This window comes from Hibiscus syriacus, unplaced genomic scaffold, assembly GCF_006381635.1.
Source record: "Hibiscus syriacus cultivar Baekdansim isolate YM2019G1 unplaced genomic scaffold, ASM638163v2 tig00110151_pilon, whole genome shotgun sequence".
In the NCBI taxonomy this organism is placed as follows: Eukaryota; Viridiplantae; Streptophyta; class Magnoliopsida; order Malvales; family Malvaceae; genus Hibiscus; species Hibiscus syriacus.
Genome location: NW_024062603.1, coordinates 3480502 through 3552590, shown reverse-complemented (window position 1 = coordinate 3552590; position 72089 = coordinate 3480502). Strand labels below are relative to the sequence as shown.

At 33.7% G+C, this 72089-nt stretch overlaps 2 protein-coding genes across 3 annotated transcripts; one reads left to right on the top strand and one right to left on the bottom strand.

Annotated features, from left to right (window-relative positions):
* The first annotated feature begins 21521 nt into the window (after nucleotides 1-21521).
* On the top strand, nucleotides 21522-35342 carry LOC120215670 (pentatricopeptide repeat-containing protein At5g28460-like). The gene is made up of 3 exons (XM_039213281.1): nucleotides 21522-21736; nucleotides 34533-34677; nucleotides 34791-35342. Exons 1-3 carry the CDS (start codon nucleotides 21522-21524, stop codon nucleotides 35340-35342), a joined length of 912 nt encoding a protein of 303 aa, XP_039069212.1.
* Nucleotides 35343-35629: 287 nt separating this feature from the next.
* On the bottom strand, nucleotides 35630-36922 carry LOC120215642 (WRKY transcription factor 22-like). Of its 2 annotated transcripts, none has more exons than XM_039213269.1 (3): nucleotides 36540-36922; nucleotides 36333-36446; nucleotides 35630-36237 (listed from the first exon to the last, which is right to left on the bottom strand). In XM_039213269.1, exons 1-3 carry the CDS (start codon nucleotides 36905-36907, stop codon nucleotides 35751-35753), a joined length of 969 nt encoding a protein of 322 aa, XP_039069200.1. In that variant the 5' UTR covers nucleotides 36908-36922; the 3' UTR covers nucleotides 35630-35750. The 2 variants fall into 2 exon arrangements, with proteins under 2 accessions (XP_039069200.1, XP_039069201.1); XM_039213270.1 differs by having other exon boundaries at nucleotides 35636-36237; nucleotides 36333-36443.
* Between the last annotated feature and the right edge of the window lie 35167 nt (nucleotides 36923-72089).

The following is a 72089-nucleotide window of genomic DNA, read 5'->3' as shown; positions in this document are numbered from 1 at the left end:
AGTTCACCACTTTGAAGTCAAATGAAGATTGCATCAACATTCATGCATTCATAAGAACATCATTTGTATAATAAACAATGCATTACATTGATACATTTGATTGCATTCAAACATAAAGTTTTATAGATCTTCTTATGAAAAAGAAGATTCATGATGAAAAATACCTTACAAGAAGAAGGTAGAATTCAAAATCTCAAATGCATGAATCACACAAACATATAAAGAATAGATGGACGCAATCCATAAGAATGAGCATTATCTTGAGATTGGGGCATGTTACCCAATCAACATGTTATTTTGAAAAATAATGAGAAAACGATTTTCAAAGTTTCTCATTTAATCTTTTCTAAAAATTAAATTGTTGAATAGTAAGAAAACGATTTCCAAAGTTTCTTAGGTAGAATTCAAAATCTCAAATGCAGGAATCACACAAATATAAAGAATAGATGGACACAATCCATAAGAATGAGCATTATCTTGAGATTGGGGCATGTTACCCATCAACATGTTATTTTGAAAAATAATGAGAAAACGATTTTCAAAGTTTCTCATTTAATCTTTTCTAAAAATTAAATTGTTGAATAGTAAGAAACGATTTCCAAAGTTTCTTACATAGTAAACTATTTCCCATCGTAAGTCCTACAGTGCAGGATGTTTTCAAAAAGCCTTTGGGATCTTTTGATGTTTTCAAAACCTTCGGGTCATCTGTAAGCCCTTCAGTGCATGATGTTTTCAAAACCTTCGGGTCATCTGTAAGCCCTTCAGTGCATGATGTTTTCAAAGCCTTCGGGTCATCTGTAAGCCCTTCAGTGCATGATGTTTCAAAGCCTTTCGGGTCATCGGTAAGCCCTTCAGTGTATGATTTTTTCAAAGCCTTCGGGTCATCTTTAAGCCCTTCAGTGCATGATGTTTTCAAAGCCTTCAGGTCATCTGTAAGCCCTTCAGTGCATGATGTTTTCAAAGCCTTCGGGTATCTGTAAGCCCTTAGTGCATGATGTTTTCAAAACCTTCGGGTCATCTGTAAGCCCTCAGTGCATGATGTTTTCAAAGCCTTCGGGTCATCTGTAAGCCCTTCAGTGCATGATGTTTTCATAAACCTTTGGTCATCTGTAAGCCCTTCAGTGCATGTTTTCAAAGCCTTCGGGTAATCTGTAAGCCCTTCAATGCATGATGTTTCAAAACCTTCGGCTCATCTATAAGACCTTCAGTGCATGATGTTTTCAAAACCTTCGGGTCATTCATAAGACCTTCAGTGCATGATGTTTTCAAAACCTTAGGGTCATTTGTAAGACCTTCAGTGCATGATGTTTTCAAAGCCTCCGGGTCATCTGTAAACCTTCTGAGAAAGATGATAAGACCTCAGGGCCATTCATAAGACCTCTGGACAGAATGTTTTCAACATTTCCATCCAAATCAATAAAATCAAATGAAAAAATTATTGTTTTTCGTCTTTGCTCTATTCTTGTTAACACAAAGAATGAGCAAAAAGGGGTATTTGTAGATAGTAATTTTCTATTTTAAAATTATTATTATTATTATTTATTATTATTATGAAAAAAAAAATATTATAGATCCAATTACAATCTGAGGCCTAGACCAAATCCAGGCCCAACCAAAACGGCCCAAGCCTAACCTAATACATCTAGGGTTTGATCATTTCCAGCTCCAGCCGTCTCAGCTCACAGCCTTTGGATCTGGCCTTGATCCAACGGCAACAGATGTGCCAGAAAAAACCCTAGGGTTATGATACCCTAGGGACCACGCGACCGTCGTCTCTGCTGCCACCAACGTTACCGACGCTCCACTGCCACGACGCATCGCCGAAGACTCCAGTAGTTGCCACGACTCCTCGCCCACGTTGAAGCTCTATGGTGAGTCACCACCATAGATATGGTGACTCACCGAAATGTTACCTTTGTGACCGGTCCGAAGTTAGTACTGGGGTGGCTATAAAGCCTCATCGCACCTGCAAAGAAAGAGGGACGGAGTAAGAACCACGAAAACAACGAGGGAATACCAAAAAGAAAACAAGGAAAAAAGAGAGATACGAACAGCAACGACGAACACAACAACAAGCAACAAAACCAAAGGAAAGAAAAGGAGAGAAGAAGAAGAATAACTTACCTTACCGAAGAACCCAAACATCGGGATTTTTAGGGGATGGAGCCATATTCGGCCTTAGGTTAAAAGAGGGAAATTCAGAGCTATTTTCCCGAGTTTCGGCCACCGTGGGTTAAGAGAAATGGCGGCCGACTTGTTTCTGATATTCCTCCGGATGGAGGGTTTTAAGAGAGAGTTGAGAGAAAAAAAAATTCTTTCTCTGTTAGAGAAAGAAAGAAATGGAGAAATGAGAAATTAAGCCTTTTAGGCTTAATAATGGGTATTTATACCCTCACCAAAACGACGTAGTTTTGGTGAGGGACCTCCATGTAATTCCTCCTTGGGTAAACCACACGCGTAAACCCTCAGATCTTATAATATTATTTTGGTCACTCGAATTAGATTTTGCGTATTTAATTTTATCTTCTAATTTTACTTATTTATATTTAGTCACCGAAACTAACTTCTGAACCTTTAAGTTGGTCTCTGAATTTTATTTTATTTTAATCCTTACCAGTATATGTTTATATTTAGGGTAATATTATGATTAGTCCCTTATAATTTTATTAAATTTATTTTAACCTGAATTAATTAATATGGGTTAAATCAAGCTTTCATAGCTATATTACATGATATTACTAATTATGTCTATTAATTTTTATATTTTATAATTTAGTCACTGATTTTTATATAGTTTTTTATTTTGACCATAGTTTTATTACTTTATATTTATCTTATAGCTTTTAATATTTTATTTTGGTCATTTTATTGTGATTTTATTATTTTTCTTTATTTTTTCAATATCTTTAATTTATACTTAATTATTATTTTATTTTAATCATATAAATATATATATGAAATAATAATTTTATTTATTTAATATCAAGAAAGGGCAGTCTTAATATAACTAGATGTCCTATTCTGGTATTTAATAAATAAATATTTTTATTATAAAAATTATATATTAATTTAGTTTTATTTTTTAGGAAAATTATTATATTCTTATTAATATTTTTATTTATTAATATTAAAGAAAATGCAGTCTTAAAGCAACTAGATGTCCTTTTATGATATTTTTCTTCCTTAGAATTATCCGATTAAAATACGAAAATAATAGGGTCATAAATTAAATTATATTCGATTAGAGACAATTTATAATCGACAATGACCAATTTTGGGCGTTGTGGGGGTTAATCATTCCCCAAACGTAATCGACCACGAATTCCTTTTTATTATTAAAAATAACGAATTTTTGGTTAAACGCAGACTAGCTTATCTTTTAACTAATGTTTTCTTAAAAACTTTTTAAAATATGATTTTTAGGTATTCGACCTACCTGACCCAAAAGGCCGATGGCGACTCCAAAACATCTCAATAAAAACCATTTATCCACATTATTTTTCCCGCCAAGTAAAATTTGTGCCCAGGTAAAAACCGGTTACGACACTCGCCATGTAAAAAGTATTATTGACATCAACTTACCTTAAACCCCAACCTTGATTTACAGCTAACAAAAAATAGTTTTGACTGTAGCCGACTTGACGACGAGGCTAAAAACTTTATTAAATCAACGCCAAGTTCTTGTAAATACCCTTTCGCAACCAATCGAGCCTTATACCGTTCCACATTGCCATCAAGATTTCTTACTTGAAAATCCATTACAACTCACAGCTCGCCTATCATTAGGCAGAGGAACTAAATCCCACGTTTTATTCTTCAAAAAGTGCATCAAACTCAGCGTCCGCAACAGCTTTCCAGCGAGAATGCTTTAAGGCTTCACATGTTCTCTGGTTCCTCACTGGACTGAACAAGAAATGCTTTTGGTTTTCTTATATCGTTTTACTCCGAGTCACCATAGGATGCATGTTTCTAGTACCTAAATCACTATGGGACAAATGCTCAGCATCATTGGCACCCAACACATCCTGACGCAAGCCGTCGTCAACGATAACATGACCTTAGGGCAAATCAGTACAAACCTACTGATATGTAAACGGCAAACGTGTGGGACTCAACACAGGAGACTCAAAAGCCACACTACCCTGAGAAGCACCACTCACAGGATTTGCACACTAACGGTCCACAAGTAAGAGCATCCTCACACGGCAAACTCGAACCTAGTAGTGCCACGACACTAGTAGGTTCAAAACATGTTGATGGTGCATCCTCACACGACAATGTTGGAACACTCACAACTCACAAGTGCAACGCAAGCCGGAGACTCAGCGAAAACACATGGAATAATGTGCCCACAACGCTGTTGTCTTGAACTCATTTGTGACACAGGATCAATAAGTAATGACAAATTAATATCCGATAAAAACACCTTAGATAGAACCGATCAGCACTTTTTTCAGCAAACAGAAAAGAAAACTCATCAAACAGGACATGCCTTGAAGTAAAAATTTTCCCATACTCATCCATACACCGATAGCCCCTATAAAGTACTATACCCTAAGAAAAAACATTTTACTGACCTAAAATCCAATTTATGCCTGTTAAACGGCCGCAAGAGTGGATAACAAGCACAACCAAAACAAGCATAAAAGAATACATCGAACTTGTTTAAACAACAACTCATAGGGAGACTTACTTTTCAGAACAACTGTAGGTAGCCTATTTATAAGAAACACTGCAGTTGTGAAAGCATAACTCCAAAATTTCAAAGGTAACCATGCTAGAGCGAGGAGAGACAAACCCATTTCAACTATATAACGATGCTTCCTTTCTGCTTTCCCATTCTGTTCCGAAGTATGCAGACATGTGACACGATGTTGCACACCATGAGTTACTAACCAATTAACTAACGACCAATACTTAGTACTCCATCGATTTGCAACGCCTTGACCTTGCAACCAAACTGAACTTTAACAATATTGTAAAAATTGAAAAAACACTGCAACTTCAGACTTTAGCTTTATGAGATAAAACCACATATATCGACTACAAAATCAACAAACGAGACATATTACAAATAACCATTAGAATTTACTGGCACTGGTGCCCAAAGATCTGAAATAATAAGATCAAAAGTTTTTCATATTCATTAACAATCTTTGGAAAAAAAGCTTATGAGCTTTCCCTTGCAAACATACTGAACATACATTGTCCATTTTATTAATACTAGGACCTATATTGCATATTTTAAGCACATTTTTAACAATAGCACGAGACAGATGTCCAAGACGATTATCCCACAACTCAAAAATGCTTGAGGACTGAGATGTTTTAAGCACCGCAGAAAACAATTCAGGAGAAGACGAATGAACATCAGCATCCAGAGGTAGCAATCGATACAGTCCTTCATGAGAGCTTCCCTTTGAGCACACATTATGAGTCTGATAGTCCTTTATATAACAACCAACAGTATGAAACTCAACAACAACATTATTATCCCTAGCTAGTTGAGAAACAGACAACAAATTCTTCCTTATCACTGGAACATGTAAAAGGTTACGAAGAACCAAAGGTCTACCACGAGTAACCAAAGAACCTTGACCGATACTAGAAATATTAACATCATCACCATTTCCCATAATTAACTTAGATTTACCTGTATAGGATGAACTCGCTTGAACATGTGAGGAATCATATGTGACATGATGAGTAGCCCCAGTATCCGGATACCACGAAACATCACTAGTATTCGACCAAGAAGAACCAGAGGAGGCAAAGGAAGCACCTGTAGCAGGTGAAGCAGCAGAACCTATAGGAAAAATACCTCTCCCAAGACCATTATGACCAGAAAGGACCTATATACCCCAAACAAAACCCATGTGAAGCAGCAGGTATGTAACCCTACTGATGGGAAGATACTACAGTAGAGTACACCGGATTAAACACTTGATGATGTGCTGGCACGACATTATAATAAACCCCATGCGGAGAAACTCCAACCCCATTGAGATGTGGAGTTGCACAAAAAAGCACAGGCGAAACACTATACTATGAAGGTACATGACTTAACGTATGAGAGTATACTTGAACAGGACTTTCAACATTCTGTATATACCCGCTCCACTCACATTGGTGTTGTAATTACGAGTATGTGCAACATTGTCATGACCTTGAGTTTGAATAAGTCGAACCATAATAGGTTTGATCAAACCTATGGTAACACTTTTGAACCGTGTGTCCAAAACGCCCACACAATTGACACTGTTGAACATGATTCTGATTGTACCTACCACCACGACCTCTTCCACGAGAGCTACCACCACAACGACCACCACTAGCTCCTTGATGATGCCATGACACTTCAGATTGCAACTCCTTAGTAGTGTCATTTGAGGCTGTAGACACTCATTTTCGTCCGGAGTTGTTCTAAGGGGGCTTTTTATATACTATATAGTATTATAGTATGTAATGTGTATATATATAATATTGTTGTGAAAACAAATATATATAATTTAAATAGTCTTTGAAAATATAGTTTTTGAAAACGTGCATAATATATAATTTTTTAAAACAACTCAAAAATCCTTGAACATTTATATAGTATATTATAAAATAAATGTTTAGTATTATATTATTACATATTATTATATAATATTTATTATTATTATTATTGTTGTTGTTGTTACTATCATATTATTATTAATTTATTTTGTTTTTTTTAGGTCTAAAAGAGTCCAATAAGTCTTAGTTCAGCCAAGCCAAGGTCCAAATCCAGCAGAGGCCCAAGAAAGCAAGCTGCTTGACCCAGTAGCCCGTTCAACCAATCCCAATAGAAGGTTCAAGGCTCGCTAGAGTTTCATTTTTAGCCCTCAACGCCGCTCAATATAACCGTTGTATTAAGAGGTTAATCAACGGCTCGGATAGGGTAAAGCTAGGGTTTTAAAACCCTAAAACTTATCAACCAGCATCACAACCACATAGTTGTTAGATCTGCAACTAATCCAATTGCCAGGAAGGTCCCAGAAACATCAAGGTCACCGATCGATTAGGAACGACGTGTGAAGACTACACGTCGATAAAGAACATCATATGAGTTGAATCAGAGAACAATCCCAGAATATTTGAGCCATTTTTGGCAAGAAATCAACACTAAACCAATCTCAAATCTCTAAAACATGAAATGGCAACATATCAAACCAAGATCAAACCAAACCCAAAAAAGGTAAGGATCGACAAAACAGAAACATTCAAAGTCAAAACGGGCAATGAAAGGCAAGCATAATCAAATCCCTTTATCCTGACGATTGCGGGGTGAAGAATCACTAGACTAAAGGGAATTTGTCTCCCAAATACACCTATAAAAAGCCCCTACAAAATGAAAGAAGGCAGTAGATCACAAAAGAAAATCAAAAGCATTTGAGCATTAAAAAAAAAGATGAGAAGAAAAACTTAGCTTCGGGTAGGAGGGAGACCGTCTGAAAGCTGAGTCATCATCATTGGAGAAGGTAAAAACTAAGCCATGCATACGTAGATCTATGACGACGGGGGCTTTATTTCATTATTTGGTGGACGAGCTTGAGTTCGTGGGGCCGAAGGGGCTCTTTCGAGGGTAGTTTTTTTTTTCGACCTGACAGAGCAATGGTGCTCGGTGATTAGCGTAGTTTTCTGGCCCAGGAGGGTGTGAGAGTTGAGAGGTTTTTTTGTAGAGTGTTTTTGAGAAAATGATGAAACGGTCTCAAAAGTGGGGTTGGAACATTTATAAATGGGGACCAAACTACAAATACAAGAATTTTAAATTCTCTCTGCAGTCCCTACAAGTTTGTTATGTAATCCATTTTGATCCCCTACTTTGATTGCACCTCCTATTTTCAATTTAATTCAATTTAATACCCTTATTTTTTTGTTTTCTATTTTAAATTGGTGCCTTGATGTTTTTGTTTTGTTTTTCAGTATTATAATTTTCTTTTGTTTTCTTTTGTGTTTATTTTATTTTTATCCTAACATGAATTTTATTTTTTAAGATGAATCTAGGTAAAATTCTAAATTTATCAAAGGTAAATCAAATTGGATCGAATTTAAATTATTAATTTTTGCAATTAAGATAATACGGTATTATGTGGTATCGAAAGGGTAATTTAGGGGTGTTCATTCCTCTATTGTAATCGAATCCCAAATCAAACGATTCTATGGTAAGATGCATATTCATTAAATGGTAAGAAGGTGTCTGATCTACCTAATTCGAAAATGATCAGTGGCAACTCTATCATCAATTTCAATTCGAAGCGCGAACCTGGGACCACTCGAGGGGTCGTTACGATAGCTTGGCAACTCCACTGGGGACTTTGAGAGTCATACCAAAATCGATTACTCGTTTTTCTTTTAAGCGAGAATTGTAAGCTTAAATTTCAATTTATTTTCGATCCGCTTTATTTACCTTAGATTTTTTCTTTTTTTCAAATAAATAGTTGTACTGATGTTTTCTTTTAGTGTTTTTAGATTTTTTTAACTTTTTCATTCCAATCTCTAAAATCGAGCTCCTAACCCATTTAACTGGGTGAAAGCGAAGCCATTGTGAGTTTCTCCATGTCAGGCCTAGCAATTAGCCTCTAGGATTCATATGCCTTATGTCTTCGTAGGAATTATTCCTCGTGTCAGACATAAGGGAATATGTCCCCTTGAGTTTAACTCGATTCATATAAGCCTGTGATGGGTTTAGGATCGAGGGTCTGGCAAGTCTAAGGGGCACTAGCAAGGAGAACTCAGTTCCCTTTTATATAACCAAAACATGTTGCTGGAAGAATTAGAGCTACCCCTAAACCTCATACAAACCATATGATGATGTTGCTTTATTTATTTCCTTTATTTTACCATTCAAAGCATGTGAACTAGAAATATATGGAAAAGCATACGGGATCATAAATAATGATTGGGTAGAAATGAAAATATGTGGGTTAGATATCATGCGGGATAATAACCGATATGATTTTTTTGCTATAATTATTAATTCATCGTACTAACTTATTTTCTTTTTTTCCATTTCCCTTTTTATTTACTTGTCTACATCATCTTACAAGAGGTGTTGATATTCTAAGTGTTCGTCAAATTACGAATGGTCTTCATTAATGGACAAAAGGTTTGTAATGCAAGAGGCTAAAAACACAAGGGCACGATTGTGATCTAATAAGACTCGAAAAAGAGATGGACTGCAAGGAAGCTACGTAGGATGATCACGCTTCGATCTAGTAGAACAACGAGGTGTGAAGCATGTGGAGCAAACGATAGCATGAGAGAAAATGTTGATACATTCCTATAGCTCTGAAACCATTTAGAAACTCGTGGATAAAAACTAAAGACATGATGTACAACTTTATGATAGAGTTTAAACAGGTCAAGTTTATTTCAAACTAAACAAAGATTAAGGGAGTAGATCGAATCAGAAGATAGCGAGATTAAAGAAAGCATTAAACATGGAGTTCCGAAGAAGCACAAATCATCATGTGAAGAGATGAAAAACAAGTAAGTACCATATGGAGGATTTCAGTAGGGAACAGACCCAAAGAAAGCAATAAGTCATCACGGAGTTTCTGGGGCAAGTCCAAGATACTCATTATCTGTAGGGTTTAATGAGAGAAGTTGGGGCAATGAAAAAAAGCATTCAACCCATGACCAGGGAGTATGAAGACTTATCGACTTACTAGAAGCTGTCTAGAGTTCGAAGAATTTAGCAAGTGCCTTAAAATGTTTTTGGTCTCATTGTAATAACACTTTTGTCTCAATAAAGGCCATTTTATCATGACAGACACTTTTTAGATCAATGCCTTGAGTTCATCATGCATTCATCACGAATTATGCATTTTAATTCAACTAGTTTTACACCATGCATTTATGACGACTAACAAGTACCATTCATCCGTGAAGAGAAAAGCATTGAACCTACCTCATCCGCATAACACCCGATTCAAGGCACGAAGAATGGAAGCCATAATGAGAGAGCTTGAGGAGAACTTTACCAGGATACAACAAAAGTTAGAGAACAAATTGAGTCAGAATCTCTAGACCATGTTGGACTCGATCGCATATAATCAGAATACTCTAATTGATCAACTAATAGCGAAACAAGCCAAAGTAAATAGTGCAAATATCTCGGGAACTATAATCGTTGAAGAAATAAGTGCCCTGTTACCAAAATTAATAATTACGCTTGGGGGTTAGGTAGATTCTTCTGCCACTAGGGGCAAGTCGTAATGACCAATCCCAATAGTAATCCTGAAAACTACGTCCCAGACTTTGATAAAGGGATAAATAGGGAAAAAATAAGACAATTAGAAGACCAGATGAAGACTGTTAGAGGAGATGAAGGCTCTTATGGGATTGATGCCTTGGAATTAAGCTTGGTCTGAATCTCATATTATCTCCCAAATTCAAGGTTCCAAACTTTGAAAAGTTTGATGGGAATAGTTGGCCTTCAGCACACTTGACCATGTTTTATTAGAAGATGACTAGACATGTCAGAAATTACCAATTTCTGATTCATTATTTCCAGGAGAGCTTGTCAGGGTCGACCATCCGATGGTATAATCAGTTAAACATGTCTCACATCAGAACCATGCTAAGTCCTTCCTAGAGCAGTACAAACATGTAAACGAGATTAGCCCAGACTGTGTTATTGCAAGGGATGGAGAAATGAGAAAATGAAAGCTTATGACAATACACCAATGATGGAAGGATATAGTTGTGCAAGTTCTCACTTTGATGAAAAAATGAGAATACTTTTTGTGCACACTCTTAAGACTCCCTTCTTGGGACACTTGGTGGCAATCACTTCTGGGAGTTTCACTGACATCGTGATGGCCAGTGAAATGGTAGAAATGGACATAATAAGGGAAAATAGAGGGGAATAAGTCCCGTATGAGGCCATCCTCAAAGAATAAGGAAGAATAGGTTAACAATGTGAGTGCCATTAATTCTGGAAATGGTGTTACTCATTCACAACCAAATGCAGTTATGGTTGTAGCATCAAATCCTCCAAGGGAATTTAACTATATTCCCATGTCGTACGGGGAGTTATTTTATCAACTCTATGATAAACACATGGTATCACCCTATCCAGTGGATCTCTTAAAACCACCGTATCCTAGGTGGTATGATGAGAGCGCACATTACAAATACCATGGTGGCATCTCGAGGTATTCCATTAAAAACTGTCCTACATTCAAGAGGCTCATCCAAAGGTTACGAGATAGAAATCTCATTCATTTCAATGATCCGAAAGACTTCAATGTAGCACATAGTTCTAATCATGGTGAAATAAGAGTTAACGCCATGATAGAAGAGTAATATATCTAAATTTGTCTTTGATGTTGTGCTTCCTAAAAAAATATGACTTGTTTGAATTTATCCTAATTTTATGTCCGAGCTCTTTCCATCGAATAAATATAATTTTTTTTCATAATATAAGCAATTGAGCATTTTTTAAAATTCAGTGAATATCAAATATACAGAAATGCATATTTTAATCGAGGTTATAACCCTTTGACATATGACAAGATAAACCCTCCAAAAAATAATATTCAATTACCATTGACCCAAAGAAACATTCCCCCACACAATGAAGCCATCAGATACTCAGGTAAGTGTAGAAGTGAACAAAATGGGGCAACTTTGATATATGACAATGCAAGACTGATTAGCTTGCATAGCTGTTAAGGAAATTATGTGACAATATAAAGTCTTCACAAATGAAATGGTGGAATAGATGAACTCGGCTTAGATTAGTTGATTAGAAATTGATCTCTAAGGATGAAGTTTCTTGATTTTCACTAACAGACATACTATAACATTTTCTTCTTGACAAGCTTATAAAATATTGAAATCAAAGACTCGAAGAATAATATGGTGCTAATGAAAGTTAATGTTAACATTGCCAGGTACACTCCGCTATAAGTAGTAAGTTGTTAATCTTTGGAGGTAATGTTTGAAGTAGCTACAGAGGTAATGTTCGAGCTTTATGAAGTGAGTTTTGTTTGAATATGTCAAGTTAAAGACTTTATGACACTTGAATCCTTTAATTAAGGGTATTTCGCTAAAGTAATAGGCCATGTCAATTGCCCTAACTTATGAATACGATTACATTCAGATCATGACACTAGTCTTTATGTGTCAAGATGAATCTCCTAGAAAAATCTAAAGTGAGGACATCAAAGTTGACAAATTATAATTTAAAGAAAGGTGGTAAGGCCTTGTAACATCACAATCATCGGGTTATTGATCAAAATGTAAGAACTAAAAATTTAGTGGTTTAATTAGAATAATTTGAGAATTCAAGGATTTATTGTGGAAATTTCTAGTCAGGACTTGATATTAAATTTGGATTAGTGGAAGAGCAATATGGTTTTTCACTTGAAAATTTTTTTATCTCTCTTTTAAGGGATAACACGTAGAATAGAATGGGAAAAGTTTGGAAACTTTTCTATCTTCTTTCTTCTTACTCGTGGAAGCTATTGCAAATGTAAGTTTTATGATTTTTGTTGTGGTTCCTTCAATTTTTGATTTGGTATTGAAAACTTGGGTGTTATATAAGCTTAAGTAAAGCTTGGATAGGATTAAAACAACAAGAGGAGTGAATTATAAATGGATTTGTAAAATGGGTTTTGAAATAAATTGTTGATATAGTAGTTTATGGAGTTTTAGTGATGAATTTGACTTGTCAAAAGCAAACTAAAGAGTTAAGATTAGAAGATCAATAACATGTTTGAAATCTTGGTATGATTTTGATATTCAAGTGTTTAGACATGATTGGATAATTAAGAGTAGTAATTGAGGACAAGTTGGTTTGGATAAGGGTGAGGTTAAAGGTTTAATATGTGATAAATATAAGATATTTTGGTTTATTTTCAGATTGAAAATAGCTATCCTGGGCATGGAGTATCGGTACCGTTAGAATAGTACCGACTTCAAGGGTTAAAGTTGTGGATATCTTAGGATGGTATCGATACCAGTTGAAGGGGTATCAATATGAGTTGGTAGTATTGATGCCTTTTCAAAATACAATTCCAGAACGTAGTAATGGTATCGATACCATAAGGAGGTATCGATACCCCTGAAGGGAAGTATCGGTATTGTAGTGGTAGTACCGATACTTCTAAGAATGAAAAAAATTAAGTTTTTTCATCATAGTTATTATGATTGGATATTAGTGATTCGAAGTACGATATTGATTTTTTGATTATTTTGTGTAGTTGTTGATCACAATCAACTTCCGGTCAGCTTGATATTATAAGTACCGATCTAAAAGTGTTAAGGAATTCGCTTAGGACTTCAGTGAGGCAAAGGTGAGTGTTATTTACATAATTTATTGATGTTTGAAGGAAGGCTTGTGATGAGCCAACCTAAAAATTTTGAATAAAATGAAATGATATAATATGTGAAGATTTTCTATATGATATGTTTTATACATGTAAAATGAATACGTTGAATAATGATAGATAATATGAATAATTATGTAAACACTATGAATATGATATATGATTAAATGAAAATAATGCTTAATGTTTTGTGAAACAATATGCCATAAATAAATTTGAATGTGAATAAATAATAACATTTGATAACACTATGTGATAAATATTTATGTGAAAGATTATGAATATGTGTTAAGTGGATGTGTTCTAAGGAACATAACTGATAAGTGAAATGTGATCTACTTGAATTGCTCTATGTTCAAATGTGTTAAGTGAGAATGCCTTACATGGAATTAGACTAAGAGAATGTACTCCATGGAAATAAAACATACTTTAAATAGTGAAATGTAAAATAATTCCAAAGTTAAAGCCCAAGGTATATGTATGAGAATTAGATGTATAGTTGGCATGCCAAGAATCGAGGGTTTTATGTGGTTTTTCAGGACAATTATGTGGCACTTCGGTGCAAATTACAAGTTGTGGCGACAGCATTAGTGCACAACCTCAATGTACTCAAATACCTAGAGTTCTCAGTATTATACGTTGGACCAATTAAAAAAATGGTTATGAAATGAAAAATGTATCACGCATATGTTGTTTATATGAAATTAAAAGTCTATATGAGTAATGACTTAGCGTGTGAGTGTTTCACATGTAGGTTCAAAGATATGCTAGGAGTAATACATGTAAGCAAGGGACAGGACATACCTTTGAAGTTATCAGATTAGAGATATTTAAATTTTATGTGATTGGGTATGGAAATGTTGTTGTCATGTACTATAAATATAAAGTTTAGATATCTGATATGTATTTTAACTATGATTTATTAAGTTTTGTTTCATTATCAAATTTAAATCGGATTTTTAAAGAGTCAAAGTGTTTTAAAAGTCAATGTGACACCTCATATTCGGGTCGGATATGGGTTAGGGGTGTTACAGGCCTAAAGTAAATGTGGATTTATAATGAGTTCGATGAAAGATGGACTAAGGGAGTCAAGAAACATCTGTTATAGTTGACTACACAAAAGCACTCAAGAATTTTTCTTTTAAATTGATATTTTTGCACTATCTCTACTGAAGGAGTCTATGAAACTTGAACAAATGGAAGATTCTTAAGACTGAAGCAACATATGCTCTCTAAGAAGTTTAACATTGAAATGTATCGGTTGTGTTATTTTTTCGCATCTTATTTGAAGGTCGTGCCAAAATCGTGAGGGCATCCCAAAAACCATGAAGTCCTGATGATGAAAATTAAAGAATAAGACAAAACTGAACTAAATTACATTGTCTTCCCAAAAAACCCATCGATCTTCATACTTGTCAAAGGGATATAATTTTGAAAATCAGCATGTATCATTTATTATTTGATATTCAATGAACTAATATTTTGCTTTAATTGCTCTGATATCTTTTTGCAAAAGGCATATCTCAAACAAGACATATTTCTCGAAGATTCAGTGGGACATCCCAATTTATTTCCCTTCCACCATATGTGCCTCCTGATGTGGTTCCTATCAAAGCAGAGGTTGATGCTGCAAAGAACAAGGTATCATTATGACCTATGGCCAGGTGTGGTATTGGATCAAAAGGGCAAAATATTAATGTTCTAACTAATCATTTTAAAGTGAAAGTGGGCAGTACAAATGGTTACTTTTCTAGCACAATGTTCTTTACTATGAAAATGGTCGTCCGGTGGATGGTAAAGGTTTGGAAGGAAAGTAATTAAAAAGTGTAGGAGACCTACAATAATGATTTGGCTGGAAAGAATTCTGCCTATGATGGTGAGGAAAGTTTGTTCACTATTGAATCCCTTTTAAATAACAAACATGATTTTACTGTTGTACTTGAGGATGCCATATCGAAGAAAAGTGATGGGAATGCAAGCCGTGGTAGTAATGGCGACCCAAATGAGTGCGAAAGGAAGAGAGACACATTAGAGGAGGTTTGCATTCGATCTTTCAAGTCATGAAAGGAAACCTTTCACTGAATACTAATTTGTTAACCACGATGATGATATAACTGGTTCTAGTAGTTGATCATCAATCATAAGTACAAGATCACTAGATTGAGAAACAAATGTGCAAAGATAAGATATTTCTCATGAAGCCGTTAGTGCCGAGTTAAGATAAGCTCCAAAAAATAGAGAAGATCAAGATTGATAAAAGAAGATCAAGAAGTTTTCCAAAATAAGAATTCCAAAAAATGATCCATTTGCATTTTAGGCATTTTAAGACATTACATTCATGTACACATATACACACAATTTTACAGATTGTTCGAGTCTTTCAACTCCATGATGAAGGACATTGCATTCGAATCATCTAAATAGCATCTCATCTGGTTAAACCCGTGAAAAAGAACCACTTGAAGAATATCTTATTTGGCTTTCTCATTAAGGGGAATCATCTAAAGAATCAAGACTAGCTTAAACTATGAAGAGAATCATCTTCTTCAGCTTAGACTCGTAAAGAGGAGCCATCCTTAACTTGAAGGAATCATCTACAACATAGATTAAATTGAGAAAAGTTAGATGTCAACCAAAGATTTCAATTTTGTTACACTAAGCTCCAGAACACATCGATCGCAAGGTAGCAACAAGGAACTACTTTCCGGTCAACTTACTTAGTTTTCCTGTCAAAGGGAGTCAACTAAAGAACCAAGAGTGGCTTAAACCACGAAGGGAAGTCATCTTGTTCGACTTAGACTTGCAAAGGGGAGTCATCTTCACTTGGAGGAACCTTTTATAACATAGCTCAAGGCAAGAAGGGTTATCTATTAACGAAAGCTTTCGAGTTCGATTCCATTTAGAACAAGGGTGTATCAACCGCATGGTAGCCGTAAGGAACTACCTTCCAGTAAAATTTTAAACGAAAATATTTAAGCCAAGAAGAAGATGAAGGTTGACTATGATTTGGCAACAAGGAACCACTTCCAATCAAAATTCTATATAGCTTAAGGATAGAAGAGCTATTTGTCGAGCAAAGCTTCCGAGTTTGATTTCACTCAATTCGAGGGCATAATGATTGTACGATAGAAACAAGGAACTACTTCCCGGTCAAAACCCAAAAGAAGGTCTTAAAGTCTAGAAAATGGCCCTAACCATTTTCGATAGCTCAACACGAGGAGAGCTATCTGTCAAACAATAGCTCTCAAGTTCAATTCCACTCAAGTTGAAGAGTACATTGGCCACATGGTAAAGAAAGGAATCACCCTTCGGTCAAATATCAAGCCAAGGTCTTTAAGTCGAGAAGAAGGCCAACGTTTCGAGTTTGATTCCATTCAGCTTGAGAGTTCACCGACCACGTGGTCACGACAATAAACTACTTTTCGATCAAGCATCAAACCAAGATCATTAGGTAGAGAAGAGGACCAAGGATTAGAGCTTTCAATTTTGACTTCATTCAGCTTGAAAGCACATTGATCGCGCGATAGCAATGAGGAACTACATCCCAGCCCAGATTTCGACAGAGTTAAAGTCAACCAAAACCTTTGAGTTTGATTCCATTCAACTCAACGTACATTGGTCGTCGTGTTAATGACAAAGAATTGTCTTTCTATTGAGATTTTAAGTTCAATTGCAGTCTAGCAATGAGGAACTAGTCTCTAGTTAAAACCATCGCACTTTAATCAACCCCACAATTCAAAAAATGATCATTTGCAGAAATTCAACCCAATCCCTGAAGAAAGGTTGAATGACTCAACATTAGAGGTGTTACCTTGCATACGAGATCCGTTTATCATGAAAACTGGATGAAAACTCGTGTCCTTTTATCTTTGTCCTATTATTGTTACATGACATTGGACAAAGATGGGTACCTGTAGACCCATTTTCGTCCGAAGTTGTTCCATAGCTTTTATATTTATATATAATATTTATAATATGTAATGTGTCTATATATATAATATAGTTGTTGAAAATAAATAAATATAATATAAATAGTTTTTGAAAATATAGATTTTGAAAACGTGTATAATATATATAATTTTTGAAAACATATTGTTTTTGAAAAATATAATATATTACATTATTTTATCAAAATACATATATTTATGAAAACATTTATATATAGTATATTATAAAATAAATGTTTAGTATATATTATTATTACTTATTATTATATAATATTTATTGTTGTTGTTGTTGTTATTATTATATTATTATTTTATTATTAATTTAGTTTGTTTTATTAGGTCCAATTAAGGCCGAATCCCACAAAGGCCCAAGGAAGCAAGCATGCCTGACCCAGTAGACTGCTTCACCAAGCCCAACAGAAGGTTCAAGGCACTCTAGGGTTTCATTTTTAACCCTCAGTGCCACTCAATAATGACCGTTAGATCAGGAGGTTAATCAACAACTTGGATGGGGCAAAGGCTAGTATCATCTACTGTTAGAACTACCATAGCCGTTGGATCTACAACCAATCCAATGGCCAGGAAGGCCCCAGAAGCATCAAAGGTCACCAGTCGATCAAGAAATGATGCGTGAAGACCACGCGCTGACAAAGAACATCATACACGCCAAAACAGAAAATAATTCCAGAATATTTGAGCCAGTTTTAGCAAGAAATCAACACCAAATCAAACTTAATTCATGCCAAAACAATGAAATGAAAACATATCAAATGAAGATCAAATCGAATCCAAAAGAGGTAACAAGGATTGATAAAACAAACACATACAAAGTCAAAATGGGGGATGAAAAGGAAACCATAATCAAATCCCTCATCCCGATGATTGCGGGGTGAAAAAATACCAGACTAAAGGGAATTTGTCTCCCCAACACCTATAAAAAGCCCCTGCAAAACGAAAGAAGGCATAAAAGGGAGAAAAGAAAAACTTAGCTTCGGGTATGAGGGAGACCGTCTAAAAGTCGAGTCGTCATTGTCGGAGAGGGTAAAAAGTGAGCCATGCATAATTAGATCTACGAAGAAGGGGGCTTTGTTTCGTTATTTTGTGGATATATTTGAGTTCGTGGGGTCAAAGGATTCTTTTGAGGGTAATTTTGGGTTTTCGACCACCGACGGAGCGGTGGTGCTCGATGACCGGCGTAGTTTTCTGGTCGAGGAGGGAGAGAGAGTTGAGAGGTTTTTTTTTTAGAAAATAAGTGAAATGAGCTCAAAAGTGGGATTGGAGCATTTATAAATGGGGGACGAGAGTGCAAATACGAGAATTTTAAATTCTCTTTGCAATCCCTACAAGTTTGTTATGTAATCCATTTTGGTCCCTTACTTTGATTGGACCACTTATTTTCAATTTAACTTAATTTAATCCCATCATTTTTTTTTGTTTTCTATTTTAAATTCGTGCCCTCATATTTTTTTGTTTTGCAGCGTTCTAATTTCATTTATTTTTTCGTGTTTATTTTCTTTTTATCCTAACATGAATTTTTTTTTTAAGATGAATCTAGGTAAATTCAAAATTTATCAAAGGTAAATCAATTTGGCTCGAATTTAAATTTTTATTTAAATTATTAATTTTCATAATTAAGACAATCTGGTAATTGTATGATAACAAAAGGACAATTCAGGGGTGTTCAACCTTCCTCGATTATAATCGACTCTCTGGTAAGACGCATACTCGATAAATGGTAAGTAGGTGTCTGGTCTACCTAATTGAAAATGATCAGTGGGACTCCATCAATTCTATGTCGAAGCACGAACCCGGGACTGCCCGAGGGACCGTTGCGACAGATTCATTTTCACTATGGTGTGTAGCCAAATTGGCATGAGAGGGAAGACTCTCTTGAAAAAATACCTTTTGCCTAGCCTCGCACTCTAACAACATATCAATTAGAGCCTCATGTGACACCAATTCCCTGCAAGCAATGGCAATCACAGACTCAAACTCCATCGGCAAACCAGCTATAACTACACCTGTTCTTGTTCGGTAATAGAGCTTCCCAAAGAAGTAAGCATATCACAAATTACTTTAATCTTGGCTAAATACTCATTTACAGTCAAACCACATATCTTTTGGGATGTAAACTATGCCAAAGTGTAGAAATCTTGGCATTTGTAGATGCCGCAAACATCTTATTAACAGTAGTCCAAATGGCCCCGTAGACAACCCGTGAGATGTACAAGTACCTCAGCACACTGTAGACAATAACCAAGAAGCAAGTAGTTTGTCCTATTTGTGATACATAAGAAAACTAAGGATTCTAAATTATCGTTCCTAAATCAGTTGATAATTTGAGCAGGGGTTTTTCATCCTTAGAGATAAAATTCAAAAGCATAACCTCAATGATCATCATGATTTGATGATTCCAGAGAAAAACTTGGAACCGGTCAGCTTCACAACATACAACTTAGGAATCTGTTGAGCTGTCATAACGTGCTTGTGGAGACAGTATGAACTGAACTAGTCTGAGTGTCGAGAGTCATTTTATGGACAACACTAGTGAGGAAAAACACCAAACAGATTGCGTTCAACAATTGAAGAATAATCAAACCACACAAACAAAGAGCCTTGCACAAACTATAACCAATCATTGCAAACGCCTCAACAAAATGATGAAAACAACTTGACTGAATCAAACAATATCTCAAAGATTATCCAACATAGATCACTAGTTTACCCTTCTATCAATGAATCATCACGATCAAACATCCAAATGATCAAAAAAGGATAAATCTTATGAATATCAGATATTGAGATTAAAGCAACAATCAGATTTAACAAGAACATACAAAAACAATTCATAAAACAATACCAGTAACTAACGAGCAAAGGAAACCGGATAATCTACACCACACGAAGATCATCACACATATACAGTGGAGAGGGTACGGTCGGATCTTCAGCTAAAGATACCATGTCAAAAAACTAAAGAACAAACTGTGATGAAGAGAGAATAGAGAACGAGAAACAATACTCTCTTCATATTTTCATTCATAGGATCGTAATATCTCCAAGTTATACATGACCAATAGCTAATACTAGTTATGAAACGATCTAGCAACCTAACCGTCCAAGACTATCACCAGCTCATATCCTTTGTGGTGCAGCACAAACAACCTATTCTGCACTCACTCTATATCATACAAGATTAATAAAAAAAAATACAAACCTAAAATAAATTGATCAAAAGATTTTAAAATTCAGATTCATCCTAATCAAATTATGGTGAAAAAGTCACCTTGTGAAAGGTTTTCGTAAACCTTAAAGCCATCCCAATGCAAAACGTTACCCTACTGGCGGATCCACCCCTTTCGCCACTGGATATCCCCAATATTGACTCTGGTAAGGATACAGCGAGTGTGATCACTATGAAACTGCCCAAAATTTTGGAGAGACCTGGGTCCCCGCTTGATGACTTGTTTTGAAGAAAGACAAAAACGAGGGAGAACAGTTCAGGAAGGTTCAAACGCCGATGGATTGGATGTTATAATGACCGTAGATAGCATTCCTGGTATGGAGAAAAAGAAGGGTACAGAGTCGGGCACTATGTCTTATGCTGGAGTGGTTATTGGTCTGTCTTCACAAACGACGATTGTGGAATCAGTCCCCTGCCTAGACGATGTTATTGTAGAAGAAGGGGATGTGGTCATTGATACCAGTGGATAGATTCCCCCAGTTGATTTCTATGAAATGGCGCATGAGAGAATTGATCACAGTATGCATCGATCAATCATTGTTGGACTAGTTGGGCGTAAAATTTATACAAAACCCTTATGGACAGGATTTATTTGTGTGAAAGCCTAAAGTAAATCCCATGTAGTTGATTTAGACATTGATTATTACATAAATAATGTTCGAAAAAGAAGAGGATTATATCTATGTCCTTACTAATGGACCTTAGACGGTTTATGGGAGTCACCCGACAATCTAGCCGTGGAGTATAACCTTTTCAACTTCGGAAAAATTTCCTTCCCAAGTGATCGTTTGGGTGAGTTCCTAAATTACCTTACCGTTATTACTCGAAAGCTTTGTCAAGTGTATTATTGACGTTATTGGGAAGATGGTTAAGATAGATTATAAGACTTCATCAGGTGATCGAGGGATGTTGCGAGACTGACAGTTATGGTTAATCTGAATAAGCCACTTGTTCTGAGTATATAAATAGATGGTGTGGTTCAACAGCTTGAAAATGAGGGTTTACAACAAATTTGATGTACTTGTGGAACGTATGGATATTCGTCGGAGATATGTGGTTCTTCACCAGCTGCCAATACTCATTAAGATACTAATGCTAAGCAGTCTCAAGATATTCGTGTTGGGGATACTGATACGGGATCAATTTATGGGCCATGGATGGTTGCTGCTAGTCGGAAGAGACAGGTGCGTCGTATGCCCAATAATATTCGCAAGGGTAAACAAGTTGACAACAATACTCTGGGTTCTCGGTTATAAACATTTGAGTGTTTTTAAGAGGAAGGAAATGATGGAAATGATAGGCCTAACAGTGTGTAGACACTAAGTTTTTGTCCCATGTTTATTTTTATTTTTATTTTTATTTATTTATTTATTATATTATTATTATTATTAATACTTCCGGGTCCAGACAACTCGGTGCAGACCCGGCCCAACAGGCCCTAATGCATCTAGGGTCTCTGTTGAAGCTTCCAGCCTCCACTGCCAGGAGCCTCAGCCAGTTGCTGACACGCCTCAGTCGAAGCCTCCAAAAACACCACGCCGGCCGCACACGTTAATGCTCTAGGGTGAGTCACTACCATAGTTCGGTGACTCACCGAAAGCCACCCTTAGAACCGGTCCGAAGGGCATACCTCCATAGCCTATAAAAACCATCACCTGGGAAAGACATAAAGGAACGAAGACAGAGAAGAGAGCAAAACCCACACAAAGAGCACGCAACAGCAACAGAAACACAGAGCAAAATACGAACAGAAAAAAACGAGGAAAAACTTACCTGCTGTCACCGTGGAAGCGAACGTCGGAACGTCGTTTAATCGAAGGTAAAAACCTTCGGGTGTTTTTAGATCTAAGATGATCTAGAGGTTTTTAGGTAAAAGGGAGGCCAGATTTGAGAAAAGATGAGGCCAAGGGTCTATTAGGGACCAATTTTGGGTCTCCGACCGCCGTGGACGGCAGTGGACAGCGTCGACGAACAGTGGCCAGATCATCGGCTTTCCTCCGTTGAGGGATTTAAGAGAAAATCGAGAGCTTCTTCTTTAGAAAGAGAAGCAAAATAGAAAAATGAAAGGCTTAAAGCCTTTTCGGTTGGATTAAGGGTATTTATATTCCTCCCCAAAACCAGTATTTATATCCCTCCCCAAACGATGTCGTTTTGGGGAAAGACCTCTATGTAATTCAGGAATGGGCAAACCACACGCGCAGTCCCTCTGATTTTATAAACTTCTATTTTGGTCACTCGAATCAGATTTTTGCATATTTTAATTTGTTTTCGTATTTATTTTATTATAATTTAGTCACTGCCTATATATGTTTAAATATTTAGGGTAAATATCATATTTAGTCCTTTTAATTTTAATAATTTATATTTTAACCCCGAATAATTAATTATTGTTAAATTACACTGTTAATCCTTATAACTCATAATATTTGAATTAGGATCTTAACTTAACTTCGATATTTTACGTTTAATCCCTGATGTTTTAAATAATTTTATTTTTTGACTATAAATTTATTACTTTTTAATTAATTTAATTTATATTTTAGATATAAATTGACCTATTTCATAATTTGAGTTAAAGGATAATATTTATTTATTTTTCTATTACGAAAGAGACTGTCTTAAAGTAACTAGATGTCCTTTTCTGATATTTTTAAATAAATAAATACCTTAATTATAAAAAAAATAATATATATTTACTTTAGTTTTATTTAAATTATTTTAATATGATTTTCTTATCATATTCTTATTAATATTTATTTTTTTAATATTAAGAAAGGGGTTGTCTTAAAGTAAATAGATGTCATTTTCTGATTTTTTTAAATAAATAAATACCCTATTTTAAAAATCCCTAAATATATATATATTACTTTAGTTTTATAAAAAATTATTTTCATATATTTTTCTTTATAATTATGCTATTGAATATGAAATATAGGATCGTAAATTAAATATATATTCGAATTCTTATATTTCCACTAACAGAGACAATTTATAATCAACGGGTATCAATTTTGGGCGTTGTGGAGGTGCTAATCCTTCCCCAAACGTAACCGACCACGAATCCCTTTTTATTACTAAAAAGAATGAATTCCTAGTTATACGCATACTGATTTATCTTTTAAAATGATGTTTTCTTAAAAACTCTTTTAAAAGATAATTTTTAGGTATTCGACCTACCTAACCTAAAAAGGTCGATGGCGACTCCAAAATATTTTCTTAAAAAAGTAATTCATTTATTCACATACTTTTCCGCCAAGAAAAATTCGTGCCCAGGCGAAAACCGGTTACGATAGCTTGGCGACTCTGCTGGGGACCAACCTGGTCAAGCCTAAGTCGATTATATATATTGTCTCTATAAATTGAGAATTCAATTTTATTTAATTTATGATTCTTTTGATTTCTTTCAATTTATTTTAACTCTTGTATATTAATATTTGATTGATTTTTAGATATTAGGATTCAATTTTTGTGATGCTTTGTCAAAGGATTGAGAATTTCTCCTCACACACAACACGTGCATTGCATAAACATAAGCTCTATGCTTGAGCTCTTTTCCCTTCTAAGTGAGAGTGAAAGTGACATCTTCGTGAAAATTTATTCTCTGTGTTAGACCTAGTAAGTAGCTTTTGGGGTTCATATGCTCTATGTCTTCTTGAGAATTTATTCTCCGTGTCAGGCATAGGGAAATATGCCCTCTCGAATTGAACTTGATCTGCTTTATGCCTATAATGGGTGAGGATTGGGGGTTTACAACCCAAGGGGGCACCAACAAGGACAATTCGAGTACCTTTACTCCTAGAACTGAAACCCTGCAATAATAAACCGTAGAAATTCACCCGATCTAAGAATATTGAAACTCTGTCCATAGGTGTACACGAAGGAGAAATAAGCTATAACTTTTGTCTTTTAAGAAATGCATGTGAACTATAAATCATGTGGTTAGGTTAATTTTTTCCAAACAAAGCATGGAACTAGAAAGCATGAGGTTATGATTTATATATAGATACCATAGGATCTTTTCTTTCCATTAATTGGTACTAACTATTTTATTTTTTTCTTATTTTTATTTATTTTATACATGCATTTTATTTTGTTATAACTTGTTTATATTGATTTCTTTTGCTTGTATTGCATGATCATGGCATAACCAGAAGGTGTTGATTCGAGAGAGTGATCATCAAATTGAAAAGTTTTCATAAATGGACAAAAAAATTTATGATCAAGCAAACTATGACGCAGCCAAGGAATGGCGTCATAAGGGAACTCCGAGGATAGAGGAGAATTATGCACCTAAAGATCGCATGCCCGTTGAAGAGTAAAAGGAGATACGAGAAATAAGAGAGCAAAAAACCAAGATGATGGATAGAATATCTGTTCTGGCCAAAGAAAAAGAGACTCCTGCACAAAAAGAGAGAGAGCTCAATGAATATAATCTTACAATCTCATATATACAAGAGACTTTTGATCCTAACCAATTTGATAAATTACATATAGTCATCATTCATATTCACAAGTTGTCTAGAGATGCCAAGAAATGGTGACAACTGTAAAAGCTCCTAGAGATGAGAAGAAATCATGCAATCTGAAATCATCGAGGTTTAATATGCTTCTGACGTCGAAAACTCAGGTTCAATTCAAGACAAAAGGTGGTTCTCATTTTGATGTTATCCTTATATCATATAAGGAGTTGTATGAAAAGCTACTTGAAGCGCGATAAGCGGCTCCACATTATGTGAAACTGTGGTAACCTCCGTATCTGAATTGGTATGACATCAATGTTCATTGTGAATATAATTCCTGGGCTCAAGAACATACCATTGAGAATTGCCTTGCCTTCAAACATCGAGTCCAATGTCTTTTGGATCATGTAATCTTAGAGTTTATGATAAATGATCGACCTAGTTTGGTAACTGAAGGTCCTGCCAGATTAATACCAAAAGTGTTCAAAGGTAAGAGTATCAGTAGGGCATCCAGAAGAAAGAAGATTTGCTGATGAACGAGGCTCAAATACGTTATTTAAAGATTGAAAACAATAAATTGAGCACAGAAATGGAAACCATACATGAGGATTTCCAAAAGGTCATTCAAGCCTTTAAAAATATTGGTATAGGAAATACCTCAGAAGAGTGGATAACAGGGGTTACCAAACTAAAAAAGAGCTACAAGATACATGAAGGCCGAGCCAAAAAGTTTTTCATGATTTACGAGTTGCAGAAGAAATGCGCAATACAACCATCATCAATTTGGAAAAATATCAAGCTAAAAATCAAATGTTAAGAGGGACCATAGCCAACATGGAAGCATCATAGCAGATCCATCAGTATGAGATTGGTACTGAATTAAAAGCCACTAAAGCCAAGAACAATACATTGATGAAGATGGTAGATGATTCTGAAGATCATGTACAAGAACTCCGTAACCATAAAGATTCCCTCATAAGAAAAAATGGACAACATTCTCTACAACTCCGAGAATTAACACAAAAGATGAAAGAAAAAGACAATGTCATGAAGGAAGCTGCTACCCAAGCAAGCAATGTGGCTAATAAACTGGTTGATTTAGCTGGCTTCACGAGATAATTAAAGCAGATTGACAACTCCACACCTGAGCATGAGTGGAAGTTAATTTGGATTTTAAGGGAAATAGAGAAGTTAGGAGTAAAAGTTATCCCCTATATGTAAAGTTTTGTTTGATGTATCAAAACTTTTGTGTTCAATGAAATCTGTTTGAAGATGATCACTCTTGATTGATACCTTTTTCATATATGCATTTGCATTGCACAGTTTGTATTCCTATTTTTGCATTTTCGCATTTACATTACATTTTTATTTATTTAAGTATTGCTATATAGTTATAAAAACATATAAATAATTCATGAAAGGTTTTGTAACAAGAAAATCGATATCATTCATTCATATTATTGTACTATCATCATGAAAACAATGGAGCAATCTCATGAGGTATTACAAGATCAGTGACCAGAACAATTGACAGGGTTATATCAAGATACAAGGAATGAAACATCGGATTCTTTATAAGATGGATCGAATCAAATTATTCAGGTGATGACAACTGATAAAGAAGAGATAACTGCTAAAGGGAAACAATGTTATCAGATTAATGAGTCAAGAATGATAACATACCCTGGGGCATCCCACTTAAACCTAAAGAATAACCTCATTAATTATTCACAATATGAAGAGGGACTCAAGAGGGTGGATGAAGCAATCAGAAATAAGAAAGGTGTTAATGCCTCCCACAAAGAACTAGAAGCAAGAGAGCTCAGCTTGGTTCCAAATTTGGTTATTCCCCATGAATTCAAGATGCCTGATTTTGAGAAATATGATGGCACCAGTTGTCCCCTAATCCACCTGAGAATGTTTTGCAGAAAAATGGAAGGATATTTAAATTCTGATGATTTGTTAATTCACTCATTCCATGATAGCCTCGTTGGGCCAGCAGTAGTATGGTAATATCATTTGAACCAAGACAAGATTAAGAGATGGGTTGATCTAGTTGATGCATTTTTGGGACAATATCGGTATGTTAAAGGCTTAGCTCCAAAATGTAAGGATCTTCAAGGAGTAAAGATGAAAGCCAATAAAGGATTTAAGGAGTATGCCTTAAGATGGAGAGGAGTGGCAGCACAATTTCAACCTCTCATGTTAGAAGAAGACATGTCACATATGTTTCATGATTCCCTTCCCGCTCCTTTCTTTGAGTTAATGCTGGCAAATCCGATGAAGGAATTCAGAATTTCGTGACAAATGGAGAATTAATTGAAAATTTAATCAGCGAAGGAAACTTAAAAGTCACACCCAAAAGCCGACTGATCAAAAAGAGAAAGTTGATGATGTGAATGAATGTCGCATCCAAAGTCCCACCAACTGCAAAAGAAAATGAGCAAGTAGTTGTTCAGATCGACCAAAGAAAGTCACACGATCGAGAAATACTTTGGAGGTGTTCCAAACTTCCATATTAGATCTGTACCCTCATTTGATTAAAGGTCAGTACATCACACCAAGATCAATGAAAGTGCCACCAAACCCTTCTGCTCATAGCTATGATCAAGATAGTGTTTGTGATTTCCACTTGGGGGTATCCAGGCATTCTACGGGAAATTGTAGGCCACTCTTAAAAGAAATAGAGATGCTTGTTGACAATGAGACATTGACACGACAATTGGTGGAACAATGGATGACAAACTCAAAATAGAGCATCAAAGCATGATTGAATCAAGTGTTATCACATTGGATAAGTAAAGGGGAATTCTAACCAAAGCAAAGATCATTTCATCAGGCATAGTGTTTTATCTCATTTTGTAGCATCTTGTTTTAACATGTTTTTCTTGTTCATTTCCCCGCCTTTGTGTAATAAATAAACATTGTGCTGCTTTATCAAAGGTTATGAGCATTGAATCAATTTTTTAATCTTGTAGTTCTTTGAATATCAACGAGATTAAAAACTCTTTATGATTAGGGTTATAAATCTTTGACAAAGTATCAAGATTGAAAACTGGAAAAACAAAGACCCTTAACCTTACCTCAAAAGAAATATACCCAAATACTATCCTATGACAAATACGAGATAGTCTTCTCCTATTGTAAGGTGTTATACAAAAGGCTTGGTATTTATATATAGGAGCGTACAACATGGGGCATTGTTTGTGTATTACATTGCAAAACCAACTAGACTACTTTTTTATTGATGACGTTTGATGACGAACGTAATCTTCCCAAATAGGTAAATCTAGTTTAAGTCAGTTGCTTGAGAATTGAACTCTAAAGAAGAGATTTACGATTTCCACCCAAAACACCTAGACTATAATAGGTTCTTCTTAACAAGCTTAAGAAGTTGAAGCCATATATTCATATTATATTATTATGTATGCAATAAAGCTTGAGTTGTCCCTCTAAAGCAATTGGTTAATCACCCTGGCTTTATGAATATTCAGATAGCCTATATTATTATATATACAATAAAGCTTGAGTTGTCCCCTAAAGCAATTGGTTAATCGCCCCGACTTTATGGATAATATTCAGCTAGCCTGTTATACTATTATATGCAATAAAATTGTCCCTCTAGAGCAATTAGTTTAATCACCCCGACTTTATGGATAAGTTTCAATTAGTCTGATTAAGGCAAATTACAATAAAGTTGAATTCAGCTAGCCAAAATGGCAAAAAGTTACTACATAAAGATGGACTAAGGGAGTTAAGAAACACCTATTATAGTCAACCTCACACAAGCACTCAGAAATTTCATTTTTAGACCGATATTTTCGTACTGCCTTTGCTAGAGTTTACAAAGATTACACAAATGGAAGATTTCAGAGAATCGAAATAGAGGTATTCTAGAAAGTCTAGTAATTGGCAATCCTAGTTTGGCAATCCTAGTTGCATCATTTTGTCTGTATCCGGTTAAAATACCAAGTCATGAAAGTGAGGCATGTGGCAAAGTTCACAAAGAGCGAGATAGGAGTGACATCTTAAATAGATGTAACCATAAAAAATAGGAAAGTTATCCTGAAACCAACCCAAATTTTGATACTTGTCAAAGAACTATGACCCTAAAACATTAAAGAGATGTTGATTTATTTGATATTCGTTAAACTTATGTTTTATAATTTGATTCAATTGTGAACCTGTAAGGGGCAATATTTTACAAAATTCTTTCATTCTTTGATAAAGAAAGGATAAAAAATATTTTCAAACATGACAGTTTCAAATGAGGAAGGTCATTAAAGCAAGTTGATGCCTATTCTACCTCTATTTGAGAAAAAGAATAAGTGAAGCCAGAATGATGAAGTATTTCACATTCTTGAAAGCAAGTGGTCCAAGAAACCAGAAAGTCTGGAGAATTGAACTTGTAACGCTATCTTGTGACATTATCAACAACTCATCAAGAATGATTACCTTGTTCTAAAGGGGCATGCTGAAAGCCCATTTTAATTAGAAATAATCCATGTGGGGCATTTTGAAAGCTCATGTTGAGGCATTTTGAAGAGCAAATATTTCCAATGAGATAGAAAGATGTGAAGAATGAAAATGGTGAAACTGTGACAGTCGAATTGACTACACATAATTGATTTGTTCATCAGACAATTGCATTATCCTGGTGATTTTATGTTGGCAGTTAAAGCATCCCACTTGTATTCCCAACTAAGCTTTGTTCTTAAGTGTCCTTGTGACATCCTACAAAATCTCTGAACATTATGCAAAGAGTTCAATGATTGAGAAATCTGGGCAGAAGCAACAGGAAATGATGAATGTGTTGTCAAATGTTTTATGAACCAGTGATTATAATGCTGAACCAATGTTGCGATCACATGATATTTCAATTTATTAACCCAAGATGAAGTTTTATTCAACCCCAAGGTTAAAAGTGAAAAATGATGAAGATTTATTTCAAATGAGAAGGGGAGCTGAAATTTTAACAACAAGAAACTAGTGGAGCCAACTAAGGTTGAGCGATAGGTTGTTGTTAAGCAGCTCGACAAGATATGGTCTGAATGGCTTGTTCGAGATCCAATTAAATATGGAGACATGAAAGGAATTAGGATAAATCCTCCTTGTGATGTGTTTCAAGAGTCAAATACCGAACATATTCTGCTCTCCTAATTAATCTCTGATGATTGTGGCATATCTACATCTACATTCTTCAAAGATGACAGATTTTCTTTTCAAAGATGAAAGCTTTATTAGATTTCTGCACAAGTTCAAGCTAAGAAAGCTGGTTTTATCAAAGACAAAATGGGGGAATCAAGGTCATAATTCTGATTACGGCAAGATTTCCATAAATGAAATATTTTCTTCTAAGACTTTAATGAAAATGAAGAAGACACAAAGATGCAAGTTGATCAGTTGGTTCTTCAGAAATGCAAGCTTGATAGCATAAGTTGCTACACTAATATATGAAGAAAACCCTGAAAAAGAATGATCAAGTGGAAGAAGATCAAATTCACCACTTTGAAGTCAAATAAGTATGGACTCAACATTCATACATTCATAAGAACATCATTTGCATAAAAGAAAATGTATTACATGGACACATTTAATTTGCATTCAAACACAAGGTTTTTATATGAAAAAATAATATTCATGATGGAAAATACCTTATAAGTGGAAGGTAGAATTCAAACCTCAAATGCAGGAATCACTTCAGGAAAAGCAAACATTTGAAGAATAGATGGTCGCAATCCGCAAAAGAAGCATTATTTTAAAGTGGGGCATGTTAACAAAGTTATTTCACAAAATGAGAAAATGATTTCCAAAGTTTCTCATTTAATCTTTTCTGAAAATGAAATTGTTGAATAGTAAGAAAGTGATTTCCAAAGTTTCTTACTTAGTAAACTATTTCCCTAATTTAAATCATTCGGGTCATTTGTAAGTCTTTCGAGCAAGATGATAAGACCTCCGGGCCATCAATAAGACCTCCAGGCAAGAAGTTTTCAAATGAGATTTTGGAAACTAATCCTTTCAGGGATTTCTTAATTATCTCAAAAGAGTTGTTAAAGAAAGCTAAGCCTTTTAAGGGGTTCCTTGACAACCAAGAAACTAAGCTTAATTTTTAAGGGTTTCTTAATGTTTAAATCCTCCAAGTCATTTGTAAGCCTTCCGAGAAGATGATAAGACCTCCGGGCCATCCATAAGACCTCCGGGCAGGATGTTTTCCAAATGAGATTTTGGAAACTAATCCTTCCAGGGGTTTCTTAATTATCTCAAAAGAGTTGTTAAAGAAAGCTAAGCTTGATTTTCAAGGTTTTCTTGATGTTTAAATCCTCCGGGTCATCTGTAGGCCTTTCGAACAAGATGATAAAACCTCCAGGACATTCATAAGACCTTCGGGTAGAATGTTTTCAATATTTCCGTTGCTTGATTCACGATATTTCGAATCAACGACGTCTCTCAAAGCAAATTATATCTCACCTGAGATAGTTCCTCTTTAAACAAATTTATTTGCATTCATTTTATTTTTATCCAGATATTGAATATTTGACAGGAATTCCAGAGATTATCAAAGATTTCAGCAAAGAATTACCATACTTTTCAAGCTTTGAAAATATGGATTTCAGCAAAGATTTGAATCCATCACTTGAGGGTTCAACAACTCCGTCTTAATCAAGAGAAATCAAATGGACAAAAACTTATTGTCTTTTCGTCTTTGCCCTATTCTTGTTAACACAAGAATGAGCAAAGAGGGATAGTTGTAGACACTAAGTTTTTGTCCCATGTTTATTTTTTTTTTATTTATTATTTTTAATATTAATATAATTATTATATTATTATTAATAATAATATATAGGCCCAATTACAACCCAGAGGCCTGATTACAATTTTAACCAGGCCAGACCTGGTCCAGACAACCAGGTAGAGACCCGACCCAACAGGCCCGAATTAATCTAGGGTCTTGTTGAAGCTTCCAGCCGACGCCTCCACTGCCAGGTGCCTCAGCCAGCTGCTGTCATGCCTCCAAAAGCACCACTGGCCGCACACGTCAATGCTCTAGGGTGAGTCACCACTATAGTTCGGTGACTCACCAAAAGCCACCCTTAGAACAAGTCCGAAGGGCGTACCTCCATGGCCTATAAAAGCCATCACCTACGAAAGAGAGAAAGGGACGAAGACAGAGGAGAGAGCAAAACCCACACAGAGAGCAAGCAACCAACAGAAACACAGAGCAAAATACGAACATAAAAAGAAAGGAAAAACTTACTTGTTATAGAGGTTTTTAAGTAAAAGGGAGGCCAGATTTGAGAAAAAGGGAGGCCAATGGTCGATTAGGGACAAATTTTGGGTCTCTGGCTTTCCCTTCGGTGAGGAATTTAAGAGAAAATCGAGAGCTTCTCTCTCTTTAGAAAGAAAAGCAAAATAGAAAAATGAAAGGCTTAAAGCCTTTTCGGTTGGGTTAAGGGTATTTATATCCCTCCCCAAACGATGTTGTTTTGGGGAGAGACCTCTATGTAATTCGGAATGGGCAAACCACACGCGCAATTCCTTTGATTTTATAAACTTCTATTTTGGTTATTCGAATCAGATTTTTGCATATTTTAATTTTATTTTCGTATTTTATTTAATTATAATTTAGTCACTGCTTATATATGTTTAAATATTTAGGATAAATACCATATTTAGTCCTTTTAATTTTAATAATTTATATTTTAACCCTGAATAATTAATTATTGTTAAATTACACTGTTAATCCTTATATCTCATTATATGTCGAATTAGGATCTTTAACTTCGATATTTTATATTTTAATCCCTGATGTTTTAAATAATTTTTATTTTTCGACTATAAATTTTATTACTTTTTAATTTAATCTTATAATTTTATATTTTAGTTATAAATTGACCTATTCATAATTTGAGTTAAAGGATAATATTTATTTATTTTTTTATATTAAGAAGGGATTGTCTTAAAATAACTAGATGTCCTTTTCTGATATTTTTAAATAAATAAATACCTTAATTATAAAAAAAATAATATATATTTACTTTAGCTTTATATAAATTATTTTAATATGATTTTCTTAGGAAAAATTATCATATTCTTATTAATATTTATTTATTTATTAATATTAAGAAGATGATGTCTTAAAGTAACTAGATGTCATTTTCTGAGGAGAATACTAATTCAGATGTACATGCTGTCTAATTATCGGATAACACAAAGGCTCTTATAATCAGTAACCATGAGTTTTTGACTAGAAATCTATGCATGGGTTGGTAAAGTGGGAGGAAATTTGAAAGTCGGAGAAAATGTTAAACGTAGAGGACTTAAAATGAAGAAGGCTATTGAGTCACGTGCCCCACCTTGACAAATACTTGCTGATTGGTTCCACTCAATTGAAAAAAAGGTTTGATCACACTGTCATGATCCAGGAACCGAGAGGACCTTCTTATTCAAAAGTAGGTGAAGGGTCGACAGTTATCCTCTATAATATTTTAGACATGGTTGTTGATAACAACTCCAAGCTGATCATTATGGAGACCTCGATTAATATACAGATTCAGGATGGATCGACCATCTCGTTGAACCAGTAAGGGGTAGTTGCCATTTTTCATTCCTTCTAATAATTATTTTTATTTTTTAGAACTGTTAAGCAGCTGCTAGTTTCGTGTTTAGGTGTTATTTTATAATTTTTTGTCAGCAACATAAACCACAAGTGGTGACTTTGTTCGAACCTCGGATTAGCAGGGATAATACCGATAGAGTAATCTCAAGACTGGGTTATCAAAACTCCTTTCGAGTGGAGGCAAATGGTTTTGACGGAGGCATTTGGGTGTTGTTGTTAGACCCGATACATGTTGATATTCTACGAATTTCTACTCAATTTATGCATGGCCATGTTTGGGATGAAGGGGTCTATCATTGGGGTTTTTTACGACCGTTTATGCTAGCCAAAATGTTACTAAGCGTCGTGCAATCTGGGATCTTCTCCCTCATCTGAGTCCTGATAATAATGAGGCATGGATGTTGGGGTGATTTTAACTTAACTATCAGGAGCGAAGAAACTTTTGGTAGTCTTACTCAAGGTAATGGAATTAGTAATCTTTTTTTGTAGTTTTATTAATGCTGTGGAACTCATGGAAGCTGATTTCAAGGGAGCCATTTCACACGGAAATGAGGGAGATTATGGAAGTGATTGGACAGATGCCTCATTAATGATGGTTGGGCTCATTTTTTCCCTTGTCCATTTTCACTCACTTAGACCATGTGGGATCTGATCATTGCCCTCTTCCTTTTCATGAACCAACTGTAAACAACAGTGATTCAGATAGACCTTTTCATTTTCTCGTTGCTTGGCAAGAGCATAATTGTTTCTCCGATTTAGTGTCCAGCTCTTGGGATAATAATAAGGATATTTTATCCAACATTGAGGGTTTCAAACTGAAGGTCGAGGTCTGGAACACCTCAATATTTGGACATATTGGAACCCATAAAAAGATTTACTTGATCGCCTCTGGGGCATTGATAGAGCTATCAGGAATATCGACAATATTGCTAAGGCAGTTGATCTGTTTGATCAAATGTTATCGAGTGGATGCTCTCTGCATCCTAAGGTTTGTTACAGCTTGATCTCTGGTTTGTGCAAAGCTGGAAGGATGGATGATGCCAGCAATGTTTAGTCGAAGCTGAAAGAAGCTGAGTTCGGCCCCGACATTGTATGCTACAATTCGCTTGTTAGCGGGTTCATTAAGTAAAACATGGTAAATAAGCTTATGATATTATGAAGGAAATGCTGGAAGCAGGGATGAAGCCTGATAGCGTCTCGTATAACTCTTTGATTACTTATTTTTGCAAAACTGAGGATTTTGAAATTGCCGGCGAGGTGATGAAACAGATGATTAACCAAGGTGTAATCCCTACTACTGCCACGTACGGAGCCCTTATTCAAGCATACTGCTCGAATGGAAAGATCGAGGATGCAACAAAGCTCTTCAACGACATGAGTTCCCTGTCAAAGGTTCCACCAAACACACTGGTATATACCAGTCTTATAGAATCTCTATGCAAGAACAATGACATCAAAGGTGCGCTCTCTCTGATGGATGATATGAAAGCAAAAAGGGTGAAGCCTAATACCACCACATACAATGCAGTGCTCAAAGGCCTTAAAAAGAACAATTTGTTGGAAAATGCATATGGGTTGATGGACGGTATGATTGAGAATGCTTGCAATCCAGATTGTATAACCATGGAGATTCTCAGGGAGCTGCTTTCTAGTGTTGATGGATCAAAAAAATTAGAAAGCTTCGTACAAGGAAAAAGGGTTTCTCCCCTTTAGTGCGTTGAATAGCTGCAAATAATAAGGATTCTTTTGGCCTTGTTTTGATGGATTGATTCCGAAGATTGCTTTCTTTTTGCTTTCAATGTACCATCTTTAAATTCTTGAGAATAACTGAGGTTTCTTTTGTAAAATAACCCATTGAAGTATACAAAAAGATGGTCATGAATAATCCCCAAAACCCAATCTTCATTTCCCGTAAAAAATAGTACATAAATTCTAAGAAAATAAAAGCTGTAACTTTACCTAAAAACTAGGAACAAGAAACCAACTCTTTTTTCCTCTACAAGACTCATTATTGGAATTCTACAAATTACAGAAGAAAAGCATTGTTGGCTTAGATTCTACCAAAAAGGGTATGACAAGTACATGATTTTTTTTTAAATAAATTACACACCCAGGCAAGTTTTAGATTCTACCGGCGGCAGTAGGTGCACTGTTAGCAATCCGAGAAAGGTCAAAACTTGCAGGGAAATTATCGGCACAACAATCTCCGGCGACCATTTCAGCGATTCCTTCCAAACCCTCGAAGAAATCATCACTCACTGCCGTGTCCATCCCAAACTCATCGTCCCTTTCATCCTCGACCAAATCCTCTATGCTGCCCACCTTTGTACTTTGAACCACAACCCCTTCATCCACGGTGACGGAGGTCGCCGGAGACGAACTGTTGGCGGGTTTAACAGAGGAAGATTTGATCGAGTCACCGGCGGCGTCCGTTTGTGGAACGAAAGACTTCTGGCGGGTGCTGCCGGCGAGTGAATTCCTGTGCGTCGGAGCAGGGTGGCTGTGTTCACCGGTGTACGTGACAATGAAGAGATTGGGGTCGGATCTGTGCCGTTCCACTTGTTTCCGAGCCAAACACCCCTTTGAGCTGCTACATTTGTAATAGCCCCTGTTATACAAACCAAAAGAATTAGTTGAATGCAGAAACAAAAACCTATCTTTATTATTGTGATCAAATTAAATAGACAAAACCACATGGTTTACCTTGGATAAGGAGAGCCTTTGATGGGTTTTTGACCATATTTTCTCCATGCCCACACATCTGAAGATAGACCCTCTGCCGGAACTTGGCAAACCCTTTTCAGCTGATTCTTTCTGTTGAACAGGAAAGTAGCAATAACTTTCAATATAATCGACAACAGATCCAACTATGGTTATTTGAGAATAACAAGTTTTAATACTGAAATTTACCTTCTTTTAGATCGAGAATTATAAGAACTGGGAATCCTACAAGTGCTACTAGCTTTTGTAACAACGCTTGTAACAGAGACAGTTTGAGAATGCTTATTCTTATGTTCTTGCTGTTGTTTTAGTTTCATCTGCGAGGGTAGAGGCTGCGATTTGGGGAAGAAAGGCTTGTAAAGCTCATGCAGTTCCTCCATACCATTTTTTGCTTCCAACTGATTTGGGAAAGACAAGATTTGACCCTGAAAAGGTGAAAACCCGGATTGAGGATGCAAATCCGCCATGAAAGAACTGTCTGCGGCACCACCACTGCTGCTGGTTGTGACGGTGGCGCAGCCTCTCACCACCGCATGCAAATCCCAATCAACTTCCATGAGTTTTGTATCCTTTTTTCTCTCTGTTTCTGACGCAAAGCTCAGTAAAGGAAAAAGGAAATCTTCAGCTGGCTCTTTGAAAAAATATAGAAGAATGTGAAGACAAAACAAGGCCCTGACTTCTGATGGATAGGTTTTGAAGGTAGGGTGGTTTGTATTGGTGTGGGCTTTTGCGATTATTATACTATATAAAAGAACACCAAATAATTAAATTAAAATTAAAATTAAAATTAAAAAAGAAAAGGAGAGTTGAGAGAGAGGTTGACAAATTGAGCATCTCAAAGCCTTATCGTTTGTGATTTGTTCTTTCTATAACTTCGTGATTCCAATATCGAAAACGGGGTTGACTTTTGTTCAAGTCAAAGGGCTTTTAATTGTGGGGTGTAAAAAAAGTCCACGCGGTCTGTTCTTTCCATTTCTTTACTTTTTATCCATTCTAGGTGGAGAGCCCCGAGAATTGCCGACAAAAGGGTAACAAACATAAAAGATTGGGTAATTTACCTAGATGACCACGTAACTATTTCCTATTTTCATTTTATTTACTTATATTTCGATTTCACAACGATCATGGAGATTCTCTTGACAAAGCGATGATAGTATCCAACTAGCCCATGGAAGCTTCACACTTGAGATATATTCCACGGTGATTCCCATTCAACCACAACCTGAATCTTTTGTGGGTATACTCGAATACCATCCATAACCACTACATGGCTTAGGAAGGACACCTCATATAGCCAAAACTCACACTTATTGAACTTTGTATACATTTGGTGCTCCTCGAGCGTTTGGAGAACAATACTGATATAGCTGTCATGATCTTCCTTTGATCACGATTAAACTAAGATGTCTTCGATGAACACCACTATGAATTGATCTAAGTAAGGATGGAAGACTTGGTTCACTTAAACCATAAATGATGTCGACGCATTGGTAAGCCCAAACGGTATTACTAGAAACTTGTAATGACCATATCAGGTTCTAAATGTCGTTTTGGCTGTATCATTCTCCTTAACCTTTAATTTGTAGTTTCTCTATCTCAAGTCTATCTTAAAGAATACTCTCGCTCCTCTAAGTTAGTTAAAAAGATCATCGATCCTTGGGAATGGATATCGTTTCTTGATCGTCAACTTATTCAATTGCCGATAGTCGATACACAATCTCATCGACCCATCATTCATTTTCACAAATAACACTGATGTTCCCCCACAGTGAAATTCTCGGCCGAATGAAGCCTCACTCTAGCAACTCTTGAATTTGGGCTTTAAGCTCTTTCAACTCGATCAATGCCACGCGGTAAGGAGCGATAGACACCAAAACCAATGTGATACAATCCTACTCATGCACTTACTGATATTCTTCATACTTTCATCTTGTTTCACAAGTATGAAAGTCAAGGGAGCTTCTAGATACCCCTCATATTTCTATCTTACTTATTTCATGTATACTTGTACTATATCATTCATCTCTACATTTATAAGATAATATGTTCATCAAATATTTTCATGTTACCCTACTTTATTATGTGCATCTTATGTTAGGATTAATGTTCATATACTTTAGACTTCATATATTGTATATCACTTAAGTTATATAGCATGTTATTAGCTCCACATCTTTATACTGTAACACCCGTAACCCGTATATTTATACCTATACAGATTACGGATGTCACCCGTATTTTCTAAAATCATTTTACGATTCGAAAGTAATTTAAAATTTATTTTCTTAAAATAGTAAATGATAATATAAAATTATCATATCATAAAAATTATGTTTCGTTGTAACCAATTTAATTCAAAATATTTTTAATTATGAATAGTGAAAAGTACCCGAATAGTGAACAGTGGGGGAATTGATTCCCTGTAGCAGGGGAATCGATTCCCTGTAGCAGGGGAATCGGTACCCCTTTTTCATACTGAAAATTTTGGTTTAAAACGGGGTTACTGTTCATGCTACAGTAACTTCCGAAAATTTACATATAAAACTCATAAAAATTAACCTTTCATCACTATAAAAATTCCCAAAAATTTACTCAATAATTAAATTAAACATTTCCAAATTACATGCCACTATCTAAAATCAAATTTCACAATAGGATGTCTTACTGATATTGAAATACTCTCGATGCTTGATGTCGTTCTGAACTCTTTATTCTTATTCTTTGCTTTTTACCTACGCGTGAAAATCATCACACGCTAAGTATAAACTTAGTGAGGCAATTAAAACAATATATAGTGCAATACAATTCATGCATGAATTTAGATTTCAAATCCAATGCCATAAAACCATGCTAATAGCATCCTCAATATTTACCATGATCAATATAATATAAATTTCTTACCTTTTATCCCATAAGCTCATAAGCTTATTTTTTACCAAAATACTTACCATTTAAAATTCCATAAGCTCGTAAGCTTATTTTTTTTCAATATACTTGCCATTATTCCGTAAGCTCATAAGCTTATTTGCATGGTTACTATTATTAACCAATAAAACATAATCCATAGTCAATAAACCGTAGACAATAGCCCAATATAACACCCTGAGGACCCTGGGTATACGAGTAAAATACCTGCACCGTAGTGCTAAACCTGCACTAAGCTTACGCCATAGTGCTAATCCGGACAATACACATAAGGTCGTGCCCACCACCTACACTAAGCTTACGCTATAGTGCTAATCCGGATATAAACCTGCACTTAGTGTCCTTACACACTATAGTGCTAATATAAACCTGCAGCTGCTATACTCTATGGCATGCCAACTATATCCTGTCCCTCAATGACTTACTTTGGGCATATAGTCTATTTTATTCGATCCATCCATGGAAAAGTATATCATCAATATTTAACATTGGGCAGTTCATACCCGAAAACATTCATGGTAAAATATCACATTTTCATGATCAATGCATTTTAGTTTCATACTCTGACATATCAATGCCAATTTATAAAAATGATATAAAATCATGCCGATATAAACAAGGTCGACTTATCGCAAGTCTTCCTTATGATGTATAAAACATCCATGTATAATTTCATGCATGTATTGCACTCACCTTGACACTTTATGTCTTTCAAAATATATAAGCCTCACTATTGTCCACCATAAGCCCTTTTATATTTGATTTGCTTCGATTACAAATCAATCACAATCTGTATAAATCATCAATTCATAATAATCCATATGTTAGTATTTTACTAACATAAATACATTCCACCATATCTCCATACTATATTTGAAATTCATCATCTATCAAAATATTTACTCTTAATAATTCCTTATAACATTGGAACCAACTTTTCTCATTTACTCAAAATGGTCTTCACCATTTTACCACTTAAATTCTTAATGCCAATAATTCCAACATTGAATTTTTCCATTCAAAGCTTTTACAAAAGCATAAATACATTTAAGTACCCCAACTATGCAATTGTTGTACTTAAATCACCAATCATTTCAATCTTCCCAAAATAGTCAATTTCACATTTAACACTCTCTTTCAATTCTCAAACAACAATTCCAGCATAGTACATCAATTATACAACACTTATACAATAACCCATCAATTTTCCAGAATTCAGACAACTCGTACTACCCTTAAAGAATCATTAAACTGTATTGATACACACACTGGAATTTAATTTCGTTTCTTCCGTTAAAAACTAGACTCGAATAAGAATCTATCCATATAAAGAACTTCTTCTAATTCATTCTGTACAATTTATGGTGAATTTTCAAAGTTTACCAACAGAATCTGTTTTGTACAGAATTCTGCTGTCCGACTTTTCTGACATTTCCTCAGTTAAACATTCATATATATTTGTATACAACTTGAAATTGATCCCCGTTTATTTTAAACAAAACTAGATCCATATATGAACACAATTATATAAAATTCACCTCCAAATTATTTTTATATATTTTTTGGTGAATTTTCGAACCTACTGTAATTCCCAAAATCTAAACTGTTTTTCTTTAACCTCATCCTTATGTTCTTCATCAATTCATACAGCCTCAAAATCATCAATAATCATCATCAATTTCAACAACCATAGTATACACCCAAATTTCCAGATTTGGGGATTTTGAAATCAAGCAAGATAATCATGCAATATTGGTACCAAATGATAGCGTTTTTCGCAAATAACCATTTTCTATTTTCATCATACTCATAATCCTAAAGAAATGGCTTGAAAATGAGTTAAGGCTTGCTCTTACCTTAGGAGAAGACCACGTCTGTTTTGGAGAAAAAGATAGTAAATTTAGATGACATTTTGAGTGCATTTCATCTTAATTAACATAATATCTCACTTTAAATGAATATAAAATTCATTTAATTAGGATAAGACCAAATCACCCTTAATGAATCTCCAAAATCACCATAAAACCAAGCCATCTGATATTACAAAGTCAAATATAATTTAATTTGACTTTGACCTACGAAAATGACCTGAAATTTTCAAAACTTGCGTTTTAGTCACTAAATTTCACAGTTTCGGTTAAATCTGAAAATTTGCACATTTTCAGACCAAATTTCTCTGATATAAAATATTAAAAAAATAATATTTCCAACCATTTTATAACATCCTTCAAATTTTTGTAAAATTCCGATTCGATCAGAATTTACCGATTCCTTACCGGCTTTAACTCTTTCTTTACTAAATTCCAAATCCAACAATATGATTTCCATAAAACTCCAATCTCAAGAGTAAACCATATATTTATGGAATAAAAATCTTTTTAGGAAATTTATCACTTAATTCCCTAAACGTTTCCCAAGTTTTAACTTTGACCATCAAACTTTCAAAATTTTCATTTTGGTCATTGTCTAAGTTTTTGGGGTATTACATATACTTAACTTATATCATGTTTATGTTATGATTTGGATTCATTCCTAGATCACTTGCAAACACAACATAGGCGGCAACATGCATTTTTTACTTTCCTAGCTCACAAAAATCTAATTTACTTTTTTTTATGTTTCACGTAGGTGCAAGCAATGTCAAGGCGTACTATGACAACTTAGTCACAAGGAACTCAAAGCATGGCAGCTCACACTAACTAAAAAAAGAAAGAAAATAGCTTATCTTAGCTAATGGAAGCTCAAAGAATAAAGAAACCATTTCAAGGATAGTTAAATGAGCTTAATAGGAGCTGGGAATGAGCTGAATACTAGAAGCAGTTGGTGGGTAGTTGATGTGGTAGCTAAGTAGCTAGAGTTTTACTAGATAACTAGCTTGAGTCTTTCTAGCTACTACTCATCTAACTAGCTACCTAAGCACTCACTTAAGCACCTGGCACACATCAGGTGTCAAGCATGCACTATGGTCGAACCTAACATCATCTACTTAGGCGGGAGACATCATGTGACATCAACAAGGATCCATGTACCATCATACAACCATGTGCAACCCATGTGACTCCTTTAGACTCCATATACAACCAAGGGTCATCACTATTAGGCCAAGGCTTGTGACTCCCCATCTAAGCACCAAAATGAAGAGTTGGAATCATTATTAGGTCAAGGCACACAACTCCTCATCTATGTCGAACTAGAATCTTAGTTTTTCATCATTTAATGTCAAAAATCATATATTTATGAGTTAAAACAAGGGATGGATGAAACATCTTGTAACCACTCGGCTATGCCTCTTCATTCCTATAAATTGCCTAGGATTTGACATTTGTAATACATCTCTTTTGCATTAATATACCTTGTGAGATCTTTTTCTCTTCATAGTTCTTTTGTGACTTTATCGACTTATCAAGTAACAATACATGTGGAGTCAACCCTCTCTTTATTCTACCTTGATACTTGTGGTTCTTATCTCTTCATAGATAGTGGGTCTACGTCCTTGTTTACACCAATCATGTAACATCCCAAACACTGAGTTAGTCGCCAAATTGTAAGATTTTAAAATTTCATGATCAAATTAGATAATTGAAATGTTTAGGTACTTAATTGTTAATTTCTTGTGTAGGATTGGTAAATAAAGATTGAAATATGGAAGGGCATAATGGTCATTAGACAAGAAAATGATTAAAAATTCATTCTTGGATATTATATATCCATGTGTAAAAGGAATGATGAGTTAAAAGAAATCCAGAATTTCTTCATCTTTCTTCCTCTTCTCCATCATGACTCCATAGCTAAGGTAAGAATATTTCAGTTGGTTATTTCTGTAATTATGATTGGTATTGGTTATGGAGTTTAAGAATATTGAGAAAGCTTAAAGAGAAGTAGAACTAAAAGATGAAGAAATTATGAGTGATGATAAAAGGGTTTTGAGTGAATTTATGAGAAATAGTTAGTAAATGGATTTTGAAGTCATGTTTGACTTATCATCAATCCTAATAAGAGGTTTAAGAGGTTAGAAAGTATTAATAACAAAGTTGAATATTGGTAAGATTTTTTAGTTCAAGTGATTATGTGGATTTTGGATGTTTAAGTATATAGAAGTGATATAAATTAGTCTTGATAAGTATAGTCGAGTTTAATAGCATGAAAGGAGTTAAAAAAGTGGGTTTTAAGTAAGTTTTGGTCAAATTTCGAATTGACGAGTAAGTTCTAGGCAAGAGTATCGGTACTTGATGAACAATACTGATACTCCAAAGCAAAAATAGGTGATATATGGTTTGGGGTATCGATACTGGATGAACAGTATCGAACATAAGCTAAAAGTTAGAGAATCCTTAAAAGAGTATCGATACGAAGGAGTAACATTACCAAGGGTATCGATACCAATGTACAAGTATCAGTACCATTTTTAGAGATAAATTCCAGAATGTAGAAAGGGTATCGATACTGAAGTATATCGATACCACAGTAAGAAAGTATCGATAAGGGGTTAGGGTACCGATTACTATTCAGATTTAAATTATGAATTAAGTGTTTTGTTTAATTTAAGTTATTAAGGATTGATTTATAGTAATATGAACTCCGACATTCATATAGATCGTATCTTTGTGTAGATATCGAACGAAGGCAAGTTACGGACGATTCGAAGTTATAAGAGCGTTCAAGAGTTATAAGTGTTTGCTTTGACTAAGTGAGGCCAAGGTGAGTGCATATTATTAAATATGATTATATGGAAAGAAGACTTGCAATGAGTCTATATATGAGAGCTAAAGGTATAATTGGCATGCCAAGAGTCGAGGGTTCCACGCAATCCTTCGGGAAATTCTACGTGGTCTTTCGAGACATTTCTACGCGGTCATTCGGGACATATCATGTGGTCCTTTGGGACATTTCTACGTGGCACTCGGTGAATTTATACAAGTTATGGTGACAACATTGTGCATAACCTCAATGCACTCACGTACCTTAAGTTCTCAATAATGTACCAAGGGCTATTAAATGAAATCACATAAATGAACAGTGCATGATGTTATATGTTCTTGTTTGTGAATGTTGATAGTTTTTGTTCTTTATAATGTTTATAAAAGTTAAGTAAACGATTGCATTTTTAAATGTGTTATTCATGCATTATATGCCTCACTAAGTCAAAGACTTAGTGTGTGAGTGTTGCACACGTAGGTTTAAACAAGACAGAAGAGCAAGGATAGGATAGGTTAAGACAACATATCTACCAAGGATCAGATCAGAAGTGATTTAAACAGTAGGTTCTTTTGTTGTATCGAATATTGTTGGCATGTAATTAAATGTTCGAATCGTATATGCTCTGATAAGTTTTGTAAACAAACTTTATGGCATTTATGTAAATATAATCTTTTATTTAAATTTAAGTTTGAATATTCTTATTATTTTGATCAAGGGTTTCATCATTTCTATATAAAAAAAGTTAAAATTTTCCACTATCTTTAAATGTAAATGTTTTGAAAAGTCAATGTGACACATTTGATTCATATCCGGATCGAATACTGGTTGGGGGTGTTACACATCAAGAAGCAATAAAGGTATGGGTTTATGCTCTTTAGCATGAGTTCTTCCTTGAGTCTTCTTTGAGATACTACCTTCACCATCATCACCAAACCATCCTTTCTTACATAGCCACCACCACGCCCAACTACACCCACAAAACAACCTTCAAACTTCATTAATCTCTTTCTTTCTTACTTAAATTTCTAGCCATTCTTTTAACCTTTACATCAAGCTAACAAGCCCATCTTTGTAGCCATTCACTTGCTGCAGGTTACGTGTTTCCTTGCTAGATCCACAATCGAGTTGTCACTTCATAAAAAAGACGTGCCCCAACCACCTTATATGATACAATAATCAAAGTTTTGGTGGAAAAAGCAAAGTTAACAACAAATTAAAGCCGATCAAAAGAAAAGAAGTGCAAAAAGAAAGCAAAGCAAATAGACTCCACAACAATCATCAAAGAGTTCAAAAGAAAAGAAAGCACATCAAAGAAGGTACAAAAACACATACATCATTCATCTTCAACCATCAAGCCGAGAAACATCTTCAAGGACTTGATTGTAGTGATAGTGAGGTTGTAAGTAACTTGTCTAGTGAGTAACCCCTTTTTTATTTTCTCTTTAATTTTAATCCACCTATTACATTATATTTGTTCCTTTTCCTACCTAACAACTTTTGTAGCTGACATCATAAATTATCTACTTGTGCAAGTTTTGAATAAGTCTTCAAAAGAACTTACAAGCGAGAAACAGTGGAAAAAGGCTATTGAGTGAGTGAGAGTATAAGAAGATGTGTAAAATCCATTAAAAGTCCTAAGTGCAAACACGAGTGATTGAGTGACATTTTAGATTTCTTTGGAGTGTTCTCGTGAGGCTTTGTGAGAATACTATGGTCTATTAAACATCTTTCCATTCTTATCTACTAATAATGTCTCAAAGTTCATATAATGGATGACGAAAAGAAGCATCCAGTCTACAAATACAAGTAACAATGAGGGAAATTTCAAGATTGCTTAGATTGGAACTTGAACCACTCTATGAATTGATTGATAGAGTTGAAGAATCAAGAGGTCGTGATTAGAATAATCTCATTCTTATGAGACAAAATCAACCGAGAAAAGAAGAAGAGTACTATGAAGAGAATGAAGAAGATACTGAGGTTGATCAAGCATCTCAAGGATCAAGAAGTAATGGACCAAGGGACAATGGAGGACATTTTTTATGACAATCTCAACATCATATGAGTCACCATTCCTCCGTTCCAAGGAAAAACCGATCCTAAAAAATATCTAGATTGGGGAACTAAAGTAGGACATGTCTTTGAATACCACAATTATTCTAAACAAAAGAAGGTTTGCATAACAACCATGGAATCATATTATGTTTTAGTCTGGTGGAATCAGTTGGTTAGCATAAGAAGAAGAAATGGTCAATGCCCCATCAATACTTAGAATGATACGAAGGCTATCATGAGTAGAAGATTATCCCCGTTCACTACCATCGAGATTTATTCCATAAGTTATGAAATCTCAAAAGGTGATGGAAGTAGCCATGATTTGTGTCATGTTAAGGAAGATCAAAAGAACCATGAAAAGGTTCTTATTTGGTTTGAATCCTAAGATTGTCGACCTTGTTGAGTTACAACATTATGTAGAGATGGACGAGATGGTTCACATGGTTGTAGACACCCATTTCATCAAGGTTACTTCAAATTTTTTAATGGTTAATTAGATTATATAGATTTATTATAATTATATATTAATTACTATCCTTAGTATTGTTATTATATATATGTGAAAATAAATGGTTGTTTAATTTATTTTCTTTTTACGGATCCAATAAAACACAAATAGTGTAATATTATAAACGGTAAAACCCAAAAAAAAAAAAACCAAACAGCCCATAGCCCATAGTATTATGAAAGGAAGGAAACCGTAAGGGAACCAAAGCTTAAGCCGCCGCAAAGAGTGCCAGCTAGGCCCGTGTACAACACACGCCGACCATTCATCTCCTTCATGCGCCGACGCGTCCATGTCTTTTCCGATGATCCCGTAACAACAACCATTTCAACACAAAAAAGGAAAAGGATCATCAACAGTAAATATGGAAAGGAATCGAATCCTTTAAAATATGGCAAATGATTCTAATCACGTTGATTGTGAAATGAAGATTTCGGATCACTTCCATGATTCAATATACCAAAATGAAGAAGAGATTCTTCAAGTATAAAATGGCAGAGAAAATCAAAGAAATAGAGGACAAGAGGTTACACGGTTGGTGGAGAACCGAAAGGGAACGAAGCAAGAAAAAAGAGAGAAAGAGAGTAGTTTTTTTCATTTTCGGCTGGTTAACTTTTTTCGGCGACCGGCGAATTATTTCGGACGAAGGTTCTTTGGCTTTTTCGTGGATCTAGAGACTGTTTCTTGCAAAACAGAGGCCAGATACGTGCTCCTGGAGACGATGCAAAACACCCATGAAATTGGAATCGAACGAAGGTCCGAGCGATAGGAAACTGTGATCGGCAACGAGCATTGCGGTGGTTCCATCGCCGACCTCTGAGAATTGGAGCAAAGATGAGACGTACTTCTGTTTTCATCTCGTGGAGAGAGGAAGAATGAACCAACTTTAAAATTGGTTTTCATAATTATTGGAGTATAAGTCACGCCATCCCAGGGTGTAACCCATTGCTTTTGGAATTTTCAGGGGAAAATATAAACTTAGCCCTTCCATTTTTATCTTAACTCCATTTTGATCCTTTTTGCATGAAGTTTATTTTAATCATTGTAAATTGGCCATCTAACTTTTATTTAATGCAATTTAACCTCTTTATTTTATTTTAATTGTTATTATGTATGCTATCTTTTTTTTTTAATTTTTATTATTCTTTGAGCATGATTTATTAATTTTTTTTGTTTAGGTTATTTTATTATATGAGATATGTAACATTCCAAAAATCGGGTAAGTGATTAAAGTGTAAGATTTTAAAACTTTGTGGTCAATTTTGATAAATTGAAAAGTTCAAGAAGTTAAATTGAAATTATTTGTGTAGGTTGATTAGCAAAGATTTAAAGATGGAAGGCCAAAAAGGTCTTTTAGCAAGAAATGAATTAAAAATTCATTATGAGTGTATTATATACACGTGGAGGAGGAGAGAAAATGAAAGAAAAATCATCTTTCTTCCTCCTCTCCACCGTGACTCCATAGTTAAGGTAAGAGATCTTTAAGTTTGTTATTTCTTGTAAATTTTGATTAGTTTTGATTCTTGGAATGTTAGGAAAGCTTAAGAAAGCTTAAGAAAGCTTAAAGAGAAGTAGAAACTAAAAGATTTACAAGTTATGGGTAATTGAATATAAAGGGTTTTGAGTGAATTGATGAGAAAGAGTTAATAAATGGATTTTGAAATCATATTTGACTTATCATAAGCTGGAATAAGAAATCTAAAGTGTTAGAAATTGATTTGGGTTATGTTGATTATTTGGTGTGATTTTTGTTTCCAAGTGTGATAGTGAGATTTTGGGTGTTGAGGAGTATTAAAGTGAGACAAGTTAGTTTAATAAGTGTATTGTGGTTTAAAGGCCTGAAAGGAGTTAAAAGTGAGGGTTTTAGCTGAGTTTTGGTAAATTTTCAAAATGAAAAGGTGATTTATGGGCAAAGGTATAGGTAATGGATGAACAATACCGATACTTCAAAGTAAAAATGGGTGAAATCTGGGTTTGTGTATCAGTACTTGAAGAACAATATCGATACCATAAGGTAAAAGTGTATGAATCCTTTAAACAATATCGATACCGAAAGAGTAGCATCGATACCAAAGGTATTGATACTAATGGACAAGTATCGGTACCATTTTTAGAAGTCGAATTCCAGAATTTCGATTGGGTAACGATACTGAAGTATAGTATCGATACCATAGTGAGGAAGTATCGGTACTGAGTTTAAGGTACCGGTACTACTCATAATGAAATTGTGAATTAAAGTGTTTCTTTAGGTTTAAGTTATTGATGATCGATTATTAGTGATTCGAATTTCGATATTCATTTCGATAGTATATTTGTGTATATATCTAATGAAAGCAAGTTCCGGACGAATCGACGATATAAGATTGACCAAGAGAGAGATAAAAGTTTTGTTTTGACTAAGTGAGGCTAAGGTGAGTGCATACTATTATATATATTTTCTTATGGAAAGAAGACTTGCGATGAGTCTATTTCCAATGTTTTGATTACATGAATATAAGCATAGTTTTGATTATGTTATTATGTGAACATTCATGTTTATATTTTATGCTATATGATATTGACCTATGTGATTACATGAAAATGTGATATAAGCTATGTGATATAAGTTATGTGACATTGACCTATGTATTTACATGAAAATCTGATATAAGCTATGTGAAAATGATCTATGTGATATAAGTTATGTGAAATGTTATAAATGATAAAGCCCAAAAGTATGTGATATGAAATCTAAAGGTATAATTGGCATACCAAGAGTCGAGGGTTCTAAGCAGTCATTCGGGATAATTCTACGTGGTCCTTCAGGACATTTCTACACGGTCCTTCAGGACATATCTACACGGTCCTTCAGGACATATCTATGTGGTCCTTCGGGACATTTCTAAGTGGCACTTCAATGCACGCGACACTTGGGTGCAATTTATATGAGCTGTGGTGACAACATTAGTGCACAACCTCAATGCACTCATATACCTTAAGTTCTCAATGATGTACCATGGGCTATTAAAAGAAATTATATAAATGAACAGTGTATGATGTTATATATATATATATATATATATATGTTTTTGTTCTATGATGTGTTCTATAGTTTCTCTATATGATTTTGTGAAATGCTTAGAATATGATTAAGTGTTTTAATGTTTTATTATGCACTTTATATGCCTCACTAAGTCAACGACTTAGCGTGTGAGTAGTGAGTGTTTCACATATAGGTACAAAGAAGTAGGAAGATCAAAGTTAGAATTAGTCAATACATCATATCTCTACAAGAAGATTAGATCAAAAACAATTTACACAGTATGTGATTTTGTTGTACTAAATGTGTTGGCATGTAATTAGATGTTTAAATCGTATATGCTCTGATCTGATTTTGTAAAAATACTTGATTGTATTTATATAAATTATTAAGTTTTATTTTCAATTTGAGTTTGAATTTCGTTAATAATTTTTATTTAAGGGTTCCACCAGTTTAATATAAACAAAAGTTTTAGATTTCCAAGAATTTTTTAAAAGTAAAAGCTTTGAAAAGTTAATGTGACACCTCAGATTCGTATCCGAGTCAGATACGAGTTACATGTGTTACAAGATTTGTTATTGATGACATGTCATTTTTGAATTAATTATAAGCATGATAACCTCATGAGCATAATTGGACAATTTTCATAATTTGATTAAAAGGCAGTTCTAGTTTTATTTTAAATTATCGAAGAGAGTGATCCTAATCCACCTACGTAGCTTAATTTAGTAATTTAAAATAAACAGGTACCCTCCAATGAAACCATAAAAAATATAACTTTTAAAATTGGTCAAGAGGGTAGAAAGAGAAATGTTTCCATATTTAGATTTATCGAAAGTGAGCCTCTCGACTCTATTCGGTGGTTAATTTCTGTACTTATAAACTATACGAACATGTCATATCTATCTTAAAGGCCCGATAATTTCATTAATAAAATTTTTGTTTGTCGAATAACTTTAGATAAACGAATATAATAATTATAATATTTTTTTTGTTTTATTCCAAATGAGGGAAAATTGCTACTCTACCTTATATTAGGTGGTGTTTTCTTTTGGCGACTCTTTTCCATTTTATTCAAATTAAGCTAAAATCACCAATTTTTTCAAATTAAAATAATAATCATTTTTAAAATAATATTTAATTGTTTAAAAAAATTGGTTATGACACCGAAAATTCTGCTTTGAGATTTATTGTTGATGTGTTCCTTCTTTTTTCTTTGCAAGAGAATATTTTCTTGCCAAAGATCTATTAGGGGATCCTGAATTTGCGGCGTGTAGAAGGGCCACCGGCGTGTGAACGTGCGTGGCAACTGGAGGCAATGCTTATAGAGGCACAGCGGCTGTTGGTGGAGACCCTAGAGCTCCTTTGGTTTTGCTCATTTGTTAAAATTATGGGTTTTTTGGGCTTGCTTGTAAATTGGATTGGACTGCAAAACAAATAAATTTGATCACTAAATAGTAATAGTAATTACTAATTATTATATTAGTAAATATAAATATTAATATGTAATAATAAGTAATATACAAATAATATGTAATACTTAATATATATATATATATATATATATTAACAACTCTATATACTTTATAAAGTAATACTGATAATAATAGTAAATAATAATAAGTAATAATAAGATAATAAAATAAAATGAAATTTAATTTTAACTCTGGACGAAAATGATTGTCTACAATTTTTCTTGAAAAAAATATTGTCTCACTCGAGACAATTTCCCTAAAAAAATCTAAGGAAAAGATGGGATCGAACAAAAATTTGTGTCATTTTTTTACTATTATCGTTACACGATAATAGAAAAAGAAAGATAGTTGTAGGCATCTATTTTCGTCCGAGCATTAGTTCAAGTTTTTTTTGTTTTGTTCATTAAGTAAATGTTGTTAGATTTTTTTTGTTAATTATGTTTTAATTATTAAATATATATGTTAATCTTGGTTTTTAATTATGATTATAATTAGTATTGTTAGTTTTGATTTTGAGCTGATGTAATATTTTTTAGATAATAAATATATTTAATATTATATAGTAAAAAATACTAATGTTTTATTTATATGAAGGTCCAAATCACAATTACAACTCAACCAGTCAAGTCCAATTTACAAACAAGACCAAATCCAGCCCAATGAAAGCTTGCATGAAGATCCAAAGAAATAAGGGTTTCTAACTTTTCTCTGGTGACATACTGTCAATAATTGGAACTGGTTAGATCTAACGGTTCAAATTCATCATATCATAATTAAGGTTAGATCTAAGAGTTAATATGGAATCCTATCCAACATAATTGAATGACAATTTTCGTTAATTTTTGAAGTAAAAGAACATCATTTTAAATAAAAAACGAGTGAATAAAAGGTTTCTAGAGTTAGATATTTTATAAAAAAATTTACTCTTTTCAAAATTCATTCATAGAAATATAAAATGACCGTAATTTAAATTTAGATTCAAATAGATAAATTTCCATTACTTAGACAACATATAATTGAGAGGTGTCAATTTTAGATGTTGTGAGAGTGCTTATCTTTCCTCATGTGTAATCGATTCTCGAATCCTTAAAAATGAATCTTTAGTAAAACATGAATCAATTTTATCTTTTAAATGATTTTCTAAAATTTGTTAAAAAGATAAGGGAAAATTCTACACCGCTCGAAGAGAACCGACGTGTACCACTAACGATTAGCACCATTAATTTAATTTAGAAAATTTAAAATTCTAAAGGACTCAATGCGTAATTATAAATTAGTTAAAATTTTAAAGGTAAATTGTTTAAAATAAAGGGTAAAATGTAATAGTGACCACCTAACTATTGCCCCTTTTCATTTTGACCACCTTTTCTTAAAATTTTGTCAACCAGGTCACTCAACTATTTAAATGCATTCAATTAAACAACTTTTCGTTAATATTTAACGGAGAAGCTGATATGGTAGTTAAAATATTTGATATAATTACACATTTGGTCACTGTTATTTATATATTCTATCAATTTGGTCCTAATTTTAAAAAATTAAAATAAATTTAACCCTCAAATCAAATGATATCATGTGTCACGACATGTGTCATCATCTGATTGGACGATTAAACTTTTTTTTAATTTAATATAATTTTATCACCAATTAGATGGTGAAACGTGTCACCGTCTATAGGAAATAAAATTATGGACGCTTAAATGATGTCCAGGAAAATCGAAAGATATTATGTGTTTAAACCATTTAATTTTTTTTAAGATTACATTTGAGTTTTTTTATAATGCTTAAACCATTCTGATCCTAAAATCGAAAGATATTACGTGTTTAAACAAGCTCAAATTCATATCCTCCTAAACGTTTCTATAACAGTCATACTATTACTAGAAATATTTTTAACATTACAACTCAACATTATTTATACTGCTTTAATTTCTCATGACCATCTCTTGTTTTTTAATTGATAGTGTTCAAATACAATCACATTATTCGGCTCATCCCTTATTATGCTTATGCAGTGAAACATAAGCACAATTACATAACAAAAACATGGCATCAGAAAAAGGATTGAAACATAAATAATACACGAAAACATAATACCAAGGAGATAGCTATATAAAAACTTGTCAATATCAATTATGAATTAATGCGATAAAATTTATACTATATATAATGTAAATACACGTACGTATTGCTTGTGCATCAACCATTTTTCTGGCTAACTCTCAAGTTCAAAATCAAAGCAGAAGAAAGAAAACAGTGGTAAGTAGTAGTAACAAGGTAATAATTAATTTAAAACCAATCCTTAAATGGTTAATTTGATATTGTTATTACAGTATATCAATTAATTAATTCTGAAAGGTCAAACCAGTAAATTTAATCATCTAATCGGATGGTGAAACATGTCATTACTTACACTTGGCACCATTTGATTTGAGGGTTAAATTTATTTTAATTTACTAAATTAAGACTAAATTGATAGAATATATAAGTAACAGTGACCAAATGTGTAATTATATAAAATATTTTAACTGCCACATAGGCTTCTCTATTAAATATTAACGACAAGTGGCTTAATTGAATGCATTTAAATAATTGAGTGACATAATTGGCAAAATTAAAAAAAAAGTGGTTAAAATGAAAAAGGGACAATAATTAAGTGATTACTGGTATAGTTTACCATTTATTTTAAATAATTTACATTTAAAATTTTAACTAATTTATAATTACATTTAAAATTTTAAATAATTTACATTTAGAATTTTAAATTTTATAAATTAAATTAATGATGCTCATCGTTAGTGATGCTTGTCGGTTCTCGTCGAACGTAGAAGAATCAACCAAAGATAATAATTATACATAGTTACCTAACTCAAAAGTTGACGGCAACTTCAAATTACTTTCGAAATCCGAATTCTAAAATAGTCAAGAGTCGATACTAGATCGAACAACGTTATGATAATGTCCGCGCCATTAAGACTACAAGTTGTTGTCATTATGACTATAACAAGTCGGTAAGTATAATGTATCGTTATTAAAATTATAATACAAATAAAAAACTCCTGTCATTAAAGTCTCATGTTATATTAGTGGCTATAAAATTGTTATATAGTATCAAATGCTCAATAGTTAATATGTGTTGTTAAGATTGCATAGTATGTTTTTTTTGAAATAGTGTACTATGTATTATAGAAATTTACAAAGTAAACCACCTCAAGTACCTCGTTAAAAAACATCCCTAACTCTAAATGGAGAAAAAAGAGTGTACATTGAAGTGGAAATGATCTAACACAAGAAAACACTAACATCAAAGAGGACAAAACCCAAACCACGACCCAACACAAACAACACCAACATATTCCAAACAGCAAGTGAGAATAAAAACCAGAAGAGCATCAACACTGATCTAAATCAAACCCCGCAGCACTGGGATGTAACCGAAACAACAGCAGAAATTGATTCACCAAAACCTGCTAAAACAAAACTACTTACACTGGAGCACAACTATAAATTCTTCGTCCTTCAATCGAGCTCGCCAAACGTAGCAGCAATGGACTAAAACCAAATTGCAATCACTCACTAACAAGAGATAAACACATCAGCAAAATATAAAAACAAAAGCCACTCAATATCAAAGACTGAATAAGGAGTTGGAATATCACGCAACAACCACAAATGAATGAGATAACTAATCAAACCACACAAGCTTCTCCCATAAGAGCTGAAAGCAGGATCCGAAAAATAGAAACAATGAAGCAAAAGCCAAGAGGAGAAAACCAAACCGCTTCAGCCGAAAACACTAGATTTCGAAGCTAAACATAGAAACACGTCACAAACAACCCACCGGCTAAGCCTCATCATCAACCACCACTAATAATAATAGACTCCAAACTTCAAACAAAAATTAGGGCATAAGGGATCAATACCGGGCAAAAGAATTTAACCCACCCCTATCCGATAGCTTAAACGACAACACTCTCTCAAGCACCTACTCTCACGAAGCTGAAAAATCCACACCCAGAGCTTCACCAATTGCTAAAGTTGCTTCATCTTCCAGAGATATTCCCACCATGGCTTACATTTTCGATCATCGTGACTATAGGATTATGCAACACATTCCGGCCTTTGCTTTCGACTACTTCCTGTTGAAACTATGACTATCTTGGAAGCTCTAACATAAACCCGATTAACCCCCTAAAAGCGTGAAAGAATAACGAACCAATCGAAGAATTGGAGAGATCTTGATTAAAACCTCCTCCAATGCTTGGATAGAAAACACCACTTCAAAAGGCACGTCCTGCAGCGTGGAAATAAGAAAAAGATTTGGCCAGCCACAACTGATTTGGAGCTCTAATATTTCGATCATCCCAAAACTTGCTTCAACAAGCTTAATAAAAGGCCCAACGTTTGGCAAAAATAGGACTTCATGAAACCCCACTACACCAGTTGCGAAGATTTCCACGTTGATATCCTCATGCACCACTCTTATTGCCATCATTCCCTTAACGATAATATTCCTCTAACACAACGCCTTGATATGCGCATCCCCCATACCACCTATCTCGGGACCAGTTCTTCTGCACATGCCTCTACACAACCAGAAACAACCACCAAACCATCAACGACTGCATGCCACGCTCCGCCATCGACTAAGGATCCATCCATGAAAGCACGAATCTCTAAAAAATGATAAACTTCCAAAGGAAACAACTACCAAAATATAGAAGCTGCCAATAATCTCAGACCAGTACTAAAACGCCCATCAACCGACACAATGGGCACGACGAATAAACTATAACCGACAGCCACCTCATTTCTCACAACAGGAACTCGAAACCAGCATTTGTAACATGCCCTCCTGCAACCTAGAAAAACAACTCATCACCGAAAACTGTTGTATTCGTCGCTCCACCACCGGCCGGAAAGCCATCAAAAAACACACAATACATACCACAAACACATGAACGGCCAGTGGATAGCATAAAAAACAACACCAAATAACATCTTACGATCAAACACACTCACTCAAAATAAGTTAAAAGACGCTGAAAGAGGACACAACGGCAACGAACACAAACCGCTTCTACAAAAGAACAAACTTGAGAACTTGAACCACTACACAGAGACAAGAGACGAACCGCCGTATAGTCACCCACTTCCGAAGATGGCAACAACCTCTATCGCGAGGCGGCCACCGTCCTTATTGCTGAAAGACATACTTATTAAAAGGTAAAAAAGACAAAAGAAATAAAAGGATTCGGCGACCAGCAACCAACAACCAGCCACAAGGCATGGTGCCGCCGCCTCACCGGAGCGAACTCAGATTACAGAAATAGAATGCAGAAAATTATAATTAAAAAAATCAGATTGCATAGTATGTTAGTGTCCATAAAGTCGTTTAATAATATTAGCAACACCACTAAGGCTATTTCATACAATTAGAGTCTCGTTAAATCACATGACTCGTATACACCTAGCACATTTCAGTGTCTACATCAGCTATTATTGGTTAATCGTATTCGGGTTGTAAATTTATTCAATTTCCTAAGTTTTTAAATAAATCTAATTACATATTTTACTTTTAAATTTTAAAAAATTATTTTGTTGTGTTGATTTCTAGAGAAAATAGATGGTTGTCATAAAACATATTTGACTTTGACAGATTACGTAGGCCTGCTAATAATCATATTAAGAGTTGTTAATTATCTGAAATACATAGAATTTTAGAGACTTCAAGGAACTCCAGAGGATATAGAACTCCAGAAGAAGTACAATTTTAAAGGCTTCGAAGATCTCTGAAGGCCTCATTACTCAACTTCGGCAGAAATGGCGGTGAGCATATGACTTCTAGAGAGATGTAGAGGAGATATAACAGTACTCAAATAAATTAATATTATTTCTAATAAAAGATTATTTTCATCAGTAGCATGTTTAGGTTATATACTACAATAAGGGTGCGTTTGGTTCACGGAATGTAAGATTACCAGTGGGAATAAAAGATTACCAGGGAATAGGATTACTGTGAATGTTGTATTTTGTGTTTGGTTGGTTTAGCAGGAATGTAAGATTATCGTGTTTGGTTAAAGGAATAAAAGATTATTGGAATGTATATTTGACCAATTTGTCCTTATTATATATTTGTATAATATTACAAATTGTAAAATATTTATATATTTTCTTTAAAAAATTAAATTCATAATATTTATATAATTGTTTTACAAAATTAAAAATATAAAAAAGGTTTAATGAAAGGGTAAAAAAAATTTAATCCCTGAACTTTAAATAAAATTTTAATTATAGATTTTTTTGTAAATTTAAAATAATTTAAGGATAAATTTGTAATTTAACCTTCGTAGAATTTTTATTATTCAATGACAGAAGAATGATATTTTGGAAAAAAAATAAAAATTTAAGAGCATTTTAGTCCAAAACGCCGGTAATGTTACAATACCTAAGGGAAGGGAGGTAATGACATTCTCGGTAATATACCCCAAAAAATCTACTATTAGTAATAAAACATTACCGGGAATGAGATTCCCGGCCAACCAAACATGGGGATGTGGGATTCTTGTATTTGAAGTCTGGGCTTTGCCTTAAAATTTTCAATCAATAACGGGCCTTTGCTTTTCCAATGAGCCGGAAAGTACAAAGTGTCTATTTGCTATTGTCCTCCATGTTTTGGTTTTATATTTTAATATTTTTAGTTATTCCTTAGGTTCATTTTATTATTATTATTTTCAATAGTATAGAGGGAATACAAATAGAATCTGTTTAGAATCTTTATAAGACATTAACAACGTGCACATGCTATAAACATAGTTATTTGAATCTGATATCTTTAGAGAACTACACTCTCTTTTATCACTGAAATTGTTTAACGAGTTCATTATTATTGTTTTATAAAAGTTTATAAATTTTTAATAATGTCTTCTTTGAAGTTATGATTTTAGTCCGGCATATTTGCCATTACTTACTCTAGTTGTGGTGCTTATTGGGTGTGTAGTGTGGCACCTTCCCCACCCACTATCAAGGTGTTTCTGATGGTAGGGGGCGTGTATTCGTCGCCTCTCCAAGTGCTAAAATGTTGGAAAAGCTAATATCCCCACATATTGGGGCATGGAATTGTGAACCTTGTAGAGATGTATCCATTCATACAAAACTCTCAATCATCTAATCTCGAACCAACTTTATCTCTTTCGTTCTGAAAAGACATCTGAAATGCCTTTGTAACAGTGTAAAACAAATCATATGGGCTTTTTATATATTTCACTTTGATTTCTTCTTGTCGACTACAACCTAACAGGATCCTAGGAGAATCAAACCTTACTACATACAATGAAATGACTTGATGAATAACGATGACAATAATGATCAACGTGTCTTGCATGAGCGTTCAATTGAGTTGAAAAAAAAAATGTTATTTGAGTTGATGAATTATATTTTATAACCTAAACATGATTTAAAATTTTTTAAGTTGAGTTTAGTTTATAAAATTTGAGTCGAGTTGTTCGAGTTTCTGTTCAAATATAATTATAAATATTTATAATATTATGATACTATTTAATTTAATTTTAAACGGTTTTCAATAACTATATAGAGTACATATATACTTCTTCATATTTTTTCATATATGATATACATATATATCATACGTAGCCGAGGGATTCGACTCAAACTTAAAAATCAATTCATTAATTACTAAAAATTCCAAGTTATTCAAATTTTATTTTATAACTCGGCTTGAATTTAATTTTTTTCCAAATCGAGTTTACGAAATTACAACTCGAAGTCAATTTGATTCGAATTTATAAAATTACAATTCTAAATTAATTTAATTCAAATTAAAAAAAATAATTTTTTCAAGTTTAGAGAAATTTTAGTCACCCTTACTTGAATTTGCCTTTTCCAGTTACTTCCATAATCACTTTCATTGCATAACTAGGGGTGATTGTTCAGTGGAGCCGAGTTAAAATTTTTTTTGTTATTCGAATTGACGAATATTTTATAAAACTCGAGCCGAGTCGAGTCGATTTTTTGAGTTTCTATTTAAATTTAATTGCAAATTTTTATAATATTATAATATTATTCGATTCCAATTTAAGTGACTTCCTATAACCATATATACAATACAAATATATTTCTTTATTTTTTTTATATGTAATAAACCTATATTATACAAAGTGCAAGGACTCGACTCAAACTAAAAAATAAATCCACTAACTACAAAAAATTTCGAGTTATTCCAGTTGCATTTTACAACTCAATTTGAAGTTGAAATTTTTTCGAGTCGAGTTTATGAAATTGTAACTTGAAGTCAATTCGAGTCGAATTGAATAGAAAATTTAATTTTTCGAGTCGAGTCAAGTTTTGCTCATCCCTATGCATAACAATACAGGAAAACAAACGCCCCACAGGCCACACCCACTTTCATTTTCATATACATGCCTTGCAGCCAGTTGCGGATGGAATGGAATCAGGCGATGTTTTGGTCTCCATGTTTTATTGTTTGTCTTCTTTCTTTTAATTTTAATTAAAAGATAATTGACATTTATATGAATTTTCAAATATTTACACTTTGACTCCTTTTCATTTTAATGTTTGATAACATTTATCTAACATAATATTAAAGTCTTTTATGTTTATACATTTCACCCATTAGGCTCTTACTATTTTTATGGCTCAATTTGATCTTAATATTAAAAAAAATTATTTTGACTGTAGATGTTCGTTTTTGTCCGGAGGCTTCGTATCCAATACACGATACAAATTTGGACCAGTGGGAGCCCAAATCAGTAGTGTTAATTCTAGTGTAGTCTACGTGAAGTGCTACAAAACACGAACGGTTATAGGAGGATTAAAAAAAAGAAAAAGGTGGATGCCATTTTTTCGGGAATGGATCAAAAACTGAAAGAGTTGATTTTTTATTGGGAATTAACTACTGGAGATTATAAGGAGAGGGGGTTTACACGCAGGAAAAAAGGAGAGAGATATCAACGATTGAACACCATTACGAGAGAAAAAAAAGAGATCATTTTTTATATATTTTTTTAAAAAGCACAAGAGAGCAAGAACTAGAGGATAGTGTTTTGTAAAATATTTCTTGGTCACATAATCAAAAGGATCAAACAATTGTATAAAAGAGTGTTCGAAAATCAAAGGAAAGATCCCCACTTTTCATTGAACCAAAGCAGTACATGGAATCAAACGGGTATTTTTTTAGTTTCCATTTTCCATTGCTTTCATAATATTCTAATTTGTGCATATGTTTTGAATTGAAATCAAATCAAAAGCATAAAAGAATAGTAGTATATTTACCTTAGTGATTGAAGCCATTTCCAGTGATGGGAGGTTAAAGGTTGCACCATTAGGGCGATTAGAAACTTGTTAGTTTAGCATCCTTGGGTCGATTTAGGAGATTATCTTTAGAAAGAGTAATCTAGAAAAAAGCGTTTAAGAGTTAGAAATGGAACCTTGCCCATAAAAATGAAAAACCCAAATGAAAATTTACCTTTCTTCTTCGTCGGTAAGTTTCTTTCCGTCGTTGGGGGCTTTGAATGATAGAGGGCTGTGGTGGTCGCTTTGCTTCGGTAGAGGTTTTGGGTCATTACCGTGGTCGTCGAACATGGTGGAAGGCGAAGAGAGTTTCATAACTCTCTGTTTAAGAAGAAGAGAAGAATGGAGAGGAAGATGGGAGCCAGCCGTGCATTTTGGTAACATTAGTTTGGGTTTATTATTTAGTTAACTTTTATAGTAATAGTTTTGGGTAAACTAAGGTTTAGTCACCTTGACCTTAGGGGTAAATTCATTTTAGGCCCTTTCAATTTAGGCACATTTTTGTAGAGCAGTCCCTGTTTGTTTTAATTTTCTGATTTTTTCCGAATGTGCATACGCTATTATGTTATTTTACATTTCATTTTAGTTTAAACTAAATAGGAAAAATTACATATATTATGCGTATTTTTATATTTAGGTCATTGAATTATTTTTGATTTTATAGATTTGATTTTACATATATTTAAATTTAGTCATTGTTTTTAAGATATATATATATTTAGTTTGGCATGTTATGTTTTTATTTTTATATTTAAGTCACATTTGTACATTATATGTTAATATGCATGGTTTATAGTTTTTAATTTTAAAATGTACGTATATAATTTTTGTATGTCACATTGTATGATATTTTTTAACCATAATACTTGTTTAATTAATTTTTGGTATGACATCCTTTTTTCACAATTAGTATGATACCCTCATGTGGATAACTCGACTTATAAATACATAATTGGACTAAGGGTAATACCCTTTTAATTTAAAATTGTCTTGAGTGCCTTGTCTTAACTGATTAGAGGGCCGTTTTGACCATTTTAAATTAAAAGTGTATCCCGAAAGTGAAACCTAAAAAAATCGATTCGTCACCTAATATTTGGGAACGAAAGAAAATGAAATGTTCATTTATTTAAAATTTTCGAGAAAAGGTTGTTATAACTCATATAAGATCTGGTCTCGATATTTTTAAATAATCAAACATTCTTTATCTTTCTAAAACGACTCGGTAATTTTAATTTAACCTATTTGGGTGCTTTTCAATGTTATAAAATTCACATATGTGTTTTATGGGATCAAAATTCAAATTAAAGTCGAATTTGTAAATTTCAATGTAAAGACGTTAATTAATCGACTAGGTACCGATTTAGGGTGTTGTAGGGGTGAAACCTAAAAAATCGATTCGTCACCTAATATTTGGGAACGAAAGAAAATGAAATGTGTCATTTATTTAAAATTTCGAGAAAAGGTTGTTATAACTCATATAAGATCTGGTCTCGATTTTTAAATAATCAAACATTCTTTATCTTTCTAAAACGACTCGGTAATTTTAATTTAACCTATTTGGGTAAAAAATAGTTTTATGGGATCAAAATTCAAATTAAAGTCGAATTTGTAAATTTCAATGTAAAGACGTTAATTAATCGACTAGGTACCGATTTAGGGTGTTGTAGGGGTGCTAATCCTTCCTCACTCGTAACCGACTCCCGAACTCATTTTTCTGGTAACGTAGACTTCAACTTGTTGTTTTAATTAAAATTAATTTTTATTTAAAATGAAAAAAACGTTTCTAGGTGCCCAATCACACCCTAATCAAAGATTGGTGGTGACTCCTCGAACCGTATTTTTCTATCGTAAAGGAAATCTCAAAATTTTCGAAACGAGATGTTTTTTAAATCATATTTATTTTTAAATTAAAAATCAATTGAAAGAGATAATTAAAAATATGTGGTTTTTCAAAATCTCACTTTTTAAGAAAAAAATCGTTTCGACATTGACTATCGATCTTTCACATTGATAAAATATAAACAAAATATTGAGAGCTAAATTTATTATTATACTTATTTTTTCTACATGCAACCATTTTCTTTCATTAAATTATTTTATTAATATTTATACACTTCTTAGTTATAAATTTAGTCCATGTGCTCTAGTTTGGTTATTATTAGTTCTTGTACTTTTTAAATTTGATTCTTTATTAATATAGGGTGATTATAACTGAGTAGTATTTGTTGTAAAAACTCAATCATTTGACAATGATCGTTAAAATACTCTAGAGTCATTGATGCTCGAACCTGAGGCTTCTAATAATAATAACCATTCCTTTAACTACTTAGGTCGCTTGGTTCGTGATGAATTTTTGATCATAGCCTAATTAGTGGTTGTGAAAATTGATTATTATTAATCCTTAACTTTTTCAAATTTTACTACTACTTATTGTATTATATGTAAATTAAATCAAATTTACTCATTTTAAGCCCCTATAAATGTAATTTAGTTAATTGTCATTGTATTATTTAGTTTTGACTTAAATATATATTTGATATTTGATTTAGACATGTTCTCTCGATTAATACCTATTTTTTCCTCTCAACTTGATACCCCAAACTTTATCTTTATCTATTGTTTAGATACTTTTATTAATTGTGTTAGCTTTTGAAGACATCCCAACCAGGATTTTAAAAAACGGTCCGCGACCGCGATTTCGCCCGTGATATAGCGCTTTTACCGCCGTCCGAGTTACCGGAGACAGCCGTAATAGCGTTCGCGACGGCCGCAATCACGGTAAATCCGAAATAACCGAAAACCCGATCGCGACCGCGATTTGAAACCCTGATCCCAACATAAGATTGCACGGTTTCTCAATGGCAATATAATCATGTGTGTACTTCTAATTTTTTTTTTAAATTTATAAAAAAATATTGAAAGATAGAAAATAAAAAAATGTAGTTTTTTGTGTTAAATTTGATATAAAAATTTTAAAATTAATTATTGGCCTTAATCAAATTTATTAAAATTTATAAAAAATAATTCAAGTCCAAATTAACTTAAAAATTTCATTTTAAATATTTTTTAATTTAGTCAAACCTTTTCAAAAACAGCTTGATCATTTTCTATCTTTCAAGTCGAGTTTCCAAGGTATTTTATCAAAATTTTAAATGTTTACTACTTCGGGTGGTGTAACCGTTTTATGGTTCCACATACTGTTTTTGATTCTTAGCTGTCTCCACTCATGTTTATACGATTCATCACATTCTGTTTGGCGTTCGATTGATAACAGGTTTTGGGGAACTCGTTCTGTGAAGCTTAGTGGATGGTTGGGCAATTAAGAGCTCATTAGCTCATGTCAGCATTTTGTTTTGTCTCTATTTACGAATTAATTGTGTAGGCTTGTTTCATTTTCTGAATACTATATTTATCCATACATTTTGACCACACTGAGTTCTATGCCACAAGTGCTTGAAATTATTTTGACAGGTTCTGAGATTTCGGTGTTGATCCTAACTCTAGTTAATATATTTTTGTCTATGTTTAGATGAAAACTTATTAGTTAGGTAAGTGATGTGAATCTTTTGTCAAAATTTTTCATAAGGATGAAAGAATTGTCACACCCCAAAATCGAGATTAATATTTTTGTTTTGATAAATCAGAATTTTGTTGGTTAATTTTTAAAATTTGAGATTAAATTGAATAGTTATCAATTTTGGAGATATTCTTAGAAAACCTTAAAAGTTTTAGAGGCAATTTCTTAAACTATTGACTTTGGAGACATTTCTTGTGATTAACCCATGAACGAAATTAAATTTAAATTTTACCGAAACCCTGAATTACATTGTTCATTTTCTTATACCCAAACTTTCTAGAAAAATCTTTAGTAAACATTAATTTTTTTTTAGAAAAGAAGTCTATAAATTGTATTTCAATTCCTCTGCCACTTTCACTCTCATACCCAAACTTTAATTCTTCAATTTTATTTCCAATTTTCCTGTTGCCGCTATTCTGTTTATGATTCCCAACTTTCGCCAAATTCCTGCACTAAATCAGTTCGTATTTTCATATCTGATATTACCTTCTAACAGTTTAAATCTGTTTACCAATGGTTTACACTTGAAGCAAGGAAAAGTCGGATAATATTTGTATGACTATCAACTGACAGCATGACGAAGTGACGATCGAATGAAACAACGATTTTCAATCAGTTATTATTAGGTGCGTGTCTTGATGTGGTACGGTTGTTTTAATTTTATTTAATAAATTTTCTGTTAAATTTAGAGTTAATTAAATGTTGATAGATGTCATGGTGATATATCTAAATCCATGTGTGCCTTTGTATGTACTATTACAATTTTTTATTTTGTACTATTTAATTTATTGATTGGTTATCAAGCATATCTAAATACTATGTTTATCTGCATATTTTGACCATAATGAACTCTATAGCTCACCCCTTTATTTATCTCTTTCAGAAATGTCAAGTTTTTAGGATCGAATCAGCAACTCGAGAATTGAAGTTTTTATTGTTAATTCTATTTTGTTAAAGTATTTTCTGATTAAAGGATTAAACAATATAAATTATATGAAAAATTGATTTTTATATATGTTAAATTTTTAATTGATTTTTTTGGATCGCTTTGGTGTTCAATGTGACCTTCTAGATTTGACCGTAACATCTAACTCGGATCTAGGGGGTTATATCGAACAAATCTAAAATCATTGTGCAAAGTTTCTATTTTTCATTCGCTTCCACATCAAAATCTTAACAGGCCAATTCACCCCTCCTCTTGGCATATTTCAATTATTCGTAAGAGCTAACAATTGATATCAGAGCGGGTATCAATCGACAGTTTAACACCATGAGAAGGTATTCAGATAGATCCATCAACTTCTACATTCAACCGATAAAGATGGCTTCAACTTTCAGTTCCTACTATGTTGAAGATTCTCAATCAATCACACGACCTCCTTGTTTCAATGGTGCTAACTACTCCTATTGGAAAAATAGGATGATATTGTTCGTTAAAGTTACTGATTACTCATTTGGGATGCCATCATTGACGATTCATCATTTCCCTTAAAGAGACAATGAGAGATTCTTGTACCAAAGAGAAAATCAGAATGGAAAGATGAAGATAAAAAACTTGTTCAACTCAATGCCTAAGGCCATGCACATTCTCTTTTGTGCACTTCGCCCCGATGAATATAGTAGATTATCACCTTACTTGAATGCAAAATAGATTTAGGAGAAGTTGGAGGTGACTCATGATGGAACAAGTCATGTGAAGAAATCTAAGGTTAGCATTCTCACTCTTAAATGTGAAAATTTCGAGATGAAACCTGATAAAAATATAAAGACGATGCCCGATCAATTCACCACCATCATCAATATGCTCAAATCATTTGGGAAGACATATCCTAATAAAGAGATAATGAGAAAGATGCTCTCTTTATTGTCAATAACTAGGGAAGAAAAGAGAACTACCATTGAAGAACTCAAGAATTTAGAGATTCTCACTCTTAATGAGCTTATTGGCTCCTTGCTCACTCAAGAGAAAAGACTTCAAAACAAAGAAGAAGAAAGAAAGAAAGGAGAAAGAGAAAAAAAAAGAGAGAAGATGTTATTGCTTTTAAGTTCACCAATAGCATTGAAGACGACTCTAGTTAAGAGGTGGATGATGAAAAAGAGATGCTTAAGCTTTTCCAAAGTTTCAAGTGGTTCATGTCATCTAAAAATGAGTGAAACATGAATCGAAGAAAGATAATTATCCCATTAGATGTTACTGTTGGGACCGTCGATGCACCCTATGAAGCAGAAGAAACAAAACTCGATGGTCTCACCAGCAATCCATGTACGTTTATCCAAAATTGGGAGGAAGGGATGCGATTACTTACATTGGGTTCCTTGAAAAAAACACAGCGGCTAATGGTGATCACGAACGGTTCGAATCGTAAGCCTCCATGAAAACGCCTCGGCCTCTACTCAGTTCACCCGATTGAGAGCAAAATTTTAACTTTTCCCGAAAACGGTTTTGAGAAAATTGGCTAAAGATCAAGATGGCTGCTAGACCTAACTTATCTTTATATACCCAAGTTACCCTAACCTTTAGTGTTTAGTTATTTCGAGTTAATTAAATTCTTAATCAATTAATTCAAATTAAATATCCATTAAAAGAGTTATAATCTGAATTACATTCTTTTGAGGTTTATTTTATCCTTATTTAATTATTTCGAATTAAATATCCATTAAAAGAGTTGTAATCAAAATTAAATTCTTTTAATGTTTACTTACTATATGCGGGATAATTAAAATCATATGTATATAAAAAATACATATTAACTCTATACATATATTTTAATAACGTACAACAAATTGTACATATTTGCTCATTTCAACCCTAGGGTGTGACCCTGGAGGTTATTGTAACATTAGTAGTAATTTTTAAAACCATTCTAATATTACAAACAATGAATGGCATCTAGAAATATATCATTGTTACCTAAGTTACAAGAAATCATGATTCAACATATCATCTTCGTGATTAACTCTTTTATGTATTACATTATTTTGTCCTTTATATCTAGAGTAGGCACAAGTCTTGGAATAGAGACACTTGTATAGCCCATCTATTGTTTCTTGATATCTAGAGTAGACTATAATTAACGAATAATTTGTGATATCTCATATCAACTTATTCGAGCATGACCATGAATTTCTAGTCCCATTCAATCAAGTGACCTATGATATATTTCCTATTATGTAGGAAGGACAAATCCTATCTTTATCATTCACACCCCACTACATATATCGAGGTATATTCAATAACATTCTTTGTAGTGCAACCAACTATGGATCATGTTTAACCGTATCAAAACATACAATAATATATGTTGAGATAATAATGATCTCAAGTGTAAGGATCATACATATAGTTGTCACCATGAGCAATCATGACCATCACATAATAATCAAAGATATATGCTCATGGCGGGTCAATCCAATACATTGTTCTCTAACAATATATTCATGTATCCATTCTGACATCTTTATGTCAATGACAACTCATTGTCATCAATCAATAACATGTTAGTCTTAATTGTATTATTACTGTCCATGCCCATAATAATACTTGACTAAGATGTTTTAATAATAACCATTATTATATGGACATTATTATCTTTTGGCTTATTTAATGCACATAAATATAATAAAAGGAAATAATGGTAGTGCCTTTATTCAATAAATATGATAAATAATTTGACAATACAATAATCATATGATTGGTCTTTGGGCATACTCTAATAATCTCCCACTAGTACTAAGACCAATCAATCACATATCTAATATCGAGTGACTCAGTGTGAAAATCATGCTTTTACTGTGCTAGAGGCTTCATTAAGGGATCAACAATGTTGTTATCCGTGTTTACTCTACATATCTCCACATCTCCTCAATCTATGATCTCTCGAATGAGATGGAAGTGCCTAAAAATATGTTTTGACCATCGATGAGATTTGGGTTCCTTTGCCTATGCAATGGCTCCGTTTTTATCACAATGGAGTTTTACAACAACTAATATGCTACGCACAACCCCTAGTTCGGATATGAACTTCTTGATCCAATCAACCTCTTTTTTTATTTCACTGGATATAATATACTCATCCTCTATTATAGAATCAGCTACTGTGTCTTGCTTTGAACTTTTCCAGCTCACAACACCTCCGTTAAGACAAAACACACAACTCGATTGCAACCATGAGTCATCCTTGTCAAGTTTGGAAGCTGGCATCAATATAACCTTTTACACTAAACTTTTCTTCGCCTCCATAGACAATAAATGTATACTTAGTTCTTTTTAAGTACTTGAGGATATTTTTAACTGCAACCCAGTGTTTTTCACTAGGATTTGACTGATACCGACTCCTCATGCTTAATGCATATGATACATCTAGTCAAGTACTTATCATGGCATACATGACAGAACCAATAACCGAAGCATATGGAATATTCTTCATCTGTTCACTTTCTTGTGGAGTTGAAGGACACATTTCCTTTGAAAGAGAAATGCCATGTCTCATAGGCAAAAATAATTTCTTGGAATCTTCCATACTGAACCTTTTCAACACTTTGTCTATATATGTACTTTGACTCAGACCTAAAAGTCTTCTTGATCTATCTTTATAGATCTTAACTCCTAAGATATATGCTGCCTCACCCAAATCTTTCATAGAAAACAACTACCTAACCAAGTCTTAACAGAATGTAAAATAGGTATATCATTCCTATGATGAGTATGTCATCTATATACAAGATTAGGAAAGAAACAATGCTCCCACTAGCCTTCTTATAAACACAAGGTTCATCTTCATTTATGATAAAACCAAATTCTTTTATTGCATCATTGAAATGAAGATTCCATCTTCGAGAAGCTTGTTTTAGTCAATAAATATACCTCTGTAGCCTACAAACTTCCATTTCCAGATTTCATAATCATGGAATGCAAATATTGCAAGCAAGATCTAGATGGACTTAAACATAGCTATAGGGGAGAAAGTTTCATCGTAGTCTACACTATGAACTTGTCGAAAACATCTAGCGACTAGTCACCCCTTGTATGTTTGTACATTACCATCCATGACGGTTTTTTTCTTGAAAAACCATTTACACCCTATAGGTTTGACCCCTTCAGGTGGTTCAACCAAAGTCCACACTTGGTTTAATAACGTGGAATCCATCTCAGATCTCATGGCTTCAAGCCATTTCTCAGAGTCTAGTCTAGACATTGCCTCTTGATAAGTTCTGGGCTCATCTTGATGCATAAGAAGAACGTATCCATGTGTGGTAATGAGAAATCCAAATCTCTCAATTACATGGCGTTCTCATATAGATCGACACAATTGTGTTTCTAGATCTGTAGATTGCTTCTCAGTAACTTGTGAAACATGCTCAACTTCAGGCTCATTGATTTGTTGTTCTTGAACTTCACCAAGTTCAATATTTTTACCATTCCCTTTCTTTGAGAGAAATTCTCTTTCGAGAAAGACTCCCGTTTGAGCAACAAACACTTTGTTCTCGTTAAGGTTGAAGAAATAATATCCCTTAGTTTATCTAATAAATATACACTTATGAGATATATGTTCAAGCTTTGTATACATATTATGTTTGACATAAGCTTCACAACCCCAAATCTTCATAAAAGACATACTAAGAAGCTTCCCAGTCCATATCTCATATGGTGTCTTTTGAACAGATTTAGATGGAGCACGATTTAGTGTGAAAGTGACTGTTTCAAGTGCATGTCTCCAAAAAGAAGTCAGAAGATCACTATGACTCATCATCGATCGAACCATGTCTAATAGTGTTCAATTCTTTCTTTCATAAACTCCATTCCACTGTGGAGGTCGTGTAAGTTGTGAGACAATCCTACATTCTTTCAAGAGTTCATCAAACTCTATGCTTAAGTATTCTCCACCTCGATCTAATTGAAATGCCTTAATTTTCTTGCCTAGTTGATTATGTACTTCATTTTTAAATTCCTTAAACTTTTCAAGGGCTTCAAATTTATGACGCACAAGATAAATATACCCATACCAGATGAATTCATCAATGAAAGTAATGAAGTAATGGAATCCACCTCTAGCTTGTGTATTAATCGGTTCACTTATATCACTATGTATTAAACCCAATAAATCACTTGCTCGCTCACCTTTACTATTAAAAGGAGCCTTAGTCATTTTCCCAACAAGCAAGATTCACATACATTATATTGTTCAAAGACAAATTAATCTAAGAATCCATCTTTATGGAGTTTTGATATGCGTTTCTCACTTATATGGCCTAAACGACAATGCCAAAGATAAGTTTTATTTCAGTTGTTTGTTTTTGATCTTTTAGTATTTATGTTATAAATGGTGTTTTCTTGATCCAAAATATAGACACCATTAACCAATTGTGTCAAACCACAAAAAATTATCGAGATAAAAAGAACAACAATTATTCTTAATAATAATGTCAAAGGCAATCTTGACCAAAAAATAAATAGAAATGATGTTCTTAGTCAAACTAGGCATAAAATAACAATCTTCTAAATTTAAATAAAGTCCACTAGGCAAAGATAAAACATATGTTCCTATAGCTAATGCAACAACTCTTGCTCCATTTTTCACTCGTAGGTCTACGTCTCCTTTAGCCAGATTCCTTCTCTTTTGTAGTCCCTGCACAGAAGTAAAAATATGAGAACCACAACCGGTATCTAATATCTAAGAAGTAGATGTTAATAAATTAACATCAATAACATAAATACCTGAAACAAACGTTGTTTTTGCCTTCTTGACCACTTCAAGGTAGACAAGGTAGTTTCTCTTCCAATGTACGATCTTGTCGCAATGGAAACATTTTCCTTCCTTGATAATCATTTCCTTTGGACTTGACCTTACCATTTCCATTAGACTTTACCACTATCTTTTTCTTTCCCTTTCCTTTATCCTTGAGAACCATCAGAATGGGCTTAGATCCAACCTTTTTCATGTTACTTTCAGCAGTTCGTAACATGTCAAGTAAATGTGGAAAAGTCTTGTTAATTTCATTCATGTTGAAATTAAAGACAAATTGATTAAAGCTATCCGAAAATGATTGCAAGATAACATTAGTAGCCAATTTATCTTTTGAGAGGAAATCCTAGATTTTACAACGTTTGGATGTAGCCCATTATCTTGATGACATGAGCTCCTACAGGAGATCCCTATGCCATTTTGCATTGAAATAGAGCTTTAGAGGTCTCATACCTCTCTTGACGTGCTTGCCCTTCATATATTTCCTTGAGATTTTGAATCATCTCATATGCAACCATGTCCTCATGTTGCTTCTAAAGCTCAGGAGTCATGGTGGCAAGCATTAGACATCCAACGTCTAACATATCATCCATATGTTTCTTAAACTTGTTTTTGTCAGCTCTAGAAGCATTAGCTGTCGGCTAATCAGGAACATGTTCTTCAATGACATATTCTTTCCTTTCCTATTTGAGAACAATTCTCAAATTACAGAACCAGTCAAGGAAGTTTATGCCATTCAGTTTCTCATTCTCAAGGAGTGATCACAATGATTGTGTGTTGTTTTCCATTAAATCCACAACATTGAAAATATTTAAAGTAAGTAATTTACCAAATTTAAAATTTATAAATAGGCCTTTTATTTACAAAATGGTCCCACTATTTTATTCAAAATTAAAAACCCTCTTGTTTTAATTTTGGAAAAACACCTCAAAAGTTTTCTAGTGAGTGAGGATCCATATTTCACCCTCTTCCTAAATCAGCTTTGGCTTTTCTTTTAGGAAAATGATTATTTAGGTAAGTAACGCCTTATTAATTACATCCCATGCAACTCTTCCATTTGTGAACAACTCATGTTCAAATCATCTCATGATTCATCCAAATAATTAACCTCTAGGTTTCTAACCATAGTAGAATAACCTAGTTAAGTTATTATCAATATTTCAACCGGTGAATATCACTTGCTTATTATTTGTATTTAAATAAGATAGACTTATGTACCATTGCTTTGGTAAAACCTACATAATATCGATCGATGCCTTAATGAGGGCAAATATTGGATGATTAAAATTAACTTAAATTACTTAAATTACTTAGAGATATTTCATAATTATCTCATCGATGTTCATTTTAATATTAGTCCCTTATTGATATCATCAATAGATTTAACAAGCTACTATATCAAATATTGTATT

Excerpts from the sequence above, each read along its gene's own strand:
- LOC120215670 (XM_039213281.1), top strand. The coding sequence starts at position 21,522 with ATGGTGTGGTTCAACAGCTTGAAAATGAGGGTTTACAACAAATTTGAT. Across the intron at positions 21,737-34,532 it reads CTGCTAGTCGGAAGAGACAG|AGCTATCAGGAATATCGACA; the intron begins GTGCGTCGTATG and ends GGGCATTGATAG. Across the intron at positions 34,678-34,790 it reads GGATGGATGATGCCAGCAAT|GAAATGCTGGAAGCAGGGAT; the intron begins GTTTAGTCGAAG and ends GATATTATGAAG.
- LOC120215642 (XM_039213269.1), bottom strand. The coding sequence starts at position 36,907 with ATGGAAGTTGATTGGGATTTGCATGCGGTGGTGAGAGGCTGCGCCACC. Across the intron at positions 36,447-36,539 it reads AATTCTCGATCTAAAAGAAG|CAGAAAGAATCAGCTGAAAA; the intron begins GTAAATTTCAGT and ends TTTCCTGTTCAA. Across the intron at positions 36,238-36,332 it reads AAAGGCTCTCCTTATCCAAG|GGGCTATTACAAATGTAGCA; the intron begins GTAAACCATGTG and ends TTTGTATAACAG.